The following is a 61,053-nucleotide window of genomic DNA, read 5'->3' as shown; positions in this document are numbered from 1 at the left end:
GATGGAGTAATATAACGAAAGTAATTTCACCCTGGGATTATTTGTCATGGTTTGGTTGAGGTTAGAGGACCCAAATGCAGAGGCAGGGGAGGCAGAGGTGAGATTTTGTAGATTTAATGAAATAAACACAGGTAACAGAGGTGGGATACCAAAAATCCAACATGAAAAAAGTTAAACAAACCAGAACCATGGTGACATCAGGGGAAAACAATCATGAAGTAAGACGAGGTATCTCGAGTTAGACGAAGTTTGACGAGGAATCAGCACTAAGGAACTGAACAAGGAGAGTATTTAAGGCTAACTGAACAAAGAGAGGACTAACGAGCTGATTGGGAGCAGGTGTGAAGAGAGGAGTCTAGAAAGGAGCTAGGGAAAAGGAGACCAACACAAGAAGGCAACAAATAAAGACCTCAGAGCTGAAATATAACCAGAAAACACAACAGAATAGGAATCAAACCAATAACACACGGAGCAAAGTAAAACTGAATATTCAAAAGAAAACATAACAGAACCAAGACTGTGACATTATTAAAGTATTTCTGATTTTAATTCCTCATTGATGGGTCAGGTGTTGTGAATGAAACGGTGCCCAGCTTGAAAGAGTTCCTGTGTATCACTAAATGTGTGCATGGATTACTGAAAGACATCCTCTCCCTCCATTTATCTGTTTACTACAGTGTGTTGAATTCATAATAATATGTATTTGCAGACATTTCAATTAGTTGAATAAATTGCAGGGGGGAATATAAAAAAGACTTTCGCGACCCCCATTCAGTACTTCCGTTGACACCTTAGGGGTGGCGGACACCATGTTGAAGACCTACGGCCTAAAAGACACATTCACCTGAACCATGGGGATTTATACATCGAGTTTCTACTACGATTTTGAAGTAAAACCATCTTTCTATAAAAACTAAAGTTCAGTACCATTGAACCAGATGGCCTTTATAACAGCACAGTCCAAATGAGTCATGTTGTGGGATCCCTTTAAATAGTTAAATTCAACCCTTCACATGTACCGTAAAAAAAAACGCTATCTCTGGACACCGAGAACAAAACACCCCTTTCTAGTCAATGGATCTTGCAGACTCAATGGCTAGGTTTATTTTTATTAACTGTACATTGCTATAACATTGATAGCACTTCAATTTTTCAAATATCACACATTATGCAGAAAATCCTACTTTTTGCCTTACTGGCTAAGAGATATGTGGTTTTGAAAACGATAACCCGCATGTCACCCTTGAAATCCCACTCTCACAGTGAAACATGTGGTTTCTTACTATGGGAGTGAAAAGCTCATCAGAGTAGATCTGTAGATACAGCTGTCATCATGTAACGCTTTAAGAAAACCTAGATGAGACATTTATTACTCCAGCAGAATCCCAACATTAAACAGACAATTTAAACAGACAGATTTATATCACAGCTGGACAAAATAGACTGACTTTATAATGATTAGTGCTTCAAACCATAACCACATTCATCTAGTTACATTCACAAATAAGTTAGGAGTCTTTCCAAGGGGACAAAAATCTGCAGATATTCATTTTGAAAGGCAACATTTGTCCCCCAATAAATTATCCATCTGTTAGAATGGCAAATTCAAGTTGAAACCTATATCATAGTGAGAATCATAGGCTAAGCCTTAAAATTAATGTTCACTCATGCTTTCAATTAAATGTTAGTTAGCCCTAAAGATCACATCCACCCAGAACTGCAGCATAAGGGGCTTTTTATTAGTGAATGCATTTCTAAAACATTTTCATTTAAGTTTATAATTCAGCATTACTTTCAACTGATGTATCCCATAAATTATACAGATTGGGAATTAAAATTGTATTTGTAATAATACAGAATGTGAAAAGATTAACAAGTTTTAAATACCTTTGAGGGCGCTAGAAGTTATGCTCCACAGGTTTTTGTCACTAGATATATACATGAGAATCACTTTGGGTTTAAAGCCTTTAAGACGCATTTAAATAATTGAGAATAAACTTCCCTGTAATGGAATTTGCCAAGTAACTATAACCAGTGGCGCCTGGAAAATAGAGGGCACTAGGGTGCCCCCCCACCAGCCCAATGACCTTAATTTAGGCATATAAAAGAAACTGAAAATTAAAATTAAATTATAAAATTCAAATATTTCAAAATATATTGATAATTTTTTTTAGATATGCAAAAATATATTTAATCTTTAATGATGAGTAAAGCAAAATATAATTTTATGTCGGATTGGTGACGTATTTCTGCTCTTGGGTGCAAAAATGTTTGCTCATTGACTGTCGTAAAAAGTTGTACGTGTTCAGTAGCTCCTCTGCAATAGAGAAGTATAGGAGAGCTCTGGGCACGCCAAAGCTACTTTTGTCACATTTGTAGTGTATAGGTGATTGACAGGCTGAGTCGCGTGAAGGAGGCAAACTTACCAAGAGAAGCTGGGTTGAAACCGTTTGAAGTCCAGGAATCGAATCCTTGCTGTGGTACTTCCCTTATCCAGGTGGGAGTGGACTCGGTGGAGGATAGCGTCCTCTACTCCTACACCCGGCTGATATTTTCACTGCAGGCGGTCCAGAGCATATTATACTTGAGGTCTGAGGAGGCTAAGGAAGATCCACTCCATTGTCTTCAAGATCCACTCCATTGTCTTCAAGATCCACTCCATTGCCGGAAATCATTCACCTCACTGGGCCGGGTCTTTTTAGGAACCGGTGTGATGCGGGATGTCTTCCATAGGGTAGGCACTCTCCCTGGCTGCACACTAAGGTTGAAGACCAATTGTAGTGGTTCCCCCAGTTCAGCAGCACAGATTTTCATTAGCCGTGGATACCCCTTTTCCGTAAGGAAACCAGTTCCGTGTTGCATGTTCAATAAAAAGATAAAATTGTCCCACGGCTGAAAAACAGTAGAGTAAATTAAAAGGTACAAAAGTGATGAAATAAGTTAAAGAAGAGCGAACAAAGAGCAGAAACTAGAGAGCTACTAGAGAGGCTGACATCTCCTACAGCGCCAGAAGTATATCTAAGTATCTCATTACCTTGCTTCAGAGTCACCTTGCATTGTGTAAGCCTGCCTGGGTTTGTTATATTGCCCAGCAGGCATAAGTTGGAGTAAAACTGTTATCTTGCTGTAACCCCAGTGGGTTTCCGATGTGCTATGGTTTGTTGCAAATTCAGAGTATGAGGAAAGACAAGGCCTCCCACACTGAGCATAATACCAACACTGTTATTATTCTAATCAGCCTTCATTCTACTCAAGCTTGACATTTTACACTGTGGTTAGACTGTGGAGTTGCAACCTTTTCTAACTTGACCTCTTTTGCATGAACAGCTGCCCAAGGAGCTTAACTGTAGGAGTTAGAGAAAATAAAATCCCTTGCAGTATGCCTTTTCTTTCGTTCATATTCCCTGATATATCTCTTCTAGCACCCATGCCTGCTTTTCCAGAGGACAGGCAGGGCCATCTGTCCCTAGTGTTGCAGTAAATTTAATCTTATTTACAACTCTTACGATTGGCTGGCACTCAGACCACTGCATAGGCAAGAGACCTGAGATGTCAGTCACCAGTCTAGACAATAGAGCTCCAGCTTTCCCTCTATGCCTTTCCGTGCTAACTCACAGACATTGATCACTTCTGACAAGACCGAAACACTTGCAATTGTCTCTCTGCAGCAGACCTCCTCAGTCTCCCTGCTTTCATGTAATTCCTCTTTCTCTTCTTTCTTTATCAGTGCTCTACCTCCAGGTAATCTTTATTTCAAGAGGATTTTTAATTTTCTCTGAGAATGCAACTCAGAGAATGCAGCTACAGAATAAAGTTATGTTCATTCACAATGCTTCATTGAAATGATTAAAGTTAAATAAAATTGTATCAGGTCAATGCAGGGGGAATAAGGCCATTTGCAGCAAATAAATAATTGCACAATGAACTCTGACTTGATCTAGGCTGTATTAAATTATTTAATGGGAGCTCCAACTGTACGTTTTGGGTTTATGGGTTGCTCATCACAGTCTTGGGTCTTTTGGTGCATGTGTGAGATTTACTTTGAGGATTGCTCTGTCTTTAGCAACATAAATTTTATCACCATAACATAAAAAAAACTTTCCTTTTTGATAAACCTTGTATTTTAAAACAAAGTGATGTTTGCTTAGTCGCTGGGTGAGTACAGAAGTAGGAGGAGGTAGAGCGTAACAGCCTGATCCGGTGGAGAAAATTCAGTCCAGACAATTATTTTGCATTGGCTCTAGCTTGGCCATATTTGGACTCTACCTTTCTTATAACCTGTCCAAAAGAGTAAGGCCAGTGGGGGGGGGGGGGGGGGGGGGGGGGGGGCGGTCTCCCACAGAGGTGTGACTTGCCAGTCCCCTCTTTGTGAGGACAAGAAAACCAAGGAACACACAGGATTCTCTTTTTTCCCCCCCATGAGGCTGCCTGGGTGCACGTCGAAGAGGCAACAAAAAAGGAGATCCAGAAAAAACTCCCAGATCTCCAGAATGATCATCAATCATCATCATCAAAAGACATATTGTTTGTTCTGTCCCTAATTGTGCCAGACCTGCAAACCTTTTGTCCATGTCTAGTTGGAAGGCTAGTGACTCCTATAATTTCTAAAAGTAGAATGGGAGGCAGATCTTTTAGTTCTCAGGATCCTCTCCTGTGGAACCAACTACCAGTTATATTTCAGTGAGGCAGACACCTTGTCTACTTTTAAGGTTAGACTTTAAGGGGAAATTAAACATTCAACCAAGAAATCATAATATATGATTTTATTAATTATTTTGACTTAGACTTAGACTTAACTTTATTTATCCCTTGGGATTACACCTTCAGGGAAATTCAGGTTCCAGTAGCTTATTGTTGGGTCCAAAGGGTCAAGTGCTGAGCTGTGTTAGGGTTTCTTACATTTTTTTTCTCCTTAGAGAAACTTTAGCCCAGGCGAGCCTCCAGCTGGTTCCAACTGGATGCAATCAGGGAGAGGTATTTAGAGGCGTGGATTCCCTGGGACAAACGGCAGTCTGTTAAAATACCACATAGTGGTAACCTACCTGCTAGCTCCATAGCTTCTGAGCATTGTGCTTAAAAGTTAAGATTTTCCTCGAATGTTCCCCAGCCTGTCCACCCTCTGGAACTTTCGAGCCATTACGCCATCTCTGCCAAACTCAATCCCTGTGGACTCATCAACCCTTCTACCCGTCCTCTCTTCTCTTTAAGGAACCGTAAGAAAGCTGCATCTTGACTTACATTTCTTAGTTCCTCCTGGCAACGTTCTAACTAATCACTCTTTCCATGCAGTGTCAGTCTGAGTCTCTGTTCGCTGAACTACCACGCCGGACCAATCCAGTCTCCCTGTAATTCTTAAAATAAACATCTTAAAACACTTTCTGACTCGTATTGTGCCTGCACCAGAGTCCATCCTAGAATCATGTCCTTTATATAGAGTGCAAAGGGCAGAGTTACAGCCAGATAGCATTAAAGATAAAAACATAACAGACAATGTAGAAAGAGTATAAATAATACAAAAGTCCTGGATGTATAAGTATAAATAATACAAAATGTCCTGGAATATTTTTCTTTCAGATATAAAATATCTGCACCGTAGAGAGCTAAGGAAAGGATTTAGAATAATGCACTTGTACTGCAGAGACTTATTTGTATGATACAGCTACATATAAGTATTTGAGCACCTGTCTATCAGCTAGAATTCTGACTGTTAGAGACCTGTTTGTCTGCCTTCAAAATGTCCACCTCCACTCCATTTATTATCCTAAATTAGATGCACCTGCTTGAGGTCGTTAGCTGCATAAAGACACCTTACCACCCCATACAAACAGGAAGAATCCAACTACTAACATGACCAAGACCAAAGAGCTGTCCAAAGACACTATAGACTAAATTGTTGACCTCCACAAGGCTGGAAAGGGCTACCGGGAAATTACCAAGCAGCTTGGTGAAAAAAGGTCCACTGTTGGAGCAAACATAAAAAAAATGGAAGAAGCTAAACACAGGTGTCAATCTCCCTCGAACTGGGGCTCCCTGCAAGATCTCACCTCATGTGGTCTCAATGATTCAAAGGTGAGAAATCAGCCCAGAACTAGCTGGTCAATGACCTGAAAAGAGCTGGGACCACGGTTTCCATGGTTACTGTTGGTAATACACACAAATGGCACTGAAGGTTCCCCTGCTTAAACCAGCACATGTCAAGGCCCGTCTTCACTTTGCCAATAACCATTTGGATGACCCAGAGGAGTCATGGGAGAAAGTCATGTCGTCAGATGAGACCAAAATAAAACTTTTTGGTCGTAATTCCACTAAATGTGGCCGTTTCTCAATTTGCTAGAATACGAGTATGTTACTGAGAAGAACCCAGGAAAGACTAGCCTTGTGAAGATGGGAGCACGCAGCATAAATATGGGTCAATGGGAACAGAAGTTTACTGGTGACATCACCACATGCCCGGCTCGTCTAGAGCTGCATTTCACCTCCTGTTACATTTTGCCAAATAAAAAAAATTAAAAATCGCCATCAGAGTAAGCGGTCCTTTACACACGGCTATGCCGGAACGAGGGCTGCTGCAGACGGGCTGCGGTTAGCCCTGGCTGCCATTAGCTTTGGAAGTCCGCTGATTGCCCCAGTCCTCTCAACTTCAGAAATGTTTTTTAAATTACGCATTAAATCGGTAAATAGACTATATAGTGACACTTTAAGGTATAATATTCTCCCCTCAAATGATCTGAAAACGTACTATAATTGAACAACAGCAACAGAAAAGAGAACTTTTAACTTTCAATGGAGCGCTCCATTGAAAGCTGCTGCTGCCGCTGTGCATGCTGGGACAGCTGTCAATCTCAAGAACAGACAAATCTGCTCTGATGCTTACTCTGTAAATAGGGAGGGGCGAGAACAACATCCAGGGACTTTGTCCGTTCTCAGTCTACTGTTCTTGTGAATTGGAACAGTGCTAGGGCTGAGGATGATGACGTTTCACAAGTATACAAAGCACATGAAAACGCATAAGTACACATATTGAGAAACAGCCTGTGTTTGGAGGTAAAAGAGTGATTAGTACCATCCCAAGAACACCATCTCTACTGTGAAGCATGGGGGTGGTAGCATCATGCTTTGGGGTTGTGTTTCTGCACATGGGACATGGTGACTGCACTGTATTAAAGAGAGGATGACCAGGGCCATGTATTGCAAGATTTTGTGGAACAACCTCCTTCTCTCAGTTAGAGCATTGAAGATTGGTGGAGGATGGGTCTTCCAGTATGACAATGACCTGAAGCACACAGCCAGGATAACCAAGGAGTGGCTCTGGAAGAAGCATAAGGTTCTGGCACGGCCTAGTCCACAGGTGTCAAACGGGTTCCAGAAAGGGCCGTGTGGCTGCAGGTTTTCTTTCCAACCAAGCAGTAGCACACCAGACTCCAGTCATCTCATCAAGTCATCATGTTTAGATTGGACTCCCTTGATTGATTTGGGTGAGAGCGCATCGTTCAATGCTTGGTTGGAAAGAAAACCTGCAGCCACACGGCCCTTTCTGGAACCAGTTTGACACCCCTGGCCTAGTCAGTCTCCAGACCTAAACCCAATAGAGAATATTTGGAGTGAGCTCAAACTCAATGTTTCTCAGTGACAGTCCAGAAAACCTGATTGATCTAGAGGAGATCTGTGTGGAGGAGTGGGCCAAAATCCCTCCTGCAGTGTGTTAAAACCTGGTTAAAAACTACAGGAAACCTTTGACCTCTGAAACTGTAAACAAAAGCTATTGTACCAAATATTTATATCGAATTTCTCAGGTATTCAAATACTTTTTTACAGCTGTATTATACAAATAAATAGCTTTAAAAAGCATATATTGTGATCTCTATATTTTTAGACTATGTCTGTCAGAGTGGACATGCACCTACGATGACAACCTAAGACCCCTCCATGATTTCTAAGTGGGAGAACTTGAAAAATAGCAGGCTGTTAAAATACTTATTTTCCTCACTGTATATAAAAAGTTCACATTAAACATGTAAGAAATATTCCAAACTGCCAGGTGGTCAAGAGATATAAAGGAAGGAGATAAAAACTCTTGGCAACACCTTGCTTTTACGCAATTCCTTTTTGTGAATGCCAGCAGCTCGTTGTGAGCCTTCCAGGCCCAGCTTGGCTTGATGTTCCTGTTTGTGAGCAAAATGTGTCTCTGTTAAGCTAAAACCGTCACTGGCAAGATCCTTCTGAAGATGGCTCCCACATCTTCCCTCTGTTCAGTGACTTAATATCTCTGCCCAGAACTTTCTTTTAATTAATGTCTTTTTTTTCTCAGTACTACCAGAGTTACAAGTTATTTCTACAAATTCAGCCTCTACATCAAAAGGAATAACAAGCATTTTGGATGTCATTCCCTTCTCTTAGTCATCCTCATTTAAAGGTATCTTCTAAAACTGCTTACATTTTTTGTTATTATTTTCTAAAACGACAGCCTTTGTAGGCAAATTATTTTCGACAGATTGTGCCCTCACTTATGTATCAGAAATCAAATATTTACATATTGTCAAATTGCATCCTAACCTAAATTCACTTTGACACCCCTGCTTTAAAGAAACTTTAGCCCCATTTAAACTACCCTCTGAAGACTGATCCGTGCCAAGTTCGGACTGAGCTTGGATCAGTAACCGTGCCGAGCTTGGTTCCTTACGACCGTTTACACATCCCGCTAGCACGGTTCCTCGCCTCCTATTGACGATCTACGGTACTACTACTCTCCAGGATTGAAGGAGGGAATCAGGGCAAATCAAAACGGAAGGTGTGATTATAATTGTGATGTTTCGTTGTTTGCGGAGAGTCAGGCGAAGAAGGCATCCTTTGGTGAATTTACTTGACATAGTCGGCTTTTGGAAAGTGGATACGGCACGGTCTGCTTCAGTTTGAGTGCTATTTACACTCAACAGTTATCTTAGTTAGTGTGCTTGGACCAACCTCGGTACAGTTTTAAAAGGGTTTGTAATTGGGACATATGTCTATTTCAAGGCTGATCTGAAGTCAGCGATGTCGAAGAGGGACTATCATAGAGGCCACATGCTAAAGACCAGAATTTGAAGACCACTCAAAGTTCAGAATCGAATTGCTGCAAAACAGACGGTTAGCAACATTTCGCTCTAAATCAGAGAACTTTCAGATGCTTGAAGAGACTAAAGATGTAGAGCTTTCCTGTTGTGGGCCTGCAATGCTGAGCTGCTGAGTACTGGAGAAAACTCAGCCCTTTTCAAAATAGAGATCAGTAGATGTTGAAGGTCTAAAAAATTTTGGACTAAGATTATCAGCTAAACAATTTGGGGTTTTCAAAATTTCTCACCTTACATGTGTTTACTGTTGTGTAAGACAAGCTAACAAGTGCTCCACATGGTACACCATGCTGTCATATTTGAGTTGTTGTTTATAAAGCTAAAACAAGCTTTTTTTTAATTTAATCTAATAAGGGTTATTATTCATCAAATAATTTTATGAAATAATTTTATGAAACATTTTTGGCAAAAAAAAATGTGTTTATTGTGAATTTTTTGGGCATAGTTTAATTGTAAATGGTCTAAATTAGTAAAAAAAAAAAGGTAATAAATTTGACCACATTCCAAATTCTTCAAATTTTGGTCCTCAAATACAAAATCCATGCAGAACTGTGATATCAGTGCGTCATTGTACTAATTATGGTTTTCAACCATGTGTTTTTCTTCTTCATTGTCTATATAATTGCTTTATTGAGTTTAACTAGCTAGTCAAAGTTATTACTTGAAATATGTTTGACTTGGCTAAATAAATTTTCTTAATAAACTCTTATATTTTGAGTGGAAGTTGTGGTGAATTTACTCCTTATATGTGCAGAGTTATCGGTCTGACCATGATTTGAGCTCGATTCACACTTCTATTTGTTGTGCAGCCATTTGGGCATGTGTTCAGAAAGTCCAAATACTATCTGATAAATAACATATTGGCAACCCTTACAGGGGTAGACATTAGATACATCATAATTGCACAACACTCAGTTCCTGAACCCTTTTGTCCCAGATTCCATAGTCACCTTATCATGCTTGTCATTTTGTTTGTTTGCATTATGCCATTGACTCCACAGCAATCGCTCACTCCAAGAATGCACACAGTAAATTTGGAGAGAAACCTCCAGCAGAACCAAGCTTAGTGACGCTCTGATTAAGGGTTCAAGAAGACAGAAACAGACACACAAAAGTAACACGAAGGCATGATACTATCTATATTAGAGAAGGTAATTATAAATAAGTGTAGGTGGATTTTCATGTCAAAATTGGTGAAAAATAGCACATATGGTGTTAAAGCTGAGGTTTTAGCTACGTCTAGGAGAGAAATTGGACTAAATCCTGAAAAGGAAGCCATATCTCTATAACTGAAATTCTTGAAACAGCAGACCTGCTGATGCCACCCTCCATGATGGCATCTCGACTAAACAGTATGACATGCCAGATGTAGCTTCTATGATCCTCATAGCAGCTCCGTCTAGTAGCTACACCTGCTAAAAGGATCCATTTAGCAGATGGTATAAAAGGGTCCTTCATTCCTCCAGTAGCCTAATCCTGGATAACTATCAAGATTGGCCAATCTAAGCATAAGAATGATCAAAAAAGCAAGTTTTAAGCCAAGTCTTAAAAGTAGACAGGGTGTCTTCTTTACAGATGTTATTTATGTTGGTCCCACAGGAGAGAATCCTTATAACTAAAAGATCTGCCTCCTATTCTACTTTAAAACATCCTTGCAACCACTGATAAGTGAGAGTGAAGTGCTCTGTTTGGAAAATAAGGAACAATCAGATCTCTGAAATAGGATGAAGCTTTGTTATGTAGAGCTTTATTTGATAGAAGGAGAATGTTGTGGAAACTGTGGATTCAACATGTGGCCAGTAAAGCAAAGCTAACATAGGAGAAATATGCTCTCTCTTTTTAAATTTTCAGACTGGATGTTGAAAGATTTTTAACTTCAATTTCTAGACTGTCTGACAGTAAAGGATTACAATAATGCACAGACTGGTTTTTCAGCATCATTTCTGCGTAATATATTCCTTTTTTTATATATTCCAGTGATTAAATAAATACATTCTGGAAAACATTTTAAATATGGAATTAAAATTAAATTCAAAAGTAACATAAAGGTTTTATTTTTGTTATTATCCAAGGCCAATTTAATTATTTTTGAACTGACTTAACAGCTTCTTTTTCAAAGGCTTTGGTTCAAAGACAATAAGCTATATATTGCATCATTTTAGAAATATAACAGCTGATACTACATCAAGACGTGATCTTATGCCAGAGCAGCTTTGTTGATATTTCTAATAGTCAGCTAAGTTCAGAAGCACAAACAGCCCATCAAGTACAAAGAAGGTGCATTTCTGCTATTTTGTTTTCATCAGGGTTGGTTTTGCTCTGTGAAACTGGTTGCTGATAAATGCCACCTCTTGTCAAGTTTCCTTCAGAAGGGGATTTAAGGGGATTTGGAGAAAGTTCTTTCAGCTTTTGTAGGCATGTTTTCTTTCTTCAACCTTGGGTTGAATTCTCCTTTGCACATGAAGTAGATTAGTTGTCATTGACGAGCATAATGACTCACCATCCACTGTTCCTCCAGGCTCCATCAAAGGTCATCTCTTCAACAGTGTCACCCTCACTCAGCAGAATACAAAGACTGCAAAGAACTAAATCAGGACTGCTCTCACGGGTGCCTTTATAGAGATATGGTAATGCTTCAGAGCATTTGATCATTTATTGCACGTGCTCAGACTGTGCATTCTCAGGTACTGCTCAAGGACACATTTTAAGATATTAAGATATTATTTTACCCCAGTGTGAGCAGATGATTAAAACCCATTTTTACTTTCAAGTTAATGTGTGTATTTGTCTGTCTGTCTTTCTGTTTACAGGCTTACTTGAAAAGTTATTGCCTGATTTTAATGATTTTTGCTTACCAAAAGTTCACCTCAGTCCAAGGAACAATCCATTAAATTTTGGTGGTGATCCAGACCAAGATTCTTTAACATTTTTTTGGCAGAACAAGCAGTTCGACCTAAACCAGAGGGAGACAGCAGTGACTATTCACAGCTTCAGCATTGGACTCAAAAAGTCTAGAGGTATTATAATGAAGACAAAGGAAACAAAAACACAGGAAAATGGAACCCTGATTTGTCCATCAAAGAAGAGTGAAGAGAGATGAAAGGAGAGAGCAGAACAGAAACCAAAGGCTGCAAACACATGCTTTGCCTCACATATAAAATGATTAAAGGAATTTCTAGAATTATCTTCTAGAGGTGTACCTAATGCCAGGATCAATTCATTAGAATTACTGTACATAATTATCCAGATCAGGTGAAGGTTTTAGCTATTGGGATGAGTCACAATATGGGGCAAAATGTTCTGCTTGGCAGAGATCTCAACTCTCAGAATGTTTTCACTGCTTCTTATCCTCCTTCCAGTTAGAGTAGAGAAAAGGTACGAGAAGGCTTGAATAAAATTGTAGTTAAGTAAAAGCAATACTACTTCATCATATCTTTATTAGGTAAAACCAAAACATAGCCTTTAAGGAAATTACTCAAGTAAGAGTAAAAAAGTAGGTGGTAAAAAGGCCACTGAAGTACTGAGTGATGGATCTACTGACTACCTATGATCATAACAACTGATTTACTATTCTGGTAGTGATCAAGTGCAAAATCATGTGCATCATTTTTCCTTTTTTAACTACACCACTGTATAACCAAATTAAACAATGTCACAACTACTGTAAAGATTAGTTTTCTGGATATTGCCCAGCCAAGTTTCTATAAATATCACCTCATACTGTAGTTCTCCATCTAATGTGAGGTATCTAAGAGTTGGATCTCATCCTTTTCGTCGTTGAGTATCCAAACGTTAGCCAGCAGCAGGCTGGGTAAAGCCATCTGTGTTCTTTGCTTTAAGCCTAGCATGCATGTTGGCCACTTAACTCATTTCTGGAACATTATCCGCATTTGGTGGCCCAGAGCTTTTCTCTAGTTCGATTAATTCAACCCTCTAATACTGGCTTCCTGTTCTGATGGGTGAAAATGTAAACAAAACATAAAAAGAAACATAATTCTGACCTTTTACATGAAGCTTATTTAATGCAATGCGATGGATGGATGGATGGATGGATGGATGGATGGATGGATGGATGGATGGATGGATGGATGGATGGATGGATGGATGGATGGATGGATGGATGGATGGATGGATGGATGGATGGATGGATGGATGGATGCACATCCTGCTCTAGGCTACTGTATGTCCAGCATTGACTCAGGAGTTCAATATGAAGTTTTCAATAAAAACTAAAGCCTGTTATGAAATAGGTCAACTGGAATTAGCTGGATACTAATTTGCCACTAATGGGTTAATGCTGATTTGTGTTTTATATAAAAATAGTTATCAAATATTGAACGGCAATGATTTTAGATGGCAGTGAGACATTAGTACAGAACCATTTCTGGGTTTTAGGTCATACCTTTCTGTTATTTAGATGTAGAAAGCATAAGTGAGCAGGTCGTTAGGCGCATTAGAAATTAATTAAATAGAATAGATGAGTTCCTCCCATGGATTTGCTAGAATCCAAAACTATGTCTGCTCTATGATAAGAATCTGGAGATAGCCTAACAAAGGGGTTCAGACTTTGGACTCTGCAGCTTATTTTCTAATTAGGGTTTTTCTTTCAGAGCATCTCCTCTACTGACCCTTAGTCCCCGTCTACTCATCTGGGTAAGTTTAGATGCAGAGGAGGTGCTCACTGTATATCCCTGAGCAGACAAACTCAGTTAAGCTTTTTCTCATGATTATAGATCCAAGGCTCTGTTTACAGGATACATCTTATTATATGGGAGCTTAAATTAAAATCTAAAAATTCAAAAGTTTTGTTTGTGACATAAATACTGTATGTTCTGTATATCTTGCTGGGTTATGGTTCAGAGAGAGTAAATTTGCTGACCAGCAGAATATGCATACAAATAACTAGAACTGGAAGTTCTAGTTAATTAATATGTCATTTAAATCAAAGGTAAAACCAAGTAATGATTAAATTATTATAACTGACAATTTGATCAATTACCAGGTGTGTTGTGCAACTTTAATATATGCAATGATGACCACCCCATTGGGGGTCTGTAAATATGTTTTTTTAACAGATAATATTTGAACTGTCAGATATTGTTTGTGCACACACGCCCCCTACTGGTTGTGTATTAGAACAACAAATAAAAGAGTGAATCTAGCTGCAATTATGGTCAGATCATTTTTCACATAGAGACAAACAGGACAAACAACCATTCACGCACACACTCGCATCTAAAGAGACTTTAGAGAAGCCAATTAACCTAACAGTCATGTTTTTGGACTGTGGGAGGAAGCCGGAGTACCCAGAGAGAATCCACGCATGCACAGGGAGAACATGCAAACTCCATGCAGAAAGACCGCGGGCTGGGAATCGAACAAGGAACCTTTCTTGCACACTGCTTGAAGCAGTGCTTGCCTTGAACGCTGCTTGCAAGGTAGCTGTGCTACACACTGCATCACTGTGAAGCCACTCATAAACCAATATATGTAAAAGGGAATTAATAGGAGATTGATATTTTCCCACCACACAGGACAAAGGGTGAGAGATGTCTGCTACAATTCTTGAGCCTTACTCATTGTTCTTTGATTGTACTGTAGATGTGAATCCGAATCTTCAAGGGCTTCCCTACAGTTGTACCAGTCCTTTTCATAACTTTTTAAAACTTTTTAATGCCCTTCAACTAAAGTGACTAAACTATGCACAGAGTTGAAAGGTCAAAACGCTCTCAATAATATTGAAATTATCTCAAAAATCACCTTTGAAGGAGACCTCAATTTATCACCTGAGTCTTAAAAGAGTAACAAAATCGTCTTCTTGGTGGTTCTGATTCATATTGTCATCTGTTGTTGTTCATTGTTTTAAATGTGTGGCTCTAAAAATCTTTTATCAGCAAAATTCTATTGAAATTACTTGAGTGGTTTCTAAGACTGTGAAACAGAATATTTTGGCTTGAAATAATATTCTCATCCTTAAGGAATAATTACAACACACTCTTTCCATATGTTCTGAATTTGAAATGGTCCTCAATTTTTCTCTGCTAAATATAACCAACTGCGTGTAACACTAAACACAACAAACTTAGCAAAAGCACAGACACATGAAAGCAACATTAGCCAAACATTAATAAAGTGCATTAATTGCAAGCTGTGACAGTAAACGGGAATTCATTCCTTTGAATTTCTCGCAATAATTACATGTAAGAGCTCAGAATAAAAGGAGAGTCTTTTATGATTAAATCAAAAGATGGCACACTTTTACCATTAGTGGCCAAAGAGAAAAACAGAAGAAGGAAAAAAACCTCATTCAAATCTTCTCCGTTATTGCACAAAATATTCTATTTTGGTTAAGATTCATATGGCACATTAATTAACCCCCCCCCCCCCCCCCCCTTAAAAACATTACCATTTATTCCAGTGAAAAACCAGTTATGGATATTTTTTCACTGAATCCAAATGATAAATTTATTAATAGAGGTAAAACTGATTGCCTTGCCTTCTTCTTAGGCAGCTGGTGTCACCGTTTTGCACTTTTTGGTTCCGTTTGTTTTCTTTTTGAGTTTCCATATTTTTGAGTTCCATTTTGTGGTGTTTTCTGGTTGTTTTTAAGTTCTGATATATTTCTTGTTTACTCTCTGTTGGCCTCTTGTGTCACTCTCTTTCTGCTAGCTCCCTTCCAGTTTCTTCTGTTCGCACCTGCTCCCAATCTGTTGATTAAACCTGGTCTTTGTTCAGTCATACAGGTGCTGGTCATAAAATTAGAATATCATGAAAAAGTAGATTGATTTCAGTAATTCCATTTAAAAAGTGAAACTTGTATATTATATTCATACATTACATACAAACTCATATATTTCAGATGTTTATTTTGTTTAATTTTGATGATTACAAATGACAACAAATGAAAATCTCAAATTCATCATATCAGAAAATTAGAATATTACTGAAGACCAATAAAAACAAAGGATTTATAGAAATGTTGGCCAACTGAAAAGTATGAACATGAAAAGTATGAGCATGTACAGCACTCAGTATTTAGTTGGGCCTCCTTTGGCCTGTATTACTGCAGCAATGCGGCGTGGCATGGAGTCGATCAGTCTGTGGCACTGCTCAGGTGTTATGATAGCCCAGGTTGCTCTAATAGTGGCTTTTAGCTCTTCTGAATTGTTGGGTCTGGTGTATTGCATCTTCTTCTTCACAATACCCCATAGATTTTCTATGGGGTTAAGGTCAGGAGAGTTTGCTGGCCAATTAAGAACAGGGATACCATGGTCCTTCAACCAGGTACTGGTAGCTTTGGCACTGTGTGCAGGTGCCAAGTCTTGTTGGAAAATGAAATCTGCATCTCCAAAAAGTTGGTCAGCTGCAGGAAGCATGAAGTGCTCTAAAACTTCCTGGTATGTGGCTGCGTTGACCCTGGACCTCAGAAAACACAATGGACCAACACCAGCAGATGACATGGCACCCCAAACCATCACTGACTGTGGAAACTTTACACTGGACTTCAAGCAACGTGGATGAAGTGCCTCTCTTCTTTTCCTCCAGACTCTGGGACCTTGATTTCCAAAGGAAATGCAAAATTTACTTTCATCAGAGAACATGACTTTGGACCACTCACCAGCAGTCCAGTCCTGTTTCTCTTTAGCCCAGGCAAGACGCTTCTGACGCTGTCTGTGGTTCAAGAGTGGCTTGACACAAGGAATGCGACAGCAGAAACCCATGTCTTTCATACGTCTGTGTGTGGTGGTTCTTGAAGCACTCACTCCAGCTGCAGTCCACTCTTTGTGAATCTCCCCCACATTTTTGAATGGGTTTTGTTTCACAATCCTCTCCAGGGTGCGGTTATCTCTCTTGCTTGTACACTTTTTTCGACCACATCTTTTCCTTCCCTTCGCCTCTCTATTAATGTGCTTGGACACTGAGCTCTGTGAACAGCCAGCCTCTTTAGCGATGACCTTTTGTGTCTTGCCCTCCTTGTGCAAGGTGTCGATGGTCGTCTTTTGGACAACTGTCAAGTCAGCAGTCTTCCCCATGATTGTGTAGCCTATAGAACTAGACTGAAAGACCATTTAAAGGCTTTTGCAGGTGGTTTGAGTTAATTAGCTGATTAGAGTGTGGCACCAGGGGCCATCAATTTTGAACCTTTTCACAATATTCTAATTTTCTGATATGATGAATTTGAGATTTTCATTTGTTGTCATTTGTAATCATCAAAATTAAACAAAATAAACATCTGAAATATATGAGTTTGTATGTAATGTATGAATATAATATACAAGTTTCACTTTTTAAATGGAATTACTGAAATCAATCTACTTTTTCATGATATTCTAATTTTATGACCAGCACCTGTACTTCTCCTCTTCAGGTACTGTTGGTTGGTTCTTCGTTCCTTCTTTGCCCTTCATGTGTTTTCCATTGTTTGGATATTAGATCTGCAATAAACCACCTCAGCTTCAGTCTCTGCATTTGGGTCCTCTGAAAACCTCCATTCAACCTGACAGCTGGCCTTTTAAACATTTTATCAGAAACGGGTATGGATCAGAAATACAGCTCAGGTGTAAGGGTATCAGGTAATGGCTGCTTTTTAATGCAGTCCGTCTCTCTGACATTTTATAACGCCCTGTTTCTGTCATTTCAGACTAAAAGTACTTGAATATACATCTTTTTTAGTATTTATATCTAAAGTTTTTATATTTGAAGAGACGTTGAAGACTATTTTCAGTGCTCAGAATAACTCTGAGGGATTTGAAATGAATTTCTTTTCATTTATTTTAGCCTCTGTGGTGTTTCTGGTGAACCCTGGGATAAAGTTCTACTATAAATGAGAGGAATAGAATTTGGCAAGTTGTCAGACCTGTTGGAGAGAGCTAAACAACATTCTACCACTGTTGGTAAAGTCTTGCTCACCTTAATGTTTGTTTTCCGAGTTATCATCTTGGTAAGGAAGCGTGCGATGACGAGCAGTCCAAACTCTTATTTGAAACTAACCAACCAGGCTGCAGCTTTTTTTTTTATGATAAGACCTTCCCAGTTTCTCATGTCCACCTCTAGGTGATGTAAATACACCAACACTCTCTAGCTGGGGTTTGCTCTTCACCAAAAATGCATCAAAGAGAAGAAAGCAACTCCAAAATCAAATCAAAGGATAAAAAAAATGAAAAGAGATAGAGATCAGAGCATCAGTGGGAAGAAGCAAGGAGCACCACGGGAGATCAAAACAGTCAAAAATAGGAAATGCTGCTTGGAGGGGTTGTCCTGAAAGCGTATGTCTTCAACATTACTTTTAAGCTTCTGTTTGAAGTGGCCTTCCTTTTGGCTCACTACTTCATGTATGAATTTGGCCTGGACCCCATGTTCATGTGTGACTGCTGGCCCTGCCTCACCAAAGTGCTCTGCTGTGTCGCGACCCACAGAGAAAACTGGCTTCATTCTTTTCATGCTTGTTTTAGCTGTAGTGTCTCTGCTGGTGAACGTAGTAGAGGGGGTTAATCCATTATGACAGGAAGCAATGCAGCGAAAGAATTACATTTGAGGAAATGGAAATAAAAGGAATGGTTTAGTTCTATGGACTAAAATGAAAGGAAAGCTAGTTCAGTCTTGTTCTTAGTTAATTTACTCCACTTGTGGCACTGATGCAACTGATGCATGTATTCCCTGTTTTCACCATCTGAGGCAAACTGAAATGAAACTTCTTGTAACTTTCTTTGAACAATGAACTTGTCCTCCTTTCATATAGTGCAGATTTGTGGAGTTAAGGACTTAGAGATCCTGATAATGGTTCTCCTTCATCCCTACTGGCTATCTAAAGCGATGCTATAATGTTGAGGTAATAATATGAACAGACTTACTAATGCAACACACCAGAACCTCCATGTTTTGACACATTTGAGTCTTCAGTCCTCATTTCTTCTGTGTGTAATTCACTGTAATCAGCCTTTAAATCTTTAATGTTTACTGTTGCAAGATGCCCTAAGACCCGTTGACCCGAGATCCTTTGTTTTGCCTTCACCATTGGTGGTGATGACAGTGTCACCACGTCCTCTTCCAACTAATGACTTAGTAGTAAGCTATTAGTGGATTAAAGCTGTTAGCATCTCGCAACTTCAGGACCACATAGCAACTTGGCTATGTGGTCCTGAATCCGATACAAATTCCGATCTTTTCAAATGCTACCTGTGTGTGAACGGCCAGAAAGCTGTACAACTTTTAGTACAGCTTTTCAGAAAGCAAATTAATATTTCCACTCCTTAAAGAGCAGCAGTGATCAAATGTAAACAGTGTGGGAGAAAAAACATGGTGCAAAAAAAGGCATTGATATGGATGTTCAGAGCATTAATATATATGATACAATTATGCAGTGTTTTGGTTTGGTGTTATCAGTGTGATACAGAGTCTGTGAGATGATTTAGAGTTTTTCAGCAGTTCAGCTGTCTCATGGCAGCAGGGGAAAAGCTGTTGCAGGATCTGCTGGACCTACATCGGATGCTGTGAACCCTCTTCCCAGAGGGCAGCAGGGCTGAACTGTCCATGGTGGGGGTGTAGGGGCCATTCATGATGTTACGGGCTCGGGACACACATCGCTGGGATGAAATGTCTTTAATGGAGGGAAGAGGAGCCCCGATGATCCTCTCTGCTGTTCTCACCACTCTTCTCACTTTCTTGCAATTCAGAATGATTGACAGCGCTAATTGATTGATTGACAGGACTAATTGATTGATTGACAGCACTAATTGGTGACTGCAGCATTGTAGCTCCCTCTCCTTATTTTGGCTTTGGTTTTTTTCCAGTTTCGGTTAAACCCAGTTTGCAGATGCTGATAAGGACTGTGGGTGTAACCTCATCTGCTCCAAGCAGACAAGGTAATGCCCAGAGGCCCATCTGCTTTAGATAAGATCACTTGGTGGAGTGGCTGACAGTGAATCTCTGCATGAACTGCAGAGTTAACTGTTTGACCCTCGTTTGAGCTTGAATCACACTCTCATTTGTTGTTCTAACACACAGACAGTTGACTGTGTGTTCACAGAACAACAACACGTTTTATGTGATTAAATAACGTAGGTTACAATGCATTTAATTGCATAATAGTGTGATATTTTCCACGTTCAAGCTTGTAGACAGGTTGGCTGGGGTAATCTATTTTGATTGAAACAAGTTGGACATTAGTTCCCGTTACAGAGTCAAATTGAATCATGTCAACATGAATCAAATGTAAGCAGATTTATTCAGGCCTCTCCATAACATTGCAATACTAAGCTGGTGAGATTAGAATTATAGGGTCTTATCTGCTGGCTTTATATCTATAATTCTCAGTTGAAGCAGTGTCCTTGGCTGAATTCCCTGAATATGGGTGTTGGGTAATGGAGGGATTTTAGACCTCTAACATTCATCAACACTGTTATATGTTCAGTTTGAGTTGTTTAAACCGACATAGCTAAAAGGTCTAAATTTGATAAAGTCATTAGCTTTCACCACTAAGATGATTTATTTTCATTTTCAACAACCCTTTTAGCACATGTAAGGGAGAACTTAGCAGTAATAATTTTCCTAGGACCTCATGCTTGTGTAAATTCTCAGTCATCTGGGTCGTGGCAGCTGTTTGATTTAAACACCATTCTTCATAGAAGAATATCCGATCTCCCCAGTACAGGGTTTCCTTCCAATTTAACCCTTGTTTGTCGTTCCTAGGAGCTCCTTACAAAAATCGGAATCAACCTTTCCAGGTTTGAAGCTCTGGGTCTTAATTATACCCAGTCCAAACAGATATACAGGTGCTGGTCATAAAATTAGAATATCATGAAAAAGTAGATTGATTTCAGTAATTCCATTTAAAAAGTGAAACTTGTATATTATATTCATACATTACATACAAACTCATATATTTCAGATGTTTATTTTGTTTAATTTTGATGATTACAAATGACAACAAATGAAAATCTCAAATTCATCATATCAGAAAATTAGAATATTACTGAAGACCAATAAAAACAAAGGATTTATAGAAATGTTGGCCAACTGAAAAGTATGAACATGAAAAGTATGAGCATGTACAGCACTCAGTATTTAGTTGGGCCTCCTTTGGCCTGTATTACTGCAGCAATGCGGCGTGGCATGGAGTCGATCAGTCTGTGGCACTGCTCAGGTGTTATGATAGCCCAGGTTGCTCTAATAGTGGCTTTTAGCTCTTCTGAATTGTTGGGTCTGGTGTATTGCATCTTCTTCTTCACAATACCCCATAGATTTTCTATGGGGTTAAGGTCAGGAGAGTTTGCTGGCCAATTAAGAACAGGGATACCATGGTCCTTCAACCAGGTACTGGTAGCTTTGGCACTGTGTGCAGGTGCCAAGTCCTGTTGGAAAATGAAATCTGCATCTCCAAAAAGTTGGTCAGCTGCAGGAAGCATGAAGTGCTCTAAAACTTCCTGGTATGTGGCTGCGTTGACCCTGGACCTCAGAAAACACAATGGACCAACACCAGCAGATGACATGGCACCCCAAACCATCACTGACTGTGGAAACTTTACACTGGACTTCAAGCAACGTGGATGAAGTGCCTCTCTTCTTTTCCTCCAGACTCTGGGACCTTGATTTCCAAAGGAAATGCAAAATTTACTTTCATCAGAGAACATGACTTTGGACCACTCACCAGCAGTCCAGTCCTGTTTCTCTTTAGCCCAGGCAAGACGCTTCTGACGCTGTCTGTGGTTCAAGAGTGGCTTGACACAAGGAATGCGACAGCAGAAACCCATGTCTTTCATACGTCTGTGTGTGGTGGTTCTTGAAGCACTCACTCCAGCTGCAGTCCACTCTTTGTGAATCTCCCCCACATTTTTGAATGGGTTTTGTTTCACAATCCTCTCCAGGGTGCGGTTATCTCTCTTGCTTGTACACTTTTTTCGACCACATCTTTTCCTTCCCTTCGCCTCTCTATTAATGTGCTTGGACACTGAGCTCTGTGAACAGCCAGCCTCTTTAGCGATGACCTTTTGTGTCTTGCCCTCCTTGTGCAAGGTGTCGATGGTCGTCTTTTGGACAACTGTCAAGTCAGCAGTCTTCCCCATGATTGTGTAGCCTATAGAGCTAGACTGAAAGACCATTTAAAGGCTTTTGCAGGTGGTTTGAGTTAATTAGCTGATTAGAGTGTGGCACCAGGGGCCATCAATTTTGAACCTTTTCACAATATTCTAATTTTCTGATATGATGAATTTGAGATTTTCATTTGTTGTCATTTGTAATCATCAAAATTAAACAAAATAAACATCTGAAATATATGAGTTTGTATGTAATGTATGAATATAATATACAAGTTTCACTTTAAATGGAATTACTGAAATCAATCTACTTTTTCATGATATTCTAATTTTATGACCAGCACCTGTAGAGTGGTATTATAATAATTAAAAATAATGATAATAATATACTGTGAAAGAATCAACATTCAAGACTCTTGCTCTGTGTGAAAACCTGGGATGCGTCCTTAGAAGGCCAGATTCGAAGGACGATTACGTCATAGCGCGGCGCCGAGGTCTGGTCGGATTCCAAGAGTCCTCGTTATGCGGCCTTAAAATGCGTCCTTCTTTTTGCCTGATTTGAAGGACGGGTCCGATGTATCCTCGGTATCCTTGGTTTACCCAGGATTCATTGCGAGACCAAGCAAGCCGGCTGCTTCATGATCAGAGGAAATGTTAGTTGCCGCCGGACAGTGGTGAAAATTGGAGTTCAGTTTAATATAATCCAAGTCTGTGAATAGTTCCGTCTGAAATGAATAAAATAGTTGTTTTAATTGTTACTGAGTCAGATAAGCGGCGGTAATGTTTGATTTATCCAAAGGTTTTTATATGTTACTGTGTAAATAGGTTTGGCTGGAATTAAAGGACAGATTCTAATATATCTGCAGGGTGGGGACTATAAATCTGATAGTTTATTTTTTTATTGCTGTTTTGCACAATATGCTTAACTAAGTATTTTTTGTTGTTGAATATTAGAGATTTTGCAGATATATTTTTTATACATACATTGTTTAGATTTACTTATATATTTCTACCCCTTTTATAGAATAGAAAATCCCTTTATTGTCCCACAATGGGCAAATTTACAGCAGCAGAAAGATTATTGAAAATGGTCACATAAATGAGGACCTTAGAAAAATGTATAAGAATAACATAATAAGGAAGAGTTAAATACAAACAATACAATTCTGTAAAGTGTTTTAACAATATAAAACTGGCGAATAAATAACCAATATGCAGCTATGGACATTTTTACAGTAATGGATATTTGAAAATAGCAGCAACATCAGAGATGTTCAAAATGACAGCAGCAGGTTATTTAACTGACTAAGGTTTCTAACATTACATTTGATTTTATTTGTTCCTGCTCCCGATGGTTGGAACCTTTATTCCACTCTGGATTCTTGTGAATGTAGTCTTTGTTTACTTGATAATAAAAAAATAAACAGTTTTGAAAACTTCGGTTTTTATTCTTTTCTTGCTTTGCGTGTCAACTTTCACGGTTGCTAAGCAACAGAGGATACGGAGGTAAAACCCGCCGAAGGGTAGACCGTTCCGCCAAAACACTTCCGGTCTCCTTCTTTTCACGGACTTCGAAGGATCCAGTCCAGGTAGACCGCGTCCTTGGAGGATGCAGCCCAGGATTTCGAACAGAGCCTTTTTCCTGCGGATCTGCAGCGTAAGAATCTCTGCTGCTGCAGTACCTGTTTTTTGACACTAGAGGTCCCCCTTTATACTCAGATGTTCTAATTCAAAGCAAAGCTTTTTCTTTCAGAGTTAATTTTGGACAGGCCTGTAATCTGAGCTCAGTCCCACAATCTAAATCCTCCACTTGGCATCACATTATTTAGAGAAGTTTCTCTGGGTTGACTGATATGTTATATAATTATTCGTTTAAAAAAAGAGCAATATTTCACAGTAAAACTGAATACAAAAACAGCCTTTGAAGTTTAATTTCTTTATTTTTAGTTTCTGATTTAAATAACTACTAATTCTAGGTGTGTGTTCACTTTCTGTGCAGTTCAGCTTGAATGACATCCCAATGCTCAAGGCCAATGCTGAAGATGACCTATGATGACCAGGGAAGGTCTAGCAGCTCCTTATATGGTAATCCTGTGGTGTTGGGGAGCAGGTAGGAAACTGCAGCTTGAGACTTTGGAAGAGGAAGACAAGCCCAATACAAATAAGGTGAATCAGTGGCATGCACAGACATTTTGGGGGGCAGGTGCTTAGAAAAAGAGTCACATGGAGCCGTAACAGCCAAACACTGTCTGATGCTGATGCTGAATGAACTTCCACAGTCCATAGGTAGCAATGCCACATTGAATTAAATAATTAACAATTTCAAATCTACTGATATATAAAAAGACTTGAATAACAGTAGACTAGACCAATTTTTTTTCTCAATTTTATCTTTCATTTATGGAAATAAAAAACTATTGAAGGCAAGAGCACAAAGAAATAGGAAAAAACAACATGATTTCCATGAACTCACTGCTCTGAGTTATCAGGTGCAGGGAACAGATTACACTGTAAAACACATTTCCTTCTAGTATCAATGTAGCTGCTATCATAAGTCTTTAAATGTATGATAATCCCATAATAGTGCATAATATGTAATAATCTTATTGTAAGGTTTAAGAACTCCCATTCCACTGACAGATCTTATTTTTTTTCTTTAGATTAGGGAATTTTTTTTTTTTTTAAGAAAATTGTTTTTATTTTCAGGTCAGTATTTTCAGTCCAAGATGTCTGTCAATAAACACAGAAACTGAAGATGCAGCTTCATCTAGAATTGAAAGTCCCTTTATTGTACTGCAATGGGGAAATTCGGGTGTTACGCGCCCCACTTTAACTGAATACAACCTAAAGTAAAGGATGAATTTAATGAACTGTGATCATTTAGTCTTATGTTCCCATAGATGTCATCAGGGAGTCCCTGACAGGAACCATCACAGCAAATCAATAATTACATCTATGACATTCTTTAAATGACATTTTATTCTAATTTAATCTAAGAGTTGCATTTTAAACTGTTCCTTGGCACCTGGTAGAGGCCATTAAAGAAATTATGCTGTGAACTAACCAAATTCATAAATGGTATTTTGGGCAAAAGACCCAAAAAACAGAAAAAAAAATTTATTTCAAGAGGGCATTTTGTTGTCCAGAGGGGAAAAGGGCTGGTGCTCTAGCGTCACCTTGTGTCTATCTGTGCACATGTCTGACTTCAGGGGGAGCGGAACCAAATAAAAGTTTAAAAAACTTAACTTTTTAAACTTTTATGTGGTTTTGAATATTGCAGACATTACTAATATTCAATGTTTGTTTTTTTAAGTAGTAGTTGTGTTTAGTCATTTGCGGTTGTGGTTTACACTTCAGGGCTTTGATAGAAAAGTCTTTATAGCATATTCTAATGTTCACTGAATGCCAGATATGGCCTCGTATAATAAAGATTTCTAAACAGATCCCACTACTAAAAGATAAAACTACATAAAATGTTACTAATTGCACCAACAGATTATGGAAAGTGTAATCATGCAGATGCAGATCTATCTCTCAGTCATATATTTCTACAAGAATTTCTGTAGAGAAACTTTACCAAATGCTTTTAAGATCAAATTTGATCAAATTTTGGTTATTCTGAGTCTAAGAAAAGTTGGCATATCCGAAAGAGTAAGAAGACCTTCTGTCCATTGGACTCATCTTCTCACTCTGAAAAAAAGACTTTAAAAGCCAGAATCTCTGCAATGAAGGATAACCTGCATCTGGAGAGGATCCAGAACCTCCTCAATGGTGAACTGGAAGAGTTTGAAATAACATGGAGTCCAAAATGTTTCACAAACGGAAGAGAAGATCAATGAACCGTAAACCTGCTTCAATTAGGTAGCCCTATTTAGAGGGGTTGAATGGGGGGAGAGATAAATAGATTTTATAACTATATTTTACTAATTTATTAAGGCCTGTTTTTATTTAATCTGTAGGTTTGTTGTATGTCTTTTCATGAAATGCGAGTCGCTCTTCAGTGACAATTCTTGTATTATTGTACTTTGGCCTTTCAATAAAATTGCAAAAAAGTAGAAAAACAAACCACTGGACTTTGGTTTAGGTTTCAGCTCTCAAAAACCTACAACACAGCGATAGAGTTGATTCATTCCCGCTATCATAATCCTCATCGCCATACAGGGGACCAGGACATCTCGCCTGCTCAGCCAGGCCAACAATGACCCTAACGACTCCCCCTTTTCAGAGCGTAGGTAAGTATGGGGTATTGCAGGCTAACAAAGACCTCAACATCTCCACATTACTAAGGGGATGACCTGTTTTCGGTTCAATTTGCACATTTTCTAAGCCAAAACAAGGCTTTGTTGGCCTACTGTATATAGCAAGTTTCACTTCTTCCACAGAGGATCTAATTAATGAAAACAAAAGAAAAAAATTTCTTAAATCACCGCTCTTTATTCTTTAACATTTAAGTGACAAATGAAACGATCCAAAATCAAACATCGAAACATCACAAACAGCAAAAACAAGGATTCAATCAGGATGTTTTCAGAGCCGTGCAACAACTTTTCCCTCCTCTGACAGACAAAAGCAGCATTTGAGGATGTTTAAAAGAAACAAAAATATTTGCATAAATGAATGTTTGATCCAAATACTTTAGATTGGTCAAAGATTCTGTAATCTTACGTATAGACATTTAAAAACTAGATGTTATACAATCAAATGAAGAGAAAGCAACAGATCAAAGCATGCATCATCTCATAATCCATGCACATCTGCTTTCAGATCAAGATGCTGTTTGTGTTTCTAAATAAATTGATGACGTCTTAACTTCAGCATAGCTTCAGGCAAACAGGCACTAATAAAATAAAAACATGCAAAAATAGTTTTTCCTTTTTTTTTTTAGATCAACCATTTCTTCTGCTGCTTAAGATTTATAACGTTTCCGTTGATCAAACATTAAAATGGGGCAGCGAGAAAATCTTCAGTTTATTTTAACATTTTCTAAGGAGTTCCACCTATAAACAAAGATAAAAGTTTAATGCAAAATAAAATGAATTTAACGATAATAAGCAGTCGGTCCTTCAGGTTTGGTCATTAAAGAACAACAAAAGCATGAGTCAGCATAAGGCATAATGATCAGAAACAGCAAGCACTTAAAAAATAAAAAAAATAAAATAAAAAAAAGTAAACTCTGGAGAAAAGCAGAGACTCTAAATCTTCATTATAAATCTGATCATTTGGCCCAAAAAGATGCAGCTACAGGAGCCACAGATTTTCCCTGACCGAAGCAACAGGACAGGAAAAAAAAACAGGTGAGATTTATGCTGCACATCTGTAACTGCTGCACACCACCGAGTGCTACTGACAGAACTCTGGATCTAATGTTTAAGTTTCCGTTTGAAAAATATCCCTTATATGTTTACAGAAATGTCACCCTGAGATTTGATGAAGCAAAATGTCCTTCAAAAGGTTCAACAGTCCTGGAGCTCATTAGGGGCGAGAAATGTCAGCAATCTGCAGCGGGGAGAGAGAGAACCGGTCCAGGAACGTCTCTGAGCAGAGATCATCTGAGCTTTGTGTCTTTCATTGTTTCAGAAACATTGGCCTCTGTTCCTGCTGTTCTGTTGTAGCACAACAGCGCCCCCTGCTGCAACATTACTGCCAGGGATAAACGCCACAAAGGTCTCTTCCCACATTTTTTTATTTCTTCTTTATTTAAATACATCAATAAAACTGTTTTTTTATTTTTAGATTTTATTTCAATAAATTAAAATAGGTATTTCTACCTATTTTAAGTGGTTATTTATGGTAAATTATGGCTTACAGCTTATAAAGTCATGTTTAGGGCTTCAGTTTTTATACTGCAGCTCTTTTGGCAGCCTAGTTTGGAGGCAGTCCGATGCAGTTCCTCATTCAGGGGTAGTTAAGCCGTAACTGCAGCTGTTGCACCTCATGTTCATGATAAATCCACGTTTGGTGGTTCTTTGGGCTCCAAATTCTCTTAGCTTAACCTTATTAGCTTTACCATTATTGCACCTTTTCCCTCCTCTAAACTTTCCAGACCCTGTAGATACGGCACTGGAGTTTGTGAATGAATCAGCAGTTTTTTATCATAAAGATGTAAAATACAAGACGTGTTTACAGACTGTGACATTAGCGGCACGGCTTCACATATTCATGAAAAAGCAAATTTGAAGCAGATCCTGCAAACTACGCTCCATGGCAGGGGATTTTTGAGAAGAGAACTTTCACCACATGGGAAATGAAATCAATCATTGGTTAAATGGTGAAATAATACCTACCATGGTTTGATCAAGTCTTTGTCTTGACCACCTGATTAGAAATCCCATATTTTAATTTTTAAAACTATAAAGAGCTTCTGACCGAGTGAACAGGAACATAGAGCTTTAGCTTTTCGATATTATTTTCTAGAATTGGATCCTCGCCCTCCTCCTGAGTTAAAAAACAAACCACTGGACTTTTTTTCAAATTTGAAGATGTTTCGCTTCCCATCCAGGAAGCTTTTTTTTTATTCAAAATGTCTGTATTAGCATTGAGTACCAAGCTTAATAGAGTAGCCCAAATAAAGCCTTGTTTTGTCTTAGAAAGCATCAATAAGGGGTGGACCAGTTCGTCCGGTTCAATTTATAAGCCATAACAAGGATTCGTTGGGCTACTGTATAAAGCTAGGAACTCAACACTAATTCAGACATTTTGAATTGAAAAAGCTTCCTGAATGGGAAGCGAAATGTCTTCAAACTTGGAAACAAAAGTCCAGTGGATTGTTTTTAACTTATTTGAAAAGACTATGGCCTGGATGACTGAGAATCTTCACCAGCATGATGGATGATGAGGCTTTTGAAGGAGTTTGAACCTTAATTAGGCGAAGTGTAGCGTATGTACAGGCATTAAGCTAGTATAAATAAACAGTTTAAAATGCTGCCACATACGCATAGCACACCTCTCTGCTGCGATTACACCCTGGTTTGCTGTACTTTTTCCTCAATACTTCTATATGAACAATCTGTTGTTTAGTTAATATTACATTTACTGGAGGAAAACTTTGTTTTTGTTTTTTATCCCTTTATATCAGCATGTGTGCATGGTGTACAGGAGGTTCCCTTTATAAATAAAATTAGTTATTTAGAAAGAATTTTCTGATTTGAGACACAAATTCAACCATCTAAAAGAGAAAACTGGTCCCATCAGAAACAGAATTTAATTTGAGTGAATCCTGAATGAGTGAATCTGTTTAAGCATGATTAGAAAATAAAAGTGAATTTTAATAAAATTAATCTCTATGTGAAACTGAGTCATAACTGCTCATAAATTTTATAATTCGTTCTGAAAACATTTCCTTACATTAATAAGTCAGTTTGACTTATTTTGCTTTCATTTCTAGATTTTCTTTTTTGCCACATCTAACTCAGAAAGACCAGAGTTATCGAACACACATTCACATCCTGCCAAATGACAGGCTGCTAAACTCTCGGGTTTGTATTCTATGTACAATCTTCTTGACTAATCTAGACTTTCTATAGGATCCTGATGTTTGGCAAAAAAAGAAAATCTGGATTTCGAACTAAAAGTGAAATTAATTAAACTGAATTTTTAATTAAAATATTCAAGTCATTACTATTTTTATTCAGATACACATCAATAAATTGTTCTATGCTCAAACTGACATTTGATTCATTTTGCATAAACAGATTCACTTCCTGATTTCTAAGAGCAGCAACACACAACTTTCTAGAAATGATGATGTCACAAACAGAAACCCTGCAAACAAGATTTTTTAAATTAATTTAAAACCTTTTTAAGACCAACACAAAGATGTTTCTGAAGTTGTTGTTTACCAGGCTGTCTATATATAAATTGCATATGCAAATTAAACCAAAGGGCCCCACCATCCTTCAGCCCAGGGGCCCCTGTTTTCCTATATTTTTCCCTATTTATTGCAAATATTTTCCCTTTTTCTGTTTTCAAAATGCATCATTTGAGTGAGAGAAGCGGATCAGTTTATGGCTTCCAGGAGCGCCGGTGCAGCAGTTCCTCTATCCGCTCTACTGCTGCTCTAAGTCACTATGATCTAAGCTGGTGTTTTTCACATCAAGCTGTTTGCATTTTGAACGTAACTATAAGGTCACGGGACAAACGATCACACACGGTGGCTTCACTAGAAGCAGTAACTACTAATCTGAATGAAAGCGCACATGAAAATATTCAGAATTAGGATCTAAATTAGTCTAAGTATTTTATAGACTTTTCAGGTGTTTATATGATATAAGGTCTTAAATCTGAGCTAGATGAGGTGAAAATGCTTGATGAGGCCTGAGGAGCAGCCCTCATCCTGGTGGGGGTCAGTGATCCAACCCTAGTGTTTGTTTACGTCGGATCGTCAGTGAAATGAAGGCAGGAAACCCACCGTAGCGTCAGAATCCGATCTGGGCAGAGGAAGTGGATTAAACGTCAGAAACAAACTTTCCCCTCAGATTTTCACTTGTTGGCCTTCAGCCTGAGCTGGGCCACCCGGGCCTGTCCCAGTTTGCCCTGAATGTGGACCGGCCGTTCAAAGAAGCCCACTATGACGGGCTCGTTGAGCAGCGAGGCCAAGACCTGTTCGAAGGAAAACGACCAGTCCGCTTCAGGCTGCCTCGCCGCCCCATCCTGGCTGCTGGGAGAACTGGAGGCGTCTGAAGTCTCCTCTTCGGTTAAAGACGCCTCCACAGAGGCGGTGCTGCCGGCACGCAGGCTGCTCGGCTCTTGTAGCCTCCGCCCGACCTCCTCCATCCTGAGGAGGAGGCTGGTGACGTGGGCGACGGCTCGGTACAACGACTCCTCCTCAGGATCACCATGGAAGATATTATAGAGGGTCTTGGAGAACTGGATGAACTGAGCCTGAGGTGGGAGATGATGGGAATGTTAGAGAAGGGTTTGTTTTTACTGTGAAGCATCCTAACCAGATGATTGGATGGATCACCTGATTAATTCTTGGCAGGTCCTTGATGGTTTCCTCCTTCTTTAGGATCTCATTCTGCCACTGCTTCAGGTAGGCCTGCAGGTCAACCTTCCCTCTGCCTGGTGGTTGGGCAGAACAGACAGAAACTCTTTGAGTTAAATACCTCTGATGCTAAAAAACCTAATTTAAAACAGCTGCTAATATATAAACGTATGGCAACTACCTCTACCTCCTAGGGACACTAAGGAAAAGGAAGCAAGAAAAAACTGTGCAAAAACTAGAAAGTTAGGAAGTCAAATTATACTGAAATCTGTTCATTTTTCATTGATTTGCTAAATGAGACATGATTTATGTTTGAAATTATACAAGAAACACACATCCGTATGATCTTAGTGGTGTGGTGGATCCAGGCCTCTATTGCTCTGGTGCTCAGGGTCTGCTCCTGTGCAGCCATGATAAGCGCCTCTGTGCTTCCCTTCAGTCCAGCTTTGTCTAGCCATTGGTAGGATTTCCTGATATCTGCCACTTCGGTTATGTTTTGGTGGTCCATCCTGTGTAGAGGCTTAATCTCCCTTGACGGAGTCTCTGGCACCTCATCTTCTGTTCCCCATTCTATTTTCCCATTCACTGAGGATGTCGTCTGTTGGAGCCTTGTCCTTGATGTACTTATGTATCTTGGATGTTTCATCCTGGATAGTGGCTCTTACGCTACCTAGTCCTCGACCTTCCTTTCGGCTAGCATACAGTCTCAGGGTGCTGGATTTGGGGCGGTACCCTCCGTGCATGGTTAGGAGCTTTCGTGTCTTAACATCTGTGGCCTGTATCTCATCCTTTGGCCAGCTTATTATTCCTGGAGGGTATCTGATTACTGGTAGAGCATAGCTGTTTATTGCCCCAGACTTATTCTTGCCATTGAGTTGACTCCTTAGGACCTGCCTTACTCGTTGGAGGTATTTGGCCGTAGCCGCTTTCGTTGTCACCTCTTCGAGGTTGCCATTTGCTTGTGGGATTCCAAAGTACTTGTAGCTGACCTCAATGTCTGCCATTGTTCCTTCTGGGAACGAGACCCCCTCTGTGTGGACTACCTTCCCTCTCTTAGTCACCATCCGACCACACTTCTCTTGTCCGAATGACATCCCGATGTCTGTGCTGAAGATCCGGGTGGTATGGATCAGTGAGTCAATGTCTCGCTCATTCTTGGCGCACAGCTTGATGTCATCCATGTAGAGGGGGTGACTGATGGTGGCCCAGTTACTGAGTCATTATCCGTAGCCAGTCTTGTTGATTATTGGGCTGAGGGGGTTCAGACCTATGCAGAACAGCAGTGGGGACAGCACATCTCCTTGGTATATTCTACATTTGATGGAGACTGTGCATGTGCCTTGCCATTGGCCTCAAGGGTGGTTTCCCACAACCACACTGAGTTTGCAATGAAGGCTCTTAGAGTCCTGTTGATGTAGTATAGCTCCAAGCATTCAATGATCCAAGTAAGTGGCATTGAGTCACAGGCTTTCTTGTAATAAATCCAGGCAGTGCTCAGGTTAGTGTTTCGGGTTCTGCAGTCTCAAGTGACTGTTCCATCTACAAGAGATAGATAGATATATATATATATATATATATATATATGGTACAATTTGCAACAACGGATGTAAAGGGGTTAATATCACCACTTTCACGTTTTAAAAACCGAAACCACCAATAGTATTCAAATATGAAATGTAACAAGAGCAGGTATAATTTGTGTGAGAGTGAAAACAGAGATCAATTAGCAAGAAGCCCAGTTAAGACAACAGCAATCGTCTACTCTCTAACCACAGCTCCGCCATGTTTACATCACCAGGAGCCGTTCAGATATAATATGCATCTAATTAATTAATAGATAACATAGAGCAAAAACCATGAAAATAAAATATTTCACACTCACCAAAGACGCTGATTATTTAAAAACTAACTCCATCCGTCTTTGTGCAGAAAGTCTTAGTATCTCCATTTGTATCAGCAATTGAGGCCAGAAAAACTTTGAACAAAAGCAAATCTAAAATTCAGATTTTGCTCGCCTAACTTGGCTGTAAACATTTATCTCTAACTGACCAATCAGAGGACAGAAAATGCTGACGAAGGGGCGGGCCCTCTAGCTGCCCTGTGGGGCAAATCTTAAATCTGATAGCTTAAAAAAACTTTCTTCAGTAATACAGTTAAAGTGACATCGGCAGCACTGCTGATTCTGAAGGCCCGGGGCAGATTGATCGACATGGTAACACAGAGCCTGAAATCTGTTTGGAAAAAAAAACTATTGGAGACCAGAAAAATGTAATGGAAGCAGCGCACCCAAGAGAGACGCTACAAAGCTAGAACAGATTGTTTGGAATAAATTAATACAGTTGGAAAGAAGCAAATTAAAGTTGAGATTTTGAATGTAGGTTAGAGTTTCTGATTGATTTTAAGCTGGCAGTAAAGGCCTTGAAGGCCCTAACAGCCCACCACTGATCATATCTAAGTATATGATTTTAAAGGCAAACATAATTATTGGACTGGCTGATCATCTTATTTACCTGCTTCAATTCTCAGTAAATATGCTAATTTTAAGAGAAATAAACTTATTTTTTGATCAGTTTTTGCAGTGAATGAAAGAAAGAGAAAAAATGAGGAAAAGGGAAGTTACCATTGGAAGGGAGGACACTAGTCAGAAAGGAAGAAATAGGAAGAAGGAGTCGACAGAAAGAAGGACTAAAAACTAAATATAAAACCAGATTCTCGCCTCCTTGATCAGAACCCAGAGGATCAATCCAGGTTCTGAAGCGCTCCTACCTCTTTCAGGACTTTTCCTGATTACTCCATCCTCAGGAAGGTCAAAGGCTGGAGGATAAAGGGCGAAATGTTAACAAACTACAGCGAGACGCACCTTCAGACAACATCACAGCAGAATCATGACAGACCGCAGCAGAAAAAGGAAGAAGAAGAGGAGGAGAGGCTAACCAGCAAGTCTGATCAAATGAGACGAGTCTTCAGCCTCTGGGAGGAGCTGCTGGACTCTTTGCTCCTTTAAAGGACTTCCTGTGAAAGCTAGAAGAGATGGAGTGCGAAGACACAGAGAGGTGAAACGGAGGAGGGAGAGCGCCCAGCATGCAGGAGACAGAAGCTCCGAAAGGAGTACAGAACAGGTTAGAGGACAATCTGTCATGAGGACCCTCAGAAAACAGGACATTTAACATCTAGAAATGGTTCTACATTCATTACTTTAGGAGTCGCAGAGACAGAATAAGAAAATTAAAACGTTTCTAAAGCATTGTTTTCTGAAATAAAGAAAGTATCTCTACCTGCTAAAAAGCAAAGTTTTATTTTCTGTTTATTCGTTTGATTTTCTACTGCTTCTCTTCTGCCGTATCAGCAGGATCCGTAAGCTTTTTGTTTTTTTTTCCATCAAACCTCGCTGTTGCCCTCTTTTAGCTGTGATGTCATCGGTTTGAATAGGTCATGTTGCTAGCATAGGTCAAGATGATGTGAAGACCATCTGAATGTTTTTACCAATCAGAGACCCAGATTCAACCCACAGATCAGCAGAAAGTAGAGCATTAATAAAGTGGAAGGAAAAACCAGCAGGAATCTTAAAAGCTTTTGCATTAAATCTAAAGTGTGTAATTTTCAGCGACATCTAACGTCCAGACTGCAGACCGCAGCAACATGAACATCTCCCCCCCATCGCTTCTCCCCCCCAACAGTACGGCGAGCGTTACGGGACAAAATGTCTTCCACGACGTCCGCATTACCTACCTTCTCAAGTGATGAGGTTTGTTTACATAGATAATTTTACAGATAGTATTTCATTAGTCTGTGTGTTCAGTACCGTCTCAGTTCATCTCTCTCAACTTGCCGTAGTTACTTTCGAGCGTAATGGGCGATCTCGCAATCGCTAGCTTGTTGGCTCTGCGCTGCCGTAGCGCAAAGATGTCTGCCTCCATGGCTGCGAGACCCGCTCCTATGTAATTATAAATAACGAATTCTAAGGCAACGCAAATATTAAGGTTAAGAGGCTGAGCTCGTAGATGATGATAAATAACATAGTTATGTATAATATATTACATTTCTGACTGTATATCCCTGTAATTATTACACACTGTAGCTTTAAGAGAAATCTGAAAAATGCGGCATGCCAAGTTATTTCCCACAGTACTGTGTGCGGTTGGATTCATTCATTAAAACATTTTTTAAATATTTAAACCTGACTGACGAATGTGAAAAATTAGAAGGCAAGCATGGAAAATCGTGTCTAAATGAGGAAGTGAGCAAAAACTTTATCACCATTTAGTTCAGAAAAAAGTGAAGATCAATGAGAAAGATATGTATAATAGATGAATGTTTAAATGGATTCATCAATTAATAAAATAAACAACTAATTTGGTAAATTAATCGAACATTTATCTAGATTAAATGTAGACTTCAGAACATGTTTAATAAAAGAATAACCTACTAGCAGCAGAGATTAAAACAAAACTACATGTTTTATATAACTACGCACATACAGATGCTGTTATTAAATTAGAATATCATAAAAAAGTTAATTTCTTTATAGTTATTCCATTCAAAAAGTGGATTTTTTTGCACTACATTGATTAATTGCACATAGACTGATATATTTAAAATTTTATTTCTTTTCATTTAGATGATATTACTGAGAACTACTGAAACACCAACATCAGTATCTCAGAAAATTATCATATTGCGAAAATGTCCAATATTGGAAACGCCTGATGCCACCCTAATAAGCTAATGAACTGAAAATGCATGCAAAAGCCACAGAGCTCTGGGTCCAGGAAAATGTATATATTCCCTTGCATTCCTTTGTGAAGGCAATGGAAGGATGTAGTAGATAAAAGTATATAAGCAATGACGATGATGTACATTGAGAAAAATAAGTATGTCAACACTGCTATTTTGTACCGATTTTCTAAGTTCTCCCACTTAGAAATCATGGAGGGTCTGAAATAGTCAACGTAGGCGCATGTTCACTGTGACAGACAATATCTAAAAACAAAAGAAAATCCAGAAATCACAATATATGATTTTTTTACTATTTATTTTTAAGATACAGCCTCAAATAAGTATTTGAGCACCTGTCTAGTAGATAGAATTTTGACCATATAGACATTTATAATATACATACATATACATACACACACGCATATATAGCACCCTCTGCTGCGGCTGGCCAATAGAGGGCACTAGGGCGCTGTGTAAGATAGATATTTAATCTTTAATGAGAAGTAAAGCTTAAAAAAGGCCAGCCACCACTGATATTTATGTAATCTGTTCCAGTGCAAACACAATATAATGGTGAGTATTGTTATAATATGAAAATCAGAACAGGCTGTAGAAACAAATCTAAGGGGGGCATTCTATGTTTTCATGGAGGCACCACTTTCTCAACAAGCCTTTTTGTTCTTGTCTACCTTAAAAATGTCTCTGTGAGCCCTCCTACAGTGCTTAGAGCATAAAATCTATCAATAAGATGTAAAAATAAATCAGTCTAAATACAAACATTATAAAACATGAGCTCTGATGTCAGGCTGAGGTAATAGTTTGTACTAGTAGAGCTAACGACAGCAGCATCACTTGGTAATGCATAGTCTTTCCCACCCATCAGGAAACGATTAAGGATTATTCCATCAGAAACATAGGGGTGTAGTAACTACTTACATTTACTTGGTCAACTTTTTGAAGGAAAGAAAAAAGTATTTTTAGGAGTAGTTTTACAGTGTGGTACTTTTTACTTTTACACGAGTGAAAATATGATAAAGTTTCTTACTTGAGTAAAATTTCTCTCAGCTCCAATCCAATCGTACCAGCTATTCATCATTAAGAGACAATTTCTTCCTTATGTCCTCAATGCTTATTGGTTAAATGTTAGTTTCCACCTGCTGAGTCTTCCAGGATTATCACTATACTGTATTTTAACCTGTTCTTACACACCATTACTATTGATTTTGTAAAATGTAAAAATGTACTTTGAACAGTGTTCTTTACACCTAACTAGCTCTATGAAATTTCACACCAGCTACATTGATCACAGCTGCCTCAACGACCCACCCCCTCTATGTGTAGTTGGCTAACAAAGTTGCCTTTTCTTATATATATATATATATATATATATATATATATATATATATATATATATATAAAGAAAAACTGCTTAAAACCTTCTATGACTTTCTATGTTTCACCATCAACCCTCCTCTACACTGTTGTTTGCTGGGCCCCTGGCAGTGCAGAGCGGGACAGAAAGAGACAGAACAAACTGGTGAGAAAGGCCGTTTCTGTCCAAGGCTGCACTCTGGACTCAGTGGAGGAAGTGGCCGAGAAGATGGTGCTGTCCAAGCTTACATCCATCATGGACAACACCTTTTTTTAGAGGAGCTGAGCTACTCCTTTAGTGAAAGATTTTTATCCCCCCTTTGTAAAAAGCTAGCAGGTCATTCATCACTGCTGCCACCAGGCTCTACAATGCGACACTACAACGGCAATACCTAATGTGCAATTACTATTGAATACCCAGTGCAATAACTATACACATAAATAACTATTTATATAAATACATATGTAATACCATGTGTAATAACCTGTGCAATATTCCTGTTAAATAAGAGACTTCAGCTGTTATACATATACATATATATAAAAAGATAATAAACTATTGAGGCGATGTGATGAGTGAATTTTGAGATCAATGAAGTCTATCAATCAAACAAGCAATCAATAACTTGCTAATACAGATTTTTAAAAAAATAAAAAAAACGAACATCCATCCATCTTCTGACACGCTTTATCCCAAGTGGTGTCGCGAGGGGTGCTGGTGCCTATCTCCAGCTGTCTACAGGCGAGAGGCCGGGTACACCCTGGACAGGTCGCCAGTCCATAGCAGGGCCAAAAAGTGAACATTTTTACCTAAAACAATGAGGGAAAATGGGCTGTCTCTGCTTCCCCACTCTGGCAGATGGCGCTGTGGAGCCCTTTAGCTGTGCAGATCAGCCCCATATCTGTAGCTGAGGCAGTCCCAATGGAAGATGTGGACTGACTGAAACCCGGAACACCATGAAAACCAAAATAACTAAATGAACAATATCTTCTGATGAACAATTACAGAACTAGCTTTTCTTTTGTTTTTCCCAGCTTTTTGATAGCTGGGAAAAAATATTGCAATAGTGATATTGCAATATCGTGATAATATCGTATTGTGACCCAAGTATCGCGACACGTTATCATATCGCAGCATCCATGCCAACAATCCTACCTGCGGTGCTGCAATAATTCAGGTAAAAAGAGCCCCAGCTAAGTACTGAGGACTCTACATGTTGACCAACATTTAGAGAAATCACTTGTTTGTGTTGGTCTGCAGTAAAATTCTAATTTTCTGAGATAGTTAATTTGGTGTTTTTATCAGTTGTCATTTATACTTGTCTGTGTGTAATAAATAAATCTAGTTTTCACATTTCATTTTTTGAATGGAATGAATGAAAAAAAATCAGCTTTTTCATGATATTCCAACTCATATTTTTTACGCTTTTGTCATATTAAATGTCCAAAAAGCTTTTTTTCAATAAGCTTTTTAAGTTCCAAATAATTTTTGTTCAGAAATGTTCATTTAATAAAATAATTTATTTTTAGATGAATCCATTATTTGAAAACTGACAGATGAATTATTTACTAAAACAATCTCAGCCGTGTTGTACTTCAGATTGCTGCCCACTTATGACCACATGAGGGTGCAATCATCCGTGCTGCTTTCATGCATCAATTAAACAATTATCTCAAAAAGCAGAGCAAAGTGGTTTTCCTTGACTTGATGCCTGGCTGCAGCGTTAGCAGCACAGCCTGAGATCTGTGCTTTACTTTGACCCTTCCTCTGTGTCTGCTGCTAGTTTACTGATCTAATGAAGATCTAACAGCGTCTGAGGCTCAGCATTGATTAACACCTTTAGTTTTTGCTGAGCCCTGAAGTCTAGAGGAACAAAAATGTTGGTACTAAGACAGGATGTGAGTGATCAGTACACCCAGAGGACTGAGAGATCCTCTGCTCAAAGAGCAGATGATCTGATTTCCTGGATCGATGGAGTGTCTGCAGCAGAATCTCTCACCAACAGGGAAGAAACTGATTCCCGCTGGATTTAGATAAACCGCTGATGTGACCTGTCCTTGGAGCTGAAGCGCTGTGTCCTCTCCATGAGGCTGTGCAGCTTGACGCTCATCATCCCAGCCGAGCCCAACAGAACCAGGCAGAACCAAGTGAGTCAGGCTCGACTGCTGCTGAGCTGTCTGTTGTAATCTGAGCAGCTCTGTCACTGATGGTGCTGTTTTTAGAGGACCCTTCCCGGGGCCAATTGGCCCTCCTTGTTGCCATGGGGACCCCCAGCAGGCAGTGACACATCATTACTCTGTTTTCAAAACGACTCATTGGTTCTGCAGCCCTGAAAGAACCCGGCTAGTTCAGAACCGCCTGCCTTTGGCTCCGCCCCCTTTCCACGACAGTCTGCTGCTGTTTAATGAACCACAGAAGGCAGGCCGACTCACTTTATGGCTTTAAAGGTCCTGAAAATAAAGCTTCCTCTGGCTTTCAACCCAGGGTTATTGATATTATGTGCTCTCTACTTTGTTTTTATGATGTTATAAATAAGTAGCCTATAGAAATTGTGAAGCTTTATAGCTGCTCCGTGTTTTAAAATCTGAATGGTGCAAATAAAAACAGATTTTTCTTAAATGAGGGAATGTGAAAATAGAAAACTAGCGAGATGTTCTTAAACCTAAAAAACTTCTTATGCTGCTTAAATCTTCAAACTTTTAAATCTTCAAACTTCAGCATTTTTATGTATATTTCTGATGATCAGAACCAGAGGGAGAAAACTGTGAAGCAGAAATAAAACTGAGAGATTTAGATTGTAAATTTTTGTTTTATAAATTGGCCTTTACCAGCTTCACACATCTACAGGACAGATCTCTGTCCAAACAGAGCCTCAGTTTTAAACAATACTCTCAAGTCTATTTGCTGGATAAGAAACCGTTTCCCTCTATGGAGCTAAGGTGAGGCCAAAAAGTTTGTTCAAAAACTTCTTTAAAAAAAAAATCTAAACTCAAAAGTAGTTTTAAAACGTACAAATTTCAAACTAAAAAAGGTGAAAATAAAAAAGATTTGAAGTGGAAAAAATAAGATTTAAATAAAGATTAAATAAGATTTAAATAAAGATATAAAACTATTTAAAACTATTTGTTTTTTAAACAAATTAATATTTTACACTAAAAATGATTTGAAACAGAGAAAAAAAAAATAATTTCTGAAACTGAATAAAATTGTTTAAACTTATTAAGATTTGAAAAAAAAGAAAAGGAAAAAAGGCATTTTTTAACAAAAAAAACAAAAAAAATTACAACATAAACAAGAGATTTGAAACCCAAAAGCAATGATAGTTTAATTATTCTGGCTCAGTCACAAAAAAGATTTGAAACTGAAAAGACAAACAAAAAAGAACTGAAAGGAGTTTAAAGACTTGTCTTCAGTTTAAACTATTTTTATGTTCCTAATTAAGCTCCATATTCCTCTATCCGTACGATCAGGACGTTGTCCTGCAGTGAAGTGAACCTTCATCCTAAAATCCCTGGAAGCCTCCAGCTGCATCCTTCCAGGATCATTCTGAATTTAACTACATCAACCATCCATCAGATGGGATCAAATGGTATTAAATTACTTTTTCACGATATTTGGGAACAGTTTCAATGCCGAGTAATGCAAATAAAATTTCTGTTAATGTTCTTTCCTTCTGATGAAATCTCGTAAAACTTTGAGCTTTTCCTACTGGCAACAGAAATACAGTTTGTGATTAATGATAAAACCTGAATAGCTTTAGGCTAGTTGGTCAGGAGAGGCCCTGAAGAAAATGTGAGTGACTGGTTCACCATCACTGACCTGGTGGGAGGTGGAGCTTGAAGAGAAACTTCAGCTTATTTGTGAAAGATCCGCCATATAAGATATCTGTGGAAACAAAGTCGTTACAGTACAGTCAGGAAGGAGTGTTGATGATGGGAAAACACGAAGGACCCACCCAGAGCAGAGCAGAACTCCTTAAAGTTGACAAGCCCGTCCTGGTTCTCGTCGATGAGGCGGAAGACCCAGAGGGAGAGGGTGCTCCTGGACGGGCAGAAGGCCCAGGGCTCCAGGAGGGAGAAGAGCTCGCTGAACTGCTGGAACCCCAGCTGGTACTGCTCCAGGTAGGCCAGGCTGGGGTCATGGTGCAGCAGAGCAGGACTCTCCATGGTCCAGTAGCAGCTCAGGAAATGCTGCCTCTGAAAGCAAGCATGATCTGAGGATTAAATCAGATTCTCCTGGGGAGGCGGGGCGCTGCATCACAGCATTGACTCACTTTGAACAGGTTATAAAGCTCGTCAAGCTGGGGACCGCTGAACTGGACCTCCTGGGACACGACTCGGATCTGAAAGCAGAAACAAAACCCATGACTGCCGCCTTAATGATCCGATGAAGCTGCAAACTCTGATTTCACTCACCACGTTCTGCTTGGTCGTGTCTTCCAGAGTCTGAATCACGTGCAGCTTGTTTCTCCTCCGTGAACTCTCCACCTCCTCCGATCGAAAATGTCCATATTTCTACCGAAAGGACAAGTCGGACTCGTCACGCCGGAACCAGAAGCTGCAGATCAAACTGGGACATTGTACGGTACCTCATAGGCTTCCCGGATCAGCTCGCTGATGTCCACACTGACGTGACGCGCTTTGTCATTGCTGCCTGAAGATGCCTGCTGCACTGTTGGAGGCAGCGGGCTGTCTCTGTTTGTCACACTATCGAAGAACCTGAAGGAACACCATCGGAAACTCATCACCCATGGAGGCTTTCACTGAGGAAACCATGTTTCAGTGGAGCCCGTGTTGTGGTTTGGTTTGTGGATCTTGCTCTTTTGCTTTTCAGTAGAGCAGAGTTTTAGCAGGGGGCGCGGCTTTTTGCCCTGTGGTGCTGTGGACTGAGACACCTGCATTACATCAGCTCATCAACCCTCTGTTTGAAAAGCCTGGTTGTCTCAGCACCATGCTGCCAGACAATTCTGTCTGTTCGGTAGAGCTGCATTAGATTTTTAACCCTGATTTTGTATTTTTTGACTGGACTAACGTTAATCTGCTGTGCTAATCTATGACGTAACAACTGTGCCATTAATTTGAGCGTGCAGGCACCAGTCCAAGAGCGCAGTGAGACACATATTCAGCGCTTAAAGGAAAAGTCTGGTCAAATTCAGAATTCAAAATTCTGAAAATACTTTAAATATGAAATTATTACATATCATTCAATAAATTATGTGTTTTTAATTAAGAGTAATTTAAATTTTAATGCACTTCACTGGAGACATCCATGTTTGTCAAAGAACACTACTGCCTGCTAACGGTTAGTGACGTTACGGTGTGGTATCGGCTGTTGAGCAAGTCCCAGTGCTGTATCTGGTGTTTGCCACAACGTGTTATTATCCAAGTCATCTTGAAAATATTCTTCTTCGAAATGTTGGCTAAATATTACATAAATTTCTCTGGCCAGAAGTTCGATGGCAAATCCTCCCTCTTCAAGTTGGCAATCCAACGATGAACCCGTGCTTGGAGGATCATGAATCGGAAAGGGGAAATAACTAATTTTTCAAAATTTTCTTTTTAACCAGATGTATTACAACACACAACTGCCATGCACGTGGGCATTGCCACTTGAACTATAGCTCTTGTGGATTTCAATGGTGAAGTCCTCTTTAAATCTTAAATAATTGTTGTTGTTTGCAGATCTGTCTTGTGGTTCACATTGATTCTGCTTGTAAAGCGAGGAGAATGGCGCTCGGTTTACAACACCATGACATCACTGCCAGAAAATGTCAGGAGTAAGGTGCTACTATTTTTGGCCATTTAAAAATTGCTGGTCCTGGACTCAATGATTGCAACAAAATTTATTGTTTTGATTTTTACTGATTAATGCTAAATCCATTAAATCACCGCAAACATATAATAAAACATTTTCATAGTGGCTAGAGAAATTAATATTAATGCAAAATGGCAGTAAGCATACGTATACAGTTAATATTCTTAGGGTATAAAATCAAAGAGTTTATTTAATCTTAAATTAAGTTTGGATAAATCTTCTCTTTTTATTTTTTTACACTGTTAACACTGCTTTTAGAATCTGTGTCTGCTTTTGGGTCCACCAGTAATCGTCAGACATAACGAACAGTACGGACCTGCTGAGGATGGTGACGGCTTCGGCGTCATCACTGCAGGTGATGAGTGCCTCCATGTTGTAGTCCAGCACGGCGAGGCCGAGCTGCAGGATGGCCTTGATGCCGTCGTAGAAGAAGCAGTCCACCACGTTGACGGCACTCTCAATGGGCAGGACGCTGATGAAAAGAGTGAGGAACCAGGACAGGGACACAGACGAGAAGAAGCTCAGATCCGTCATGTGTTCCACCAGCTGCGGGAGGTTCTCTCTGATCAGGTCCTCGAACACAGCCTGGTCAACCAGAGCACCTGGACAGAAACAAAAGAGGAAACAATCAGTGGACCAGAAAGAGACAGCAGGCGGAGGCTGAGAATCCACCGCTTCCAGCTTCACCAATGATCCGTCGGTTGAAGTAGTCGGGAAGCATCCTCTCGCAGACGGCCACCAGCAGCCAGAAGGCCTCCTCTTCTTTAGCGTACAGCAGCAGGACGGAGGTGAGGATGTTCATGGCCTACAGGCGGCAAACGGCAGAGTTCATCCACAACATCAGTTTATGGAGGGTTAGAGGAGACAGCAGGAAATTAATACATTAATAATAAAACTAATAGATGTACCATGAAACAATTAAATGTACAAGTAAATTTTTAGATGTAAAATTAAATCAATAATAAAAGACATAATCTCCACTGTTAACAATCAATACGTTTGTATCTATTCTTTAGACACTTGATCTTGTAATGATTCCTTTAATATGGAGGTTAAACATGAGATTTAATTCAAAAAAACAAAGAGATGTAAATGTATAAAATGAATAAATGTGCTTTTTATTTATTAAATAAATCCTTAAACAACTGAATGCACAATTAAATTATGAAATATAAAATTAAACCACTACATTTGGGCTTTAAACTATCAATATAGAGGCTGGACTTGCACTGTCAAAATGCTCTTGATAAATAAATGGGTGATAAACTGTTTTTTTTTGGGGGGGGGGGCGAAAATATAAACTTAACTTTAGAGAGAAAAAAAAAGAAGAGGTTATCTTTCTGAGTGATAAACAGCCAATGAGATGTCAGAATTTCCATGGAAGTGACTAGTCCCGCCCACTGAGTCTGATAGGTTCACAGTTTAATTTATTTCATGTTACCTGATGCACAGATGTCATGGAATGAATAAATACAGAGCAAGATAATGGATACTTAATGAATTAATTTTTTATGTTCTTATTTAAAATGTATCTTTAACTATTTAATTAGACATGTTATAATAATGCATTTATTTAATTCATTTTACAATTACACCTATTTTTTTATATTCATTTATTTTCATTCCTTCATCCTTCTTGACTCTCCATACAGGTTACCATGACAACTGGATCAGGAACAGCAGGTTTACAAGATTTTTTTTTTTAAACCATTTGAAATGAAATGAAATGAGATTTATTTTTGTTTAACATGATACATATATAAAAAAATAAAATAGTGCACAGTAACAAGAAGTGCATAAAAAGAAGAGAAAAATACAGATATTTGTGTCCATTAACATATCATGCTCAAAAATATAAGTTAAGGGGAAAAAAATACACCATTTAAAAAAGTTTAATGTTGTTTTCCAAAGATTTTTTAAAGTTTATATTGGAGTATTTCTTTAGATGTATTAAAATTATCCATTACCAAAAAAAAAAAAAAAACTAGAGATATTCTGAATATTAAGGGTCTAAAAGGAAAACTGAAACCTCTTGGTGTGATGTCATCAGCCTCACTATAACAAACCCAGCTTCTGCAGCACCAAAATCCTTCACTTTATCAACTAGTGTGACCTCTAATGTGACCTCTTCATCTCCTGCTTCCATCTCGTTGACATTTCTAATGATTAACATCTCTAATTCAGCCTGGGCCGGTACCTGGCAGTACCCGATCTTTGGGTTCCTGTAGGCGTAGGCAGTGAGAACTCTACGCAGAGCAGAGATCCCTGTGTCGCTCTGGAACGCCGGATGCTCCGGGAGCGAGCGATGCAGGTCTCTTTCTATCTCGTCCGTAGCCAAAGTGCTTGTTCCCAGAGACTGCTCCACCAGCTCGCCGTAATAACCTGGGTGGGTGGCCATGTCGTTGACAGCTCCTGCAGAGGAACCACTTCAGCTCGAATGCATCTGATGGCGACCGGACACCAGCAGCAGACGAGGACAATTACCTGAAAACAGCATCCAGAGCTCCCCCCTCAGGGATTCAGGAACGCCTCGGACGATCAGGTCTCGCGTTTTCCTGGTGAAAAACATGCTTGTTCCGCGTCCATATTCAGAGAAATGGATGTTCCAGGACTGCTCCTTCATCTTCTCTTTCAGCTGTTGAACAGACAGAACAACAAAGACGTTTCTACGTAAACTACATCTGGGAGGTGTGGGGCTTTTAATAAACAGTTCTATCTTTGCACTATAAAAAAACATTAACCAAAAAAAATAAATAAATAAATAAAACTTAATAAGACACACAACTTTAAATTATTAAAGTTGGTATATCAGGAGTGGCGGCCTAGTGGTTAGAGTTACAAGTACAGAGCAACGAAACAAACTCTGCATTTAACCCATCCCCTTGGGGAGTAGTGGGATGCCATTGTGCGGCACCCAGGGAGCAGTGTGGGGTTAAAGGTTTTGCTTAGGGACCCAGAGTGGCAATCTGTGGGAGAGGGGCTTGAACTCAGAACTAGGGCTGGGCGATATAGAAAAAAAGCTTATCGATAAAAAAAAAAGCATATTGATCGATATCGATAATTATTGAAAAGATTTGAAACCATATTTTATGTGCAGCTCTGCCTGGACTTTTTATAATATTGCTAAATTATTTAATTTTAATAAAAAACACAAACACAGACTTCGAATTAAATCTTTATTTAACCAACTTTTTTAACCATAACAGAATTGTTTTAAAGAATTGTTTTAATAACTTAATAGACCTGAGTTATGTTATTAAATACTGACAAAGAATAAACTAAAGTGACCAGAAAAGTGACCAAAATAAATATAACAAATAAATAAATAAATGCCCCCCCACCGCCGCCGCTGCCCCCGTTTCCTGCTTTAACCTGAGTTATTACTTTGAAGTTGCTGGCCCCTCAGCATTTTTATCTCAATTGTTAGAACTACGTGGGAAACTACCCAGAACTGAAAATATATATATATTTCCCGAAGATTCCTCGGAGGAGAACCGCGGCGGGGCCTACACAGCTCGTACTCCTGCGGGTGTGAGCGGCTGAGATGAAAAAAAAAAAAAAGTTGGTTGTGTTATCAGACATCGTTTTCACTGGTTCCCGACACATTTTCCAGATGACTGTGGTTTGTTTTGGGTCCGACTTGCCATGACCGAAATACTGCCAGACTGCCGAACTACAAAAACCCTTCTTTGAAGCAATTTCCTCCGCCTCTCCTTGCTGCACAGCTTCATGTGCTCTGTGTTGTGGTTTGAGAGGGCGGCGCTTGGTGACGGCGTGCCTGGGTCCGCGATTGCGATTGGTTGGGAGGAAGCACTGACTAGCATAAACCTACATGCTAGGCTACAATGAGAAGGAAGGAAAACTGCGTTTCTTTTTTATCGAACTTTTATCGACCCTCTTTTTTTCTATTGCGCCACACGTCTATCGATCGATATATATCGTTATTGAATTATCGCCCAGCCCTACTCAGAACCACAGGATTCCAAACCCTATGCTCTAACCACTAGGCCACCACAACCCAAATACAAAAAATCTGATTGTACACATATCTAAAACCATTTTAAAAGAATGCAGCTCATAAAAACTAAGACTAGAAATGTTTTAAAAATTAGTTTAATACATTTGAAAAAAAATATATATAAAATAAATAAATAAAACATTTTGAAAAATAAAACTGGATTTAATTTCAATTTACAAAACATGCATTTTGCTTGAAGCAATAATGGAACATAGTTCACTCCATACCCCTCCTGCTTTAGTTTAAACTGATTGCCTGAAACATGACTTAGCATTTTTTCTGCTTACCATTTTAGGATCGAGGTTTTCGACGTCTTGAGGATGAAAAACAGTCATGAGGGCCTCGGTGCTCACGGCTTTGCTGTTGTCCTTCTGTCCCACCATCAGGGTCACGTCCTCCGGATTGTCCTCAAAGTGATTTATGAGCGACTGGCACTCTCCCCGTATGGCCTTAGGGATAAAGACGTACATCAGGAATGGTTGCAGAATACGAGATGGGAAAGCGGTCGTTCCTAAGCGAGCCCTCCCATTACCTCAGATGAAGCTGAGTGCTGCGGGCTGGCGCTGATCCCACACCTGCTGCGGATCGTGTTGGCGAGCCGCTGGAAGTCCCTGACCTCAGAGAAACGTAGCGCCCTCTTGCCGCGCACGCAGACTGTCAGAGCCCGGCTGGTGGCGTCGGGCTTCTCGACGTTAATGACCTGCAGTGGGGGGCAGACAGGATGGTTGGCGAATGGGTCTCTGACTTTGTTTGGGTGTTCTGACTGGTTTAGAGATGCGTCTTTACCTCCCGCATTGGGATGATGATGTGGCACTGGCTGCCATCCTGACTGGCGAAACAAATGTAGTTCTCTGACAGGCAGATTTTGCCCAGAGTGTTGAAATGGCTGAATGGGACCCACAGGAAGCTCTCGTGTACTTCCAACAGGTTCTCCTCTTTGGGAAGCCTGAAGAATGAGCGGAACTGCTCGCTTTTAGCGTGAGCTTCAAGGCCTCTGAGGGAAAACCAGGCACAGAAGAAGCACCGTGAGGAAAATGACTCGCTGCTCTGGGTTACACACCTAATGGAGGTCATCAGATTACCTCTTTGTAATCTGTAGGGGGTCACAGAGAGACAGCTCTCCCTGGAACGCCTCCTTATCGAAGAGGCGCTTGATGGAGTAGCTGGCGAGCTGCTCCATGATGACAAACGTCTCACTGAGATGCAGCAGCATGGAGAAGTAGTGGTCGTCCCCGTGAGCCAGGACATGGATGCTTTCAGTCAGGATCACATTAGAGGTCTTCTCCAGCCGCCAGATCTCATCCCAGGAGATGATCAGTTTCACTGCAGAGCGGTTTGAAAACAGGTAAATCCATCATGATCCTAAACAGGCATTACAGAGTTTTTAATAATGCTGCCACCTGTGGCCAAAACACAGAACTACATAACGTATACCGTAAATTCTCTAATATTGGCCTGTATTCCATTAGCGGCCGGGACTCTAACATTGGCCGGTCTCGCTGTCAGAGGAGGTAAATAATGGCCGGTCTCTCATACAGGCCGGGGCTATAAACGTTTATTCTGGGCATACCTCAACATTATACTTGTGGTAGTAACATACAAGTACCACAGCCCTGCGCTGCTGGACGACAGGCCCTGACTGCTGCCCGTCTGCGCGAGGAAGAGAACAGACACGCGGCAGAACATGAGGAGGAGCGCGAGTGATGAGGAGATTAAAGGGAGAGATGAAGAGGAGGAGAAAAACTGAGGAGGAGAATTAAACAGAATTGGAGGATTTTTTTTCTTTTTTACTTCAAACCAAGCGAGACATGGTAACTGTACTTTTTCAATAAATGAACCTAGTGTTTTAAAGGTTCAAATAGACACAAAATCTCATTTTTATTCATTCCACTGGTAGTCTGTTTTGCTCAAATAGCAATAGAGGCCTGTCTCTAATTCTGGCCTCTTTCCAATAAAGGCCTGGACCGCGATGCACTTGAGTGAAATAAAGGCCCGGGCCTATATTAGAGGATTTACGGTATATGTTTTTTTTTTTTTTCCCTTACCTAGAGTTGCCATTGGTGTCTATGTTGAGTTAAATGTTGCTCGCTTCTTAATATCCACATAATCCATCTTAAATATAATGTTTCGATTGTTTGCTAGATCTGACCCATTTAACATGGAACATCACATTGACATCACATCGGAACAGCGCGGGAACTTCCGACCCAAAGTAAATTCAGGAAAATTGGCCACAGGCTTATAGATGCATCGTCGCTGAACTAGGGGTGGAAGATATATCGAATATACTTGATGTATCTCAACCAAAATTTTTTTATTATCCATTTTATTTAGTATTGTTTGTTTTTCCTTTGTTTCCTGTTTGGTTACTGGGATCTTATTAAAGGTTTAAACACACCAAAAGACTATGAAGGTAGATTTTTTTTCTGTTTCAGTTGATCAAAAAAGGTTGCTTCAATCAAAAAGTATATTTTCAATTAAAAACTTCACTTCAATGAACAAAAAACTTCTCAATCAAAGAAAAAAAGTATTTGAATGCAAAAATATATTTGAAACTCAAAAAAAAAACATTTGAACACTGCTTTTCTTTGATTGAAAATGTTTTATTTGATAGAAGTCCAGTCTTTTTAATTGAACTAACTTTGTTTTTTGATTGGTAAAAAATCCTCTTTAATACCTTTAAAGAATTGGGTTCAGGACCAATCCATGGTCCTGCATGGAGGAGTGCCCACTATCTCCTGTTTCCGCCACCTGCACTCCCGACTTTCTGTTTTAGTGTAAATTAAGGTACCTGTGAAGTTACTTATAAGCTCGGAGGATACAGAATAATAGTTTTTTTTTTTCCTTAGTAGCTGTAAAATGCTAATTTTAAGCAAACTTTTAAACGTTTGAAAAAAAGGAATGTGAATTTGCGATGTTTCAATTTGGTTTAAAATTAGTTAACCAAGAAAAAAAAGCATAATTTTGACCACATTACATCATCATGGCTGTAATAAACAGGAAGTAGAGGCTGCACTGACCCCAGATCACTAATGGAGGAACATTTTAATGAATGTGTTGCTATCAGGGAACTTTTTCTTAGGTTAACATTTCATTATTAACCCTTTCATAATGGCCAAAAAACAAGTTTAAAGCCGGGACAAATGACCTTTTAGTAGCAATGGCAGCAACTCATTGACACATGTTTATTCAGTTTCAATTAAATTTTTTTTTTTTGGCTCCAATTCACAGCACGTCATCCCAAGGCACTTTATAATTAAACCAGATCATACAGTCAAATTGATTCAAAGTTTTCTATCTAAGGAAAACCAGTTGATTGCATCGACTCATTGACTCGAAGTCAATCCCTCACTCCAAGCATACTTGTAGCGGCCATCTGCTAAGGGCTGACTGGGGTTCAAGAAGACAAAAACAGACATACAGTCTACTCAGGTCAAACGACTCAGCAGGTGGCAAGCGTTAAAATCGACCTGCTCTGATCGGCATGCTGTGGGAACACCAGAGCTGGGTTGACCTGCTAAATTACTTGATACCATTGAACATCAACACACCGTGCCGGTCGCTTCTGATCTAACAAGCAGAAACAACTCTGTTTACATTTGATAAACATGGAGCAGCTCTGGTGAGGGGGGTTCAGACAGATTATAGAGCGAAACAATAAAGCACATTGACTATGCCCTGGCTTACTTCCATGTTGCTCTACATTGTTTACTTTCCTGATTTCTGTCACACTGGTGACATCAAAGGACAGGGGCCATGCAGCTGCCAGCGAAGGGTTAGACCAGCTTTTATAGCCAGATGCTGGTTGTTAGCGAGACGACCATGTTTATCCATCTCCTGTTTTACACATCTAACCTTTTTTGCAAAACCCCAAAACCACCTCAAGTGGGCGACAATACCTTTTTGTGGATTTGAGAGAGTTTTTATTGTTATTTTGCCATTTCCATCAAGCTTTTCTGATCTGATACGTTAAAAAAGCTGATGGAAACACACCTACTCTCATCTGTCCTATGGAACTGCTCTTGCCTTTTCTTAAATTAAATGTTTTCACATCCGTCTGCCACAGTTCAGCCCTTGCCAACAGTCCTCACACCTTTTTAAGCCCATGGTGCGGCTTAGCTATAATAACTCCCTGCCCCTTCAGGAAAGCAGAGCTGCGAGCAGCGACAGTAGATTTCTGCTCTCATCGACGCAGACGTTGCTCACCTTCAGATCCCAGAAAGTAGGAGTAGAAGCACAGGAAGTTAGTGCTGAGGTAGAGCCATCCCTGGCATGGCACTTTGCCTCTCCAGTAGCTGCAGGAATAATAGGTGACCAGCTTCTCCTGGGGGGGCAGCTCGAACCACTTTTCAAACCTCAGGAGAGCTTCTCTGAACTTCTCTGGATCATCCTCCAGCACTAGGGAGGACTTCCCCTCTTCAGCGATAAGGCCCTAAAGTCAAATGATTAGAAAACTGTTTACAAATGAAAACTAGGAAGAAAAATTATTAAACAAAAAAAACCAAAATGAAACGTATGATAATAGATGTCATTTGGACAACCTAGAGGAAGGTAAACTAGTTTACTGCTTTAATCAGACTGGTGCTGAAAAAAGGATAACTTATCACATAAAACAGGCATGGTAACTTTGGACACTCAACATTTAGAAAGCAGTTATTTCTGTTTTTTTTTTTTTAAAGTAGAATTAAAACTTTTGTTCTGCACCACCATAGGCCTTACTCTGATCTTCCCCTGGACGAAGCTGGTGACATCTTCAGTGGAGTCAAAAACAGAGAGAGTCCTCATGATGTTCTGCTGCAGCCAGTCCCAGTGCTGCCCGATCTCCTCCTTGCTGACCCCTGGATGAGCAGCAGAAAAAACAAAAGACGCCTTCACTTTATTACTTTACTTCTGGTTTTAAACAGTTAGAGCGGATTCTAAAGATGTTAGAACCAGGTGAACCCGCCACGCACCGCAGGCTATGGACCAGTAGACCTGGGAGTCCGGAGTGTGGTGCAGGATGCGGTATGGAGCCACTTTGGACGTGGAATCCAGCACCGTATCCAGAGTTCCCACCAGCAGGCCTGTAAAACACAGCAGATACAGAACCAGAACAAATCAGCAGAGAAACATCTGACTCATGGATGAGAAGAATCACAAGTCCTCGTTTTATGGCCAAAATGCAGCTAACAGTCCCTTACCGATTAATTTCTTTTTTAAATCTCAATTTGGCTTTAAACCAGCAGCTGATGTGAATACAGCTAAATTTAGCTGAATCTGTTACCTTTCCACCACCTCTCTGTCCGGCTCTCAATGAATTATTAACAAGGTCGCCCTGATCTAATTCTTAAGGGACTGAATCGGTATCAGAGCAGCCGGCCTGCTCTCTGCTGCACATATGGGCTCAAAATCAGCTGCCAACTGCTAGGGCGTTTGGCACATCCACCATTCAGGCACTTCATAGCAAGGCTAAAACACAGGCGTCTGATTGAAACACCTTCCTGATATGATTCACTGAATAAATCAGGTCTGAGGTGAGGTTAGTCGGCAACTATTTATACCTGGACAAACCTGGTTTTACATCAGTACCCACATTTATCATCTCATGAAACAAAAAACAGACAAAGCTTTTACGGAGAAGCTGATTTGTCATGTTAAAACAAATCTGTCTACTCTCTATGCTTCAGTTTATCTACAAATATTTAAGCTTTAAATTATGCTTAAATTGTCCTTTAGAGAGGAAAAGAAACAGATGGTGATTTCCTATCTAGATGTTTATGATCTACAAGACCTTAAAAACTATTTACGACTGAAAATGGCTTTCTGGCCGATCATTAAAAAGCCTGTCATGCTGATTTCTGATTTAGACCAGTTATACAATAGATCTTATTTTATTGGGAAAAAAGAAAAATATCTGCGAAAAAACAAAAAACGTTTTAACTGCAGTAATTGTGACGCTCTCAGGTAAAAATGATATGTTTGAAATTTTGACAGTGGCTGAATTTCAGAGCTCCGCACTAGTAGATAAGAAGGTTTCATCAGCCGGTCCATCAGCAGCCAATCAGGCCTATTTATAATCCTAACCACAAAAAAGGACTTTTCAGCTCTAGAGCAGCAGCATCTTTTCCAGAGAGGTTTTTGAGGAACAGCTCCTTACCCTGATAACTCATTTCTCTCATGATACAGATATTGCAGCACTGATTATTGACCGATATCGGCACAAATCAGGCAACTTTATTTCTTGTTTTTTTGTGTGTTTGTGTGTGTGTGAGAAATATTAGAGGTTTAATGCAGTGATTTTACTCTGAGAAACATAGTCAACAGGTCTGACAACAACTGACCCATTTATCAGGAACCAGCAGGTTACAGAACCTGAACAGAAGCAGAGGGTTTCTATCAGCTACTGTTATCAATGATTTTAGATGTAGGCTGATAAAACCTGGTATTTGTCTTTTTTTGTGGCTGATATCAAATGGATTTCCGATATCAATATTGAATGTAGGAATACACAGCTGCTATCGGGATATCCCTAATTGGAGGGGGACATTCCCAGATCTTCTACATCTCTGGTGGCTCCCTCCAGAGATCATGATGACGATCTCAGAGCTTTTTGCTCATGATTATTCATTAATGGTTTATTAGTTTAAAGTTTGTTCCATCCGATCAACTGATCATATCCAGTAAGAAATTCTCTTCAGGATTGTAATGTCACGGTTATCCACCAGAAGGCATAGCTGATCATTCTTAAGCGGAACATCACTATTTGCAAAATAACTGATGCTAAAGCAGAGCCATGAATTATCCAGTCAGGCTTTTAACTAGGAATATTTCATAAGGTTTACACCTTATGGGCGAAGAATGTACGCCCGTACACATTGCTAGCTAAAAGCCTGATCCAGAGTCCGATCCCGATTATTTCCACTGTTTGATGGATCCAAGGATCCAGAATGAACTTTCTATGGTTCTGATAGTGAATCTAAACTCTGTAGAAACTCCTTTAGTTCTCCTAAATGGGCCCGTTTAGCGGCGCTGCATGGAGGAGCAGCAGAACTCCTCTGCTGGGATCATAAGGAGAGGATGGTAGAAAAGTGGAGGACATTACGCTAAATGTTTGGATCAGGGTAGAAGAAGACATGCTAGCAGTTAGCATGGTAGATGAAGAAGTCTTTATGAGTTATTGACCTTCATGGAGCCACATTTTAACCTCTGAGGGGAAACAGAACCACCTGTTTAAAAGCTATGCTAACAGGACAATGTCTTTTCAAACACTGATTAGTGGATAAGACTAAAAACATAGAGCTACATCACAGCTAGAGACTATTTCATTAAAACAATGTAGAAAACAATCTGACATACCTTGTCTGTTAATGATAGCTCTACATCAATGTTTGTTGGAAATTAAAAAACTTTTACAAATGCTATATAACAGACATCCAAAGTCTCCCGGAAGTTCCGGGAGTCTCCCTGATATCAATAGTTGTTCACAGATGTCCTTGAGTCGGATAAATTATCCCGGATTTTAGACTATGCGACATGGTGTTCTTTTAATGCAAGTGAGAGCGGGCAGGCAATACAATAATTTGTGCACCATGTGTGGATTAGAACTACAAGAGAGAGCGGGGTGTGGGGAGGAGCTTGTTGGTGAAACCTGTGCAGCGTATCTGTCAGAAGCGATGCTCTGTTCAACGAGCGGTCGAGGCGACTGGTTATCAGAGAGCTGATTGGATCAGTCCGATACGTTTCTCTGGGTTACTGTCTGGCAGTCACCTAGTTACCACTCAAAGCTGTGCATCCTGTGAAACAGCAGAGGTTGAATCCTCGAGTAAATAACGAAAAAATAGGACTAATTTTACAGCAGAATATACTAAAGTATATCCACGTCTATTATAGGTGAGGAACAGTGGCGGATCTAGACCAAATGTACCAGGGGTCCAGGAGGGGGCCAGCGTGTTTTCATGGGGGAACAGAAAAGCATGAAATAAAAAACAGGGCAAGAGATTCAAATATATAAAGAGAGCTGCATAAAATGAAATTTCTTTTCAATTAGGTTAAAAAAAAAATTCTATTACTTATGAGGTCAATATACATTTATAATTTAGTAATTTTACATATTTTTGACTTAATTTAAGTTAAAACTACTGTTTTCTAAAAAAATTTTATTAAAACTGTTAAATTCATCTGTAAACATTAGAGCATTTTCTATGTGTTGTGAAATAAAAAACATTTAGCAGATAAAAACTGGGATCCTATTGTCTGATATAACGTATTTTCTGAATTATAAGCCACTACTTTTTCCCACGCTTTGAACCACGCGGTTTATAAGATAGTGCAGCTTTTCTGTGGATTTTTTCTAACCGCCAGAGGGGGATGTCAAAGTTGGAAATGAAAGAATAAGGAGCTAAATTTTCATTTAGCACAAGAACATGCTAGCAGCAGGCACGACGGAGAGCAAATGTCAAAATTCACAGATTTTGACATTTATTAGCCACATTAAAGCTGCAGAACCAATGAAGAGACTGAGCTCAACTCCTGCAGAACTGAAATAAAGAGCTGATGAAGCCCCATCTTTCATTAGAAGCTCTAACTGCTGTGAGCCAACAAGCTAACAGGAGTTGGCACTCTTCTTCTTCCCTACTCCAGGGACTATATGTAGAGCTCCCCCTACAGGTTTGGAGGGAGACAGTTCACTAGATATTAGCACCTTATAGCCTGGTGTCGCTTATAGATGTAATAAAATGTAGTGGGCGTGGCTTATAGCGAGGCTCTATAGTCCAGAAAATAAGGCATCTTATTTTATTCGGTAACCTAAAAGTTTCCGGATTTATTACCGTATATCTTCTAAATAAGTTTAATAATGTTTAAGAAAGCAATTTTTTTATTCAGTCAGTATTTATTAAAGCAGGAACAATAAATGTTTAAAAGCCAGTGATGTATTATTTCTTTTAATTCAGCAAATTGTAAAAAAAAAGAAAGAAAAAAATGTCAGGTTATGGAAGGATTCTATTGCTTTTAAGACAATGGCCGTTTATCAATTAATACTCATTAAAATCAATTTACCTAAGATTAATTTATTAATCAATAATTAGCATTTCTAAATAACATTTTATTTTTCCATATGGGTGTGTAGACCTTTAAAAGCCACCTAACTCCACTTTATATCCATCAGCTCAGAACCGCAGACCCTTTCATCCACTGAGTCACGGCCATGATCAGAATATCCTCCAGTTTAAGCAGGAACACAGAGAAAGAGAGCAATGAGTCACTGCTTTTCTTCTTAAAGTACAGATCAGCACTCAGCTGGACACAACGTGGCTGAAAATAAATCCCTAAATGTGAATGAAGTCTGCGGTTACCGCCCTAAAACACAGAAGATGTTCGGTAGGATTCGTGCAACAGTGTGAAGGAAAACGTGTGTGACGCGCCGCAAACGCGCTGCTGCTCGAGATGGAAAAATTGAACTTTTGCTGCTCGACGCGCCGCATCAACCAATCATAGATGCTGATCTGGGAGCTGGCCGTGAGACAGACACAGCGCTGTGATCACTCCTCTGAAACAGTTTGACGCCTTAATTAACTTAAAATGCAGAAATCTGCTGGCAGAATATGTTTGCTTTTATTATCCTGGTGCCTGCAGTATAGATTATTTAGATGAAAAACACCTACCAGCTGCCGCGGTGAACCGCGAGGAGGCGACCCGGCCAGAGGCTGCTGATGAAGGGATTCCTACTGTCGGCGCACCGCTGGTATGTGGGGGTCTGAGCGGCTCCGACAGAAATAATACTGGAAGGCGGGATGTAATCTGGATGAACTGACTGCACTGAATAAGTTTTCAGGTGGATTTTCTCACTTAAAAACATATTAAAACTACTTTATTCCCACTGATCACAGCAAATATAGCTGCAAGGCAGAGAAAGGATAGAGTAGCTCCACCCAACGCGAATCAGACCCACTTTTGCACCGCGCAGCCAGAGCAGCAAAGCTGCTTCAGCCGCGTGTCAGAACTAACTGGTACAAGCAGCAAAAATGAAGCAGCAGACGCGATTTTGCTGCTCTTGCTGCGTCCTGTGTGAACGTAGCATTACAGGTATGTGGTACAAACTGCTGGCACCAGGATGATACAAGTAAACATATTTTGCCAGCAGGTTCAAACATTTTAAGTTAATTTAGGCATTAATAAACCTGCCAGCTCACAGATCGGCTTCTCTGATCTGAAAATTAAGGCGTACCAAAACCGTACATCCCCAAAAATAGGGCGTACAAGAACTGCCCACACTCATTGCTAGCTAAAACCCTGGGCCTAAAGCAGCTCAGAGTTACGGGTCACATTTGAACCGTCTGCACACTAGAGAGCCGCTTTGGTTCCCAGAACTGATCAGCTTTTAGTTCCTAAGGTTTGAGTCCAGGGAGTGACGTCTTTAAAAGCTTTTAAATCTAAATTGAAAAGTAGAGCTGCATCGATCTAATCAGTGCAGCTCTAGTTTTCAGTTCATCCATTCAGCAGTGGGATTGGATCGGTATCGGCCGACAAGCTCAGCTGAGGAATCGTACTGGATCAGAGAAAAAAAAGCCAGAGTCTTCTGAGTCGTTTCATTCCTGCTGAGCTTTAGCTGTTATTATTTTCTATCTACATGTCATTGTTGGCGTCTGTCTGTCTTTTTTACATTTTTCAGTAAAGCATGCTGCTTTTTAAAATATAACAAACAAGAGTTTCCTTCAGTATATTCTGTAGTTTATGCACATCTAATTAAAAGTTCAATAAAAAGTCCATCCAAATGTTCTTCCTCTTGGAGATGAAGTTTCTGGGTTTTGGTGAAACAACCTTTAAAACACGACACATTTATTCTGACTTTCTGTCCAACTTATTGTTTTTTCTCCCTGCTTTACATTTATTTTTTGCAAAGCAATGATGGAAGCAAACTCAGATGCTGTCGACCTTAATAAGTGTCAAAAAGCTTCTGATGCATTTATTGTCAGGGAACTGAGGTCGACATGGCTGCAAGGTTTGGGTTTTGGATTCTAACTGGAGGGAAGTGATGTAAATATTTTGAAACTATTTAGTCGCTGCGTTTGTTTCACTTCGCTTTACAACCACAATTAATGAATGTACATTTTTAGTCTTCAAAAACTTCAATCTTTGACAGATCTTGTGTAAATCTATTAAGCTAACTTTGGATATATTTCATTTGTTTTATTATATGAAGTCAAATCTAACCTCAGAAATCAACATGCACATGCTTCTGGTGTATGGAGAGAAATTTGTTCCAGTAACAATGAAAGAACAGAACATGTTTAAGTAATGGAAATTTGAAAAAGCTAAATAAAAACAAAGGTTTTGGGAGTAAGGAAACATCCTTTAGGGGAGTGTTGGCCTAGCGGTTAGAGCAGTGCGCTTGTCCTCTGAGCAGGTTGGATCTCCACAGCCTGCACTCTGCATTCCTGAGCAAAGAACATTAACCCCACACTGCTCCCCGGGCATCGCAAGACGGCAGCCCACTGCTCCCCAAGGGGATGGGTTAAATGCAGAGTGAATTTCTCCAGTGTGAGATCAATAAAATTGAATTATTATTATTATTATCCAAATAGGAAGATCTCCAGGCCTATTTAAGAGCTGAAAAGACTTATGTCCATATTTGCTTCATTTTTGAACAACAGGGGAGGGGTGGCCTGGTGGTTAGGGTATAGAGCTTGGAATCCAGAGGTTCTGAGTTCAAGCCCCACTCCCACAGACTGCCACACTGAGCAAAGACCCTTAACCCCTGATTGCTCCCCGGGTGCCCCACAGTGGCAGCCCACTGCTTCCCAAGGGGATGGATTAAATGCAAAGAGTTAATTTCGTTATACTGTACTTGTGACAATGTAATGATAATAATATGCTGGCAAAAAACCCAAACTGATTTATCAATTGAAAATTAAAAAACAATAAATCCCGGTGAATGACAAGATGATGACGATGATATAGCAAGCAACAGATAAATAAAACTAGTTTTTGTTTTTTCTGCCTCTTTTTAGAGCAAATATTGACCTCAGATAACAGACAGCCTACCCAGCAACTGGAAAAAGAACAAAAACAATCATTATTTCCAGCTGAGCCACAAGATTTTACTAGCAAAGTTGCTTCTGTCCAACGTCTGCCGATCCAGTAAAAAACTAAAACCTTTCATTCTGCTGTAAGCGTCACAGAGAGCCTGAGAACAAACACATTGAATAATTTGCCAACATGTACTGCCATACCAGCAGCTCTTTGTGATATTCATAGGTCAAACTACAACAATAAATCTGTGATATTAATGGTGTCCGGCCCTAGTTAAGAGTAAGGCTCCTGCTCAGACACGTAAAGCTGAATTATTGCAACAAAAGAAGATGAGGAAAACAACAAATGTCGCCATAACAACCACTACAATAAAGCCACATAAGCCCTAATCTTTAATCCTCTGCAGTCATTACAGAACTATTATCACTTCTGTGATAATTGACATCTAGGACTCCTTTAAAAGAGCCTATTTAACCCAAAATCCACTTTTTTTAAGCTTTAACTATGTTCTAATGTTATTCCTTTATCTTAATGAGACACAAATTGGAGTTTAGCTGGATTGGTGCAACTGTATGGAGTTACTTTAGTTCCATTATTGTTGCAAAGAACACATCAAGCAATTCGGAAATAAAAAGAATACAATCCAGAAATCAAACTCTAAAAAACAGATTTTCTAGATTTTACTTTTCAAATATTTAAAATCCTTTTTTTAACAATTACATCATAATTGCTGGCCTCAGTAGGCTGTCCTTTGATTTAATGGTGTGTTCAGAGTCTCTATACTCCACTTAATATTTAATTGATTACGTAGTTAAAGCCAATCTCAATAATCGATTGATTACAATTAATCCTTATTTGTTAACTTATTTGCTAAATATGTTAACTGAATGTGGACATATGTGGTTTGGTTTGTTGTTTTTGCAAAGTTATAACTTCTAAACTCGCTTTCTCAAAGGGGAAACACCTGAAGTCTAATGTATCTCTGGGTTGACAAGGAATCAAATATCTTACATTTATCCACAATTATTAACTCATTCAGACCCAGCTGTTTATCATCAGCTGATTATAAACCCTTTGAATCCAACCTGTTGCAAACATACTGCTTTCCTGGAGCTGTTAGCCCCTTTGAACAGCACACTAGCTAATAAGCAATGACTGACTGTTAATGGATAATTAACTAGTGTTTAAATATGATTAGCTAAGCTGCTAAAGCAGCAGCTCCACAGCAGCAGCAGAGGGGGGGTTAACACCAAGCCGTTAAGGTTACCTGTCAGTCCGCCGCCCCCCTCTCCGTACCCCCGTCTCCTTTGCAGAACGAAGTAGTCATTATCTTTCTCGGTGACCCACAGTTTAAAGGCGTTTTTCAGCAGGATTTCTTCAGGTTTGAGCCACATGTTTATACCGTGACCGAGTTTTCATGTAAATCCTCCTGACATGTCACTGCCTCCCCTAAAAAAAACCCAAGGAGCAGAACCGGAGGCATTTGTTTGTGTCCGAATCCCTCCCTTCCCACGTCGACAAGAAATGCTGCCGAGCGCGCAAAGCATCCTGGGACTGTAGTTTATGAAGGAAACCAGAGTCTTCTTCTCGGGTCAAAATCTGAATCGTTACAGAAAACAAAAAAAGTTGCATTGGGAAAGTACATTTAGTAATTTCTAGTTTCTAGTGTCTGTGGTCACATTCAGTGTTTTTGAGCTGTGCTGTTTAGCACAATAACAAAATCACAACTAGTTGCTATCCGTTTAATTTTAAATGTTTTTGTTTTGGAACAAGCAGACAGACATTATACGGTTGTGTGAATATTTTAAAGGCTGGATAATATCAAAAGCCTTGAGCTCCGAAAGAAGCCAAGCAAAGAGCTTTGAGGCTCCAGCACAGGTCTGAGTGTGGACCAGGGGCGGAGCTAGATGGGGGCAAGGGAATGTATAGTTTGTCTTTATTTAGAAAATATGGATGTTTTGTTTCACTCATTTTCCTTTTGGAACAGTGTAGATTGACCATGA

The 61,053-nt window shown here is 39.5% G+C and overlaps 1 protein-coding gene across 4 annotated transcripts; it reads right to left on the bottom strand.

The window, feature by feature from the left end:
- Positions 1-26,552: 26,552 nt before the first annotated feature.
- On the bottom strand, positions 26,553-60,444 carry tbc1d8b (TBC1 domain family member 8B). Of its 4 annotated transcripts, XM_038297153.1 has the most exons (21): positions 60,318-60,444; positions 51,994-52,104; positions 51,761-51,879; positions 51,248-51,473; positions 48,124-48,364; positions 47,828-48,035; positions 47,574-47,741; positions 47,329-47,490; positions 45,508-45,658; positions 45,221-45,435; positions 43,711-43,828; positions 43,340-43,625; positions 41,798-41,927; positions 41,625-41,723; positions 41,483-41,551; positions 41,165-41,405; positions 41,029-41,094; positions 34,056-34,142; positions 33,888-33,935; positions 31,101-31,198; positions 26,553-31,018 (listed from the first exon to the last, which is right to left on the bottom strand). In XM_038297153.1, the coding sequence occupies exons 1-21, from the start codon at positions 60,442-60,444 to the stop codon at positions 30,617-30,619; spliced, it is 3,372 nt and encodes a 1,123-aa protein (XP_038153081.1). In that variant the 3' UTR covers positions 26,553-30,616. The 4 variants fall into 4 exon arrangements, with proteins under 4 accessions (XP_038153081.1, XP_038153091.1, XP_038153095.1 ...); XM_038297163.1 differs by lacking the exon at positions 34,056-34,142; XM_038297167.1 differs by lacking the exons at positions 33,888-33,935; positions 34,056-34,142.
- Positions 60,445-61,053: the final 609 nt, after the last annotated feature.

This window comes from Cyprinodon tularosa, unplaced genomic scaffold (assembly GCF_016077235.1).
Source record: "Cyprinodon tularosa strain WSP-4 unplaced genomic scaffold, ASM1607723v1 ctg110, whole genome shotgun sequence".
Lineage (NCBI taxonomy): Eukaryota > Metazoa > Chordata > Actinopteri > Cyprinodontiformes > Cyprinodontidae > Cyprinodon > Cyprinodon tularosa.
This window is presented reverse-complemented; position numbering and strand designations above follow the sequence as displayed.

Excerpts from the sequence above, each read along its gene's own strand:
- tbc1d8b (XM_038297153.1), bottom strand. The coding sequence starts at position 60,444 with ATGTGGCTCAAACCTGAAGAAATCCTGCTGAAAAACGCCTTTAAACTG. Across the intron at positions 51,474-51,760 it reads TCGTCCAGGGGAAGATCAGA|GGCCTTATCGCTGAAGAGGG; the intron begins GTAAGGCCTATG and ends ATTTGACTTTAG. Across the intron at positions 41,095-41,164 it reads GGAGTTCTGCTCTGCTCTGG|ATATCTTATATGGCGGATCT; the intron begins GTGGGTCCTTCG and ends TTGTTTCCACAG.